The 72,089-nt window shown below is 36.5% G+C and overlaps 4 protein-coding genes and 1 non-coding gene across 5 annotated transcripts; 2 read left to right on the forward strand and 3 right to left on the reverse strand.

Annotated features, from left to right (window-relative positions):
- Positions 1-12,133: 12,133 nt before the first annotated feature.
- LOC105051602 (lysine histidine transporter 1) lies at positions 12,134-16,436 on the reverse strand. The gene is given in 8 exon segments (XM_010932131.3): positions 12,134-12,640; positions 12,726-12,794; positions 12,994-13,085; positions 13,223-13,328; positions 14,043-14,239; positions 14,242-14,435; positions 14,726-15,109; positions 16,059-16,436. Coding segments are annotated over 8 exon segments (1,311 nt in total). The 5' UTR covers positions 16,229-16,436; the 3' UTR covers positions 12,134-12,541.
- Positions 16,437-26,376: 9,940 nt separating this feature from the next.
- On the forward strand, positions 26,377-26,483 carry LOC114914536 (small nucleolar RNA Z103). The gene has a single exon (XR_003801881.2). It is a non-coding gene; the product is annotated as a small nucleolar RNA Z103 (small nucleolar RNA).
- A 989-nt stretch (positions 26,484-27,472) lies between these two features.
- On the forward strand, positions 27,473-37,641 carry LOC105051365 (stromal 70 kDa heat shock-related protein, chloroplastic). The gene is made up of 8 exons (XM_010931758.4): positions 27,473-28,159; positions 30,191-30,443; positions 32,914-32,993; positions 34,022-34,164; positions 34,276-34,374; positions 34,754-34,943; positions 35,999-36,397; positions 37,016-37,641. Exons 1-8 carry the CDS (start codon positions 27,602-27,604, stop codon positions 37,415-37,417), a joined length of 2,124 nt encoding a protein of 707 aa, XP_010930060.2. The 5' UTR covers positions 27,473-27,601; the 3' UTR covers positions 37,418-37,641.
- A 1,722-nt stretch (positions 37,642-39,363) lies between these two features.
- On the reverse strand, positions 39,364-44,840 carry LOC105051364 (uncharacterized). The gene is made up of 2 exons (XM_010931757.4): positions 43,414-44,840; positions 39,364-40,938 (listed from the first exon to the last, which is right to left on the reverse strand). The coding sequence occupies exons 1-2, from the start codon at positions 44,122-44,124 to the stop codon at positions 39,607-39,609; spliced, it is 2,043 nt and encodes a 680-aa protein (XP_010930059.2). The 5' UTR covers positions 44,125-44,840; the 3' UTR covers positions 39,364-39,606.
- A 16,288-nt stretch (positions 44,841-61,128) lies between these two features.
- Positions 61,129-66,989, reverse strand: LOC105051363 (glyceraldehyde-3-phosphate dehydrogenase 3, cytosolic). Its single transcript, XM_010931756.4, has 12 exons — positions 66,856-66,989; positions 66,728-66,751; positions 66,470-66,570; positions 64,883-64,998; positions 64,679-64,778; positions 64,175-64,321; positions 64,020-64,080; positions 63,802-63,899; positions 62,684-62,826; positions 62,163-62,246; positions 61,890-61,979; positions 61,129-61,375 (listed from the first exon to the last, which is right to left on the reverse strand). Exons 1-12 carry the CDS (start codon positions 66,857-66,859, stop codon positions 61,303-61,305), a joined length of 1,041 nt encoding a protein of 346 aa, XP_010930058.2. The 5' UTR covers positions 66,860-66,989; the 3' UTR covers positions 61,129-61,302.
- Between the last annotated feature and the right edge of the window lie 5,100 nt (positions 66,990-72,089).

Raw genomic sequence — 72,089 nt, forward strand, 5'->3', positions numbered from 1 at the left:
CAACAATCTATGGTGATCTTTTATCATACTTTTGACCATATTAATCTTATGCTAATTTGCAAAATGGATAACATAACATCTTATATCTATTAGTTCGTGTTCGTCATTTTTCTTATCTCTCTCCTCTTTCAATTTACTTTCTTCAACCAATTCCTCATTTGTACTTCTAATTTTTTATAAATTTTTGATATTTTTTTCTCCTTTATTTTCTTATCTCTTATCTTTTTTCTTCTATCTTTATCTCTATATCCAAATTCTCATCAGTTTTTTTTTTGAATCCTCTCTCATCTTCTCCTCATTTACTTTTTCTTAACTATAAATTTTTTCCTTCTTGATATATCTAATCTACAAAAAACATATTAAGATAGAAAATGAATGTCATTAATTTGAAACTAAAGAAGCTATATTAATTTATGCTCTCCATTGGTACTTTAAAATTACTTTCCTGATTTTTTTATCGATATATACCCTGCCTAGCACCAATAGCTTATATAATCTGAGTTCTTTATTACATATGACAGCTAATGTCACAAAATTTAAACAGATCTAATCAGGAGATGCAGATCCATGTTAATTTGATAAAATTTACAAAATAAAAATTTATTAGTACATACAATTATTGTTAAGACCTTGTAAATAGAAACTTTTTATAAGTAGGGTAATTTAAAGGAGCTTTATGAGCTTAGATGGAAGTGAAAGCAAGGGGGTTTTGTTGAGAGATTGGAGAAAAGGCTAAGGTCATGGAAGATTATCTCGAAGAAGTTTGGTTTTCTCTCAAAATCATCTTTCATGTATGTGCATATTCCTTATCTGTAATCTCTTCTACTATTACATATAGTATTTACTAAGATGAGTATATGTTTTAAAGAAGCGATGTCTACTTCTTAAGTGTTTAAAATTCTATTAGGATTTGTCTGTTTACTTTTTAGTGGTTCTTTTATGATATATCTAGATGATGGATATAGCCTATATTTCGATGAATCATGTGAAAGCTTATTCTATATTATTACTCTTATTGTTCATTTTTATCATGTTTCCAAATAATGTATAAAATCTTGAGATTTGTCCAAATAATAATTTGAGTATAGTCGAAAAAAATTAACATTCATGATGATTTGATTCATCATATAATTTACAATATTTAACAAAAATAATAACTTCATCCTAGTCTACTATAAAGAAGAGAAATACTGCCCATATATCTTAGTCCATGTCAAGCAAGGTTCTTGTGATCCCAAACACATTAGCCTCACATCATAACTCTTAGTTTTTTGAAAAAATCAAACTATTAACAAATTATTCATGATTACCATAAAAAAATAGACTATTCATGATTTAGTTAGGAATTGGATAATGAATCAGATGATGGGTTCATGAAGGAAGAAGAAGGCCTTACCAATGGATGAAAAGGGATCGATGCTTTTTTTTTGTAGGAGGAGAAAAGGACTTGGGAATAAGGAAGACTTGAAGAAGAAGAAATGATATGTATAGTCTCTCTTTGTAGACATTCTTTCTTGACGTCTGATTTTTTTTTTAATTTTTGGATAAATTATATAAACATCTCCTCAATTTTAGTTTAATTTCACTATACTTCTTAACTTGAAAAAAAAATATCAAACTAATCTTATAAATTTTTGAGATATTTCAAAATGATCATAAATATTATTCGCTTACCAATAAATGATTTTCACTTATCATTTCAATGGACGAAAATACCTCTTACACATAAAGGAGGATCATCGGTGAGAAAGAGATGGAGGTGGAAGGAGCCATCATGAAAGGGAAGGATTGGGTCGTAGAGGTCGACGTGGAGGGGGAGTGTGGTGTTGAAAGCTTGATGATGGTATTGGAGGAAGAGGAGGAGGAGAGGGGGTGAAAAAAAGAAGAGGAGAAAGAAAGGGTCACTGACAAGGAAGAGCAAAGATAGAGAGAGCCTCTGTAGTGGGAGAAGGCTTATGGATGAGCTTGGAGGATGAGATAACGAGGAGGGGTGAGAAGGAAGGAGAGAGAAGGATGGGTTGTCGACATGGAGGAAGCTACCATAGAGTGGGGGAGGACTCATAGATGAGCTTAGAGGAGGAGGTGAGAGAGAAGTGAGTGAAAAAGAAGGAGAGGAGAAGAGGGCTACTGGCGAAGAATAGGTGGAGGTGGAGAGAATCGCCGTGGAGGGGGGAGGGTTTATAGTGGCCTTGGAGGAGATGAACATAAAGAAGAGAAGGGGTTAGGAGAAAAGCAGAGGGAGAAGATGGGTTACCAGCGAGAAGGGGTGAAGATAGAAGAGCCGAGAATAATGAGAAAAAATGGATGAGAATGGAGGAGGGTCGCTAGCAAAGAATGGATGGAGATAGAGGAGCACTATAGAGGAAAAGAGCTCATGGGTAAACTTAAAGGAGAAGAAGGATGATGAAAAGTAATGGATGAGAGGAAGAAGAGGAGGAGGAGGGAGAAGGAACATCGGCAATGGAGGATGAGGAAAAGAGCAATTGGAGATAATGAAAGAGGTGGAGATAAGGGTTATTTGGATACTTTATAAAATAACGATATCATATAATGGTATAAAATCATTCTATTAAGAAAGATAAATAGCAAGACTATTTTAGAATATTTCAAAAATTTAAAAAGATGATTTGATACTTTTTAAATCTGAGAAGTATAAGTGAAATTGGATAAAATTAAAAAAATATTTTTATAATTTATTCTTTAACTTTTAACTTATGAGATTGATGGACTTCGTTAGTAGGAGAAGTTTGATCATACTTTTTGACTTTTGAATTTCCATTTAAGATGAGAGAAAGAATAAATGTAGCATAAAAAAAATCTTGCCTCATATAATCCACTTTGGTGCCCGCTCCATATGATTTTTATTTCCTTCCATGTGAAACCAAAATTCTTGATGTATTGGATGTAAAACAAAGTTGCATGGTTAGCTATGGACTTAATATGTACATGCTTCTAATTATACATGACATTGCTTCATTGATTGATCATATATTTATCAAAATTTAAAAAATTAATTAATAATTAATAGTACATAGTTTAGTAAATATATAAATTAGTTGGAGTCACCTTTTTCATATAAGTGCTATTCAATATTCACAATAAGAGTATCATGATGGTACCATTTGGCTGGTACCTAAATTTTTCACATAAATAGCTATAATATCATTGAAATGTAAGAATTTGTTTAAGTTGGAGCTCTAAAGGATTTCTATTAAGTTAAAATAATTTTCTTAGATGGGGTTGGTCTGTTCCACTCATAACTTGCATCTAGTTTATTTGGTTTTGCTTAGAGGATTAACTTTTTCTTCCTAAACTCTCTCTCTCTCTCTCTCCTCCTGATGTTTTTGCAATAATATAAAATTCTAGCAGCTAAAAGGCATAATGGCAATAAATGACAGTCTTCTCTCCTGATCTCGATTTGTTACATTTTGATTTTGCATGGCTTGGGCCATTCTTTTCATAGAAAATCCACCTATATGAAAAATTATGTTATATAAAAAAAAGTAGAAGGAATTAGTTTTCAAAGCATGTTCAATATGTCATTACATATGAAACTAGCAAATATAATAATTGTTGTGAATATCATTATAGTTATATCTCATTATCAATAACAATTGCTAATAATTACTCTTATGAGGGCATAGCAAAACAACATCAAAACAAATGAAATCTAATATATTATTGCTAGATTCTATAAGAAATCTACAAAGAAAATGGGATGTTGAATTTGTAACTAAATCAGAGTTCCCTATAGCATTGCAACAACTAATAAGAATTTTCAACATGGACAAATATCTATAATTAGAACTATATATGATTATATGTTGCAAAGTTGTAAAGAATTAATCACTTATCTTGATTGAGTTTTTCAAGCTGGCAAGATTATGGAAAGCAAAAAAAAAATAAGCATGATATGGTGGTAGTCGACAACCCTAGCATAATCAATAAGAATTTATTATTATAATAAAAAAGTAGTAGCTAATTGAAGGCTCAAAAAATAGGTTCCTCTTTATAAGAAAATAGTGATGGTTATAGAATGTCTCTTATCTTAGACTAAATTAGCTAATTTATTATTTACACCAATCTTTTATTTTTTATAAGTGTTTACCCAGCATCTTAATTATGCACCAAATAGTGCAAAGAACCATTGATGGAGGGTATGAGTGAAACTATCTAATGGATGATAGTTATAAGTAAGGATGGTGAGTTTTGATTGCCAAGAAAACTAACACATGAACAGCATGAAACCAAATGAGGATACGATGAAAAAGATTTAGGAAACATATCTGCCTCATAGAAGTTATTTTAGAAAATGGACTGAATATGGTTATGATTATTGAAGTTGAAGTTGTACAAAATTAATTAAATTTTGAGCTACAAGACTGCACCTCATGGTGCTATAAGCAAATATAGTAAGTAATGAAAAATTGGAAGATATTTTCATATTTAAATTTAAAACTTAGTAACTATCATGAAAAGTAGAATAGTGGCATAACCAACTCGGTATGTAGTGAACAAGATTCCAAGCATTTTTAGGTGCTTATTGATGAAAGAAGTAAGGGGTGTAAGAGAGAAATTGTAAAGAAAGAAAAAAAATCTTTTTTCTAAACACATGAATATTAATAAAAATTGGTTTCATTATGATTCTTTCACTATTACAAAAAGAGCCTATGGCAGTGTTAACTACTGCAGCGCTTCAAAATCGCTATCATAGTTTTGATCTATAGCAGCGGTTATTTGTAACCACTGCCACATGTTACATATAGCAGTGGTTATTGCATAATCGCTGCTATAGATCAAAATCTATGATAGTATTACATATAATCGTTGTCATATGTCTGATATATAGCAACGGTTAATCAACTGCTACTATAGATTTGACCTATTACAGTAGTTATGTATAACCACGGCTATATCTCAAATCAATGGTAGCGTTATTTATGACCACCGCCATATCTTGCAATATGGCAGTAGTTATACTAACCGCTACCATACGTGGTATGGCAGCAGTTACCTAACCGTTGTAATAGATCTATAGCAGCGATTTTGTTTAACCACTGCTATATAGGCAGAATATAATTTTTTTCATATTTTTTTGAATATGATATAAATTTAAAATTTAAAGTCCTCTTCACCATTCATTATCTAAATAATTATTGTTAGAATATCGTGACAAAAGATCGCTTGATCTGATAGCCTTAGCTATGTCGATCAATAAAATTTGATTTCGACGCCATGAATGACCGCATAATGATCTGATAGATAGAGACCATGATGGATCCAAAAACTTCAACGATGATCTTGATGATATTTGTAGTATGCTATTAAAATTTTACTTTAATCGAAATCATTATCATGATCAATTTAGCATACGATAATTTTAATCGTTAAAAAAAATGAGTGATCAAAAGGCCAAACTACATCTGATTAAGATAATTTTTTAGATAAATAATTTTTTTATTATTTTAATCATTTGAATGGTGATGATCATAAAATCCAAACTACATGTATATGAATCATTGAAGAATGAATACTGAAGTTGCGAGAGAAGGAGCTAGCTCGTATTTGTTTCGATTGAGAAATAGATACTGAAGTTGCACAAAATATCAATCAAAACATAAAAAGTACCACTTTAATTATTAGTCAAGAACCAAATAAATCTTATCCTTCAAATATGAGAGTAAGAATCAAATAAATTTTATCCTTCAAATATGAGCTCATTCTTCTCTTGCAACTTTAGTATTCGTTCCTCGATCGAAACAAATACAAGCTAGCTCCTTCTCTAACAACTTTAGTATCTATTTTTTGATGGTTCATATGCATGTGGTTTGAATTTTATGATCACCATCATTCACATGATTAAAGTGATAGCAAAGATTATTTATCTAAAAAATTATTTTAATCGAATGTAGTTTGGCCTTTTGATCACTTATTTTTTATTTAACGGTCGAAATTATCGTATGCTAAATTAATCATGATAGTGATGTCCGATTGAAGTAAAATTTTGATAGTGTACTATAAATATCACCGAAATCATCGTTGCATATTTTGGATCTATCGATTGTCTCTATCTATTAGATCATTATACGATCGTTCGTGATCGTCAAAATTTAATTTTGTTGATCGATATAGCTAGGCTATCGGATCGAGATGACTTTTATCATGATACTCTAACAATAATTATTTAGATAATAAATGATAAAAATAAATTTTAAAATTTAAATTTTACTATATTCAAAAAAAATATGAAAAAAATTATATTTAGGCTCTATAGCAGCGGTTGAGTAATAACCGCTGTTATAGATATAGTGCAGTGGTTTCTAAAATCACTGCCATAGGTCTATAGCAGCGGTTGCCACAATCACTGCTAAATATCTGCCACAATGGTTGATAACCGCTGTCATTGATCTATAGCAGTGATTTTAAAAACTGCTGCCATGGATTTGAAAATTTTTTCTCCTCATACCCTGTCTTCTTCATTTCATGCTTTTCTCTCTCTCTCTCCACTCTACCTGAACCTTAACCCCCTGCTACCACCCCCTCCCTCTAGCACCATCATCGCCCCCCCATTGCGACTCCGGCACCCTAGGCCCTGCCTCCCTTGGCCTTTGGCCATCGCCCTCCTCCCTTTAGGCCACCCCCTCCCTCAGCCCCAACCCCCTTTGGCCCCATGCCCCACCTCCCTCAGCCCAGGTCCCCTTTGGCCACCGCCCTCCTCTAGTGCCGCCCCCCTCCCTCTAGCACCGCCCCCCTCCCTTGATCTCGACCCCGTTGGCCGTTGCCCTCCCTCTAGCGCCGCCCCCCTCCCTCTAGCACTGCCCCCTCCTCGGCCCCGCCCCCTTTGGCCGCCGCCCTCCCTCTAGCATGCCACCGACGACCCTCGCAGCTCTGCATGACCCCCCTCCCCCAGCATGTATGAATTTTTTTAATTTTATTTATAATAATATTCATAATTATTTTAATATTTATAATAATATTTTTGGGCCTTTAGGTTTTGGATCATACCGACGGATTTTGGGCCATCAGGTTCTAGGCCATGCTGGTGGTTCTGGGCCGTGTCGTCGACTATGATTCCTTAGAGCCTCAATGGGATGTTGTTGTGAGGATGGTGCCTAGGCATATTCTTGATGATATTGAGGTTGATGACGATGTTGGACCATGCATACAAAGTGTTCCTTTAGGATAAAACTTACCTGGTATTATTGAAATCTCAGATACATTTGTCAGAGCGATGATGATATCCATATCGTCGATGCCAGTAGGTATAGTATAAATATTAGTATTTATTTATTTCTGCTCTACTAATATTATTGTTTAATAATATATTATATTTGTTAATGTTCATTAACGTTACAGGCCACGATGGCACTGAAATGCCATCTAGCTTTCACCCCGCCGCTCGACGAGCTATGTGGAGCTCCGCCTTTGCATCTGCATCATCTTTGGAAGCACATACTCCTCCCACCACATCGATCTCGACTTCGGCTTCGCAGCACATCTTCCTCCTACCGGCATATCTGAGCCTCCACCAATAGCCACATCTCCGGCACATACTCCACCCATTGATCTAGCTCCACCAGCATCCACGTCGCATGATCCCAGTGAGAGTAGATTTTTATTGTGTCAATTATTTATTTATTTATTGTATAGTTATTGCATACTTTTATATATTCGTAATATATTTTCATTGTAGATGTATCATATAGTAGGATATTTCGCCACACGCATGTCGTATATGTGGAATCGCCAGCATCAGATATGATCAGGAGGGGAGGCCAGTAGGGGTGACTGTGTGGGAGATGCATTTCTTTTTTAGAGTGCTTGTGAGGCGGTCTGACATCATTCCCATACTGCCCATAGACTGACGATTGATGGACCCTCGGAACAAGGATCGAATGTGGGAGGAGATTTGGATAAGTGTATCTTAATTATATATATGCATGTAATATGTTTACACTATGCTTGATTAAAATAATTTTGTAACCGACTTCTGATAACTTTATGCAGAGGAGGTACGACTTTTCGATCATGAGAGGGTTCAAGATGCTCGACTACAGAAGATTGGAGAGTTGTATTAGAACTACAAGGTCAAGCTCCATAAAGGGTGGCTAGAGCACCGTAGAGACACTAAGAAGAAGCTTGTTCCTTGGATCCAGGACTGTCTCTCAGTCAGTGGGAGGGGATGGTCAGGCATTGGAGGAGCCAGGACTTTCTGATTTAATTTGTAACTTGTGAGTTTTTCATTACACTGACAATTGTATTTGATTTTAACTTATGTGATTTAAATACTTTTTAGACTGCATCTTATCAGAATTAGAAGAACTGGGCTGCTCAAGAGTACATGCACACTCTCGATCATGAGTCTATGGCCAGTCGTGTGTATAAAGAGGTAATGAATTTGATCTTTTAGTTTACAAGTTATTGAATTATTATTTTTTTGTATGTTTCTAATAAACTGATTGATTGTTATAGCTGACAAGAGAGGGGGTGATGCCCAATCATAGCGCTATCTTCTAATCAAGTCATACGGATAAAAGGATAGATCAATGAACGCGCGATCGAAAGGATTTTTATAAGTAATAACTGAAGTATGATTAGTATGATTAGTATTATAGTATTTTTGATGAGATTTTATTTAAATTTATAATTATAGGAGCAGTTAGATGCACTTGTGAGTGAGGGTCCGGATACCTCTGACCCCATAATCATCTATCTTAGGTCTTGAGACTTGAACACTTTGAGAGGATTCATTCTAGGTCCAGACATATGTTGACGAGCTACTGGTCTGAGGCGAGTATCTCCTCACATACTTTCAAGGTCATCAGCTGGGAGTAGCTTGATGAGGCCTTAGTGTAGGCAGCTCAGGCTCAGGAGTGCGTATCTCAGGCTGAAGAGCGCATATCTCAGCTATAGAGTATCATATCCGCTATGGTGACACAACTCTCCACTCATCTTAGAGCTAATTTTTCGAGCATTCAGGATATATTGGCTAGCATTTTAGCTTCAGTTCCTCCAGCTCCTGCTACAGCCCCTCCAGCTCCTGCTACAGCCTCTGAGGAGGATTTTGATTTAGAAGATTTTTATGTATTTTATTTTTGTTTAAAAAATATTATAATATAATTTGATTAGTAATACAATTTAAGTATTTCAAATATATTTCTGTATTATTATTGAGTTTTATGTAAAATTTTTGATTCTTGCAAGTTCTAGTTTGAGTAATTATATATCGAACTGGATCTATCAGGTAAAAAATGATAAATTTAAGCGATTGAAAAGTTACTAACTACAAAAAAGGGTACGCAGCAGTTCACTACTGCAGTGATTTTGAACTGCTGCCATAGTAAAAAATCATTGCCATAGCCTACGGCACGATTGCATAACCGCTGCTGTATCCATACCAACCACTGTCGTGGTTTCATGCTAATCACTGTCATAGATCTATGACAGTGGTTGACAAATCATTTCTGTAGATCTATAGTAGCAATTGCACAACCATTGCGTAGTCTATGACACAGTTTCTTAACTGCTGCTATATAATTTAAAGCAGCAGTTGTCCAACCGCTGCAATAGAAGCTATAGTAGCAGTAGAATAACCGCTACTATAAATGCTATAGCAGCAGTTACCTAATCGCTGTGATAGCCTCTATAGCAGCGGTTGGAAAATGGCTGCTATATTATAAGCTATAGTCAACCGCTGCTATACCTAGAGTATGGGATGGTTATATCAACCGCTACAATAACCATTGTCATAGATCTACGACGACGGTGATAGTGGCAGTGGTTGCGGAATCACTGTCGTAGGCTATGGCAGCGATTTTTTTAGCTATGACAACGGTTGTGAACCACTACCATAGCCCTTTCCTATAGTAATGTTTAGTTTATCAGTAGTTTAGGTAGTATTCCAATACAACCGCTATCATAGTCCTTTTCTGTAGTAGTGTTTAGTTTATCAATAGTTTAGGTAACATTCCAATAGCTAAAAATCTTTGAAGGTTCATGGCATTCAAATGCCAGCACATGCTCCTCTAAATTCTGGTTACAAACCGATGGTATGTCCGTATAGTTTCACAACCTAATTGTAAGTTTATTATCTTTCCTTCATCCATTCTCGACTTAATGGACGGAAATATTTGCTTATTAAAAACTTGGTGTATTAAATTCACGATCTCATAAACATATAAAGGTTTAAGTATTATTAAAATTATCATGGAGGGGATTTAAAGACTATAATCGTTGGATTATGAACCTAGGCATTATGGAATCCATGGGCATCTCCTATTCTATAATATATGAAAGATTTTCTCAACCTAGTGAAGTTTGATGCTACTATATTTATAGAGAAACCAATAGTGCAGCGATGGCTCCATACATTGTTAGATGTGACAAGCCTACTATGTGGAACTCTATTGCTCTCATTCTTTCTCAATTTCCCCAACAGTCAATTGCATTTACTCCAGAAATAAAAAGTAGGTAATTGTCTTGATTTTGTAACTAGTTGATACTCTTGAAATCATCACCATCAATTGGCGACTGAACACTATGATTTCCTATCTATATAATTATATTGTTGGAGGAACATGAGAATCATTTTTCTAAATTTGGAAAGCCTTTTACTACCCTTGTATGTTAGTAGTTGCTTCGATATTTCATACCAGTAGAGTGACTAGAACAAAGGATGGGAAAAAGATTTGTATAGAGTAATATTTGTTCAAGACGGATTTGAGATGTAGTTTACCATTGCATATATCACTTTGGATCCGCTGTGACTCATGTAAAACTTGCCCCAATAGGGTTTGATTAGGTCAGGAACTCAATGGGGCAGAGTAAAGCACCATATCTCAGGAGATCGGAAGTTTTAGAATGAAAATAGTGAGGAAAGGGAAAAATGATAGGAGATGAAGAAATGCCCCAAAGGATTCCCAGCCTCCTTATCTTTGCATCGGTTGGCAACTCTATTCACCACGTAAGCTAGTCTCACATCTATAACCATTCACTTGCCTCTAAATTCTCATCTACATTGTAATTTGTAAAGAAAATTCTTGCAACCTGGATGCATATGAGATTTTGTTACATTAGGAAAAAAAAATCTCCCTCCACATAAAACCAACCTTCCTGATGAATTGATGCAAAATGAAGCATGGTTAAGAAATCTCATGCCAAGTTATCACCATCGAGATTGCATAGTTTGATAATGCTACCCTCATGTAGATGCTTCCAACTAAAAAAAGGCAACACTTTGATCATTGATGCAAGTGCATCAAAATTTAGAAAATCAACTGATAACTATTAACACATAATTTAAGGGATACTTGTCACTAGTTGGAGCATCTCTGTTCGAAATGAATGCTATTCACAATGGATGGCACCATGATGGTGCTACTAAGGTAGTATCTAAACTTCAGCCATAAGACAAAGCACTGCAAGTGAGGCTTTATAACTGTATTTCCAATTACATGGGCCACATCACTTACATTTATCCTAAGCCAAATCCTGCAACTGGGTTTTACTTACAACCAGTTGGAGGTAACCCTTGCGGAATTGAGATTACATATTCATTTGATATGGATGTGGCATGCCAGGCTTCACAAACTCAAACCTAGCATCATCAATTTGCATGAAGAGAAGTGTACTGTCTACGTCACCATTACAAGATCTAGACTCAAGATATTCTAGCCTTTGAGACCTTGCACCAAGTGAATTCTTGGCAAATAATGTGGAAGAAAGATCTCTTCATTTCAGGCTGGATGTCCGTATCTACCATCTGACTGCACAAAGTTATCTCAAGACATTAGTATCTAAGACAAAAACATTTTAGGTGCCTATTTTTTTGAGGATAGTGAAAGCCAAAACAAATTATTATTCAAACACAAAGCTCCACCATTTGGAGGAGTAATTCTAAGGGCTCTACTCAATCATCTTGTTAGTCCCTTGTACTAATGTGGAATGAGAGTTGGGGGATTGAGATTGCTGACATTCATAAGAAAGTGATGCAATCCAGAAATGCCAGATAAAAATCTCATTCTCAAATTGCACTGATGGAGTCATTGAGCAGAAAAAGGGTGAAAACCCAGTTTGAATCAGCTATAGCTCATTTGAGACAAATTTTAGTTACATTTCAACAACAACACAATGGTTTACTCAAAGACATCATTGGCTGGCTTTCCATTTATTCATCCATTGCCAGCGTTCATACAGGAAAAACAATTGCCAACAATCTTTTCAGAAAAAGACATCAAAAAGCACATGAGCTTGATAATTACTAGCTTGTACATTAGAATGTTAAAAAAATTTGATATAAAGGATAATTTGAACAAGAGAATGAAGATGACAATATACATCCAATTGAGGCAGTAAATAGGAAATCCTCCACTCTTGGCCTCATGCAGATAAGATTCTTCTCTAAACAAATAAATTACCAGACTTTGTAATATGAACACAAAGAACTTTTGCCATGAGAAGGAAATTTTTCAGCATGTCGACACTGTCATTTGACTTCAATGATCCCATTTACATGAGACACTAGTATTCTTGATCAGCAAAGTTATGAGAAGAACTGGTAATTCTTCGCATTAAGTATGATTGTCCTTAGTCCTCCAATTGGTGCTAAAATCATCAAAATGACTCCAAGAATAATGCAGATCTGTAGATCATAAGCACAAGAAAAATATCATCTTGATGAACCTAAACTGTGAGAAAAGAAAACGAAATTAACAGTGCTAAATTACCCAATTTGTGATCCAAGATAAGCTGAACTTTCTAGGCTTGTAGATGACCAGCCACATGATGCATGGAAGCTGTAAAACCAGATTTGATGAATGGCAAAAATCAATCATTCTCTTGGTAGTTAACATTTCCATGCAGACATATGTCCAAACTCCAAACAATTTTACATTTAATCATTCTGAATGGGATCTTAGCTTTAAAAGTTACCAAGAAAAAGCTTAAAAAATGCACTTTTTATGTCTTCAGATAAAACAAGATATAGTCACTTACATAGTAAGTTGTTGGAGCCAATGCAAAGCCTCCAAAGAATCCAAGCAACCCACCAAAGAAGGGGATGCATATACCAATGAACATTGTAAGAGCTGCATAAAGAGAGGCATATAGATCAAAGCTTAACAACTTCCATTGCATGTTTCTTTTTATTGTTGTCTTTGATCCAGTACTTTCATTACATATTAGAAGGCAAAAATTTGAAAAGGACAAAGGAAAAGGACATTACCAACAAATAAAGTCCGTGCAACTAAACGTAGAGCAATGCTAGGAGAGAAATGAAGTTTCTTCACGAGCATTGTTTCCATCATGTCAAACACAGGCATGGCATAAATCTGTATCAATAAATCACTTAAATCAAAGAACTTCTCCAATCAATTGCTATCAGTGTGTCAGTGTCTAAGTATGCGTGTGTGAGAGAGAGAATAGGATGGGTAAATCGGATTAAAATAATTCAACTTATGTCTCAAGAGTGTGTTGTTGACTATTATTTTACTTTGATTATCCTCTATCTTGATTCATGATAATATATAAATTCTTGAATATCCAGCATCATCTAGTAAATAAAACAAGTAAGATGTTTTCAGGTTTAATGATTTATTAGATCTAAATTAGTCTTACTTCACATTAAATAAAATAAAACTATGGGCTATATTGTAAAACGTATCTAATCTCACACCTTCAGATTGATGGTTATTTGAAGTAATAAAAAATTATCAAGTATTCTCTTTTGTTTCTGAGCAGCGTCAGTGAAAATTCATCTAGTCAATCTGGTAAGTCAGGTACTTTTGCATCTCATGATTTTAGCATGTAAAAATTAATTTTAGTTGTGAAGGGATGCAAAAAATAGATTTTCTCGCTATATAGTATGATCTCTTCAACCTTAGATACTTAAAGGACCTTCATGTGGTAGCCTTCATTTCATGTTATGTTTAGCATTCTGTGGATAAAATTATATCAGAATTGACTTGAAAAATCATAATAAAGCCCAGCATTTATATATCAATGCAGTTTTCAGTATTAGATTATTGATATTTGAAAAATAGCACCTGATAGCCTCCAATAACATGAATCACAACGAACATGTTAGCAGCTGCAATGAGCCACCTCGGCCTCTCCAATGAAATGAGAATGTTGTCATCAACTGCATTGCCAAAAGACCAGTATCCGATCAAAGCAACAGGGAAGTAGCAGATGGCAACTATGATATAAGCTACAATAACACCCTTCCACATGGGTTTCTTGAAGGCTTCTCGGGCGTAGAAGGAATGGTTGCTTGTATCTCCAAGACAACATTGTGCCCTGCAAAGGCAAAAGCAACATCTCCCAATGCACTCACGAAGCCAAAGACAACTCCCGATGTGGTTGAATCTTTGAAGCTATAGTCCACCCCTTCTTGCTGACCCTTATCAACAGCAGCTCCCCAAGCAATGGTGGAGTAACTGGTCAAGTTACAAAAATCAGTCAAAAAGTAACAAATGAGTGAATAACAACCATGCAGTATATATGTCAAGGCTATATTTTTCAAAAAAAAAATCTAAATATACTAAGAGTCATCAAAGGCAATATACAATAAGATTTGTGAATCTAACAAAAATATTTCTCTATAATAAAAGCTGTTCTCGCTGTTTTAGTTTCTTCGACTATAAGAAAGAAGGGAATCACAACAATATTTACAAGTCTTTGTCATTTGTAAGTGGAGTTGGGAGAGTCAATAGTAAAATTTGAATACCTGAGGGACATGACTGCAGCAGCCAAGGAGACACCCGACATCGAATTGAAGTTGGGAAGTTGGGAGAGAACGAAGTGCACAGAGGCAAAGATCATAATAAAATAGCTTAGCTTGATGGATTTGCAGTCAGGGCATACAACATTATGGAATTTTTGTAGAGATTTTCCACCGGTGACCATGTAGACAATGCATGTGCCAACCTCCACCACCACCTGTTGGGGAACCACAATCCAGAGGCCAAGCTTTTCTCCAAACGCATGCTGGCCAAGCTCATGGTACCGATCGAATCGTTTCCCGGGCACCATCTCATGCATTTCCACCATTTGCCAAAGGGTGTACAAGGTTATGACCCATGACAAAACAAGCACTACCACACCAGGACCCCTGAAAATAAGAGGACAATTATAGAGAAAATAGTTGGCAAACTGTTGATAAGAAATTGTCAGATCTCTTAACTAGTTATAGCTCTTCATTACCATTTTCTATAATGATGGAAATGAACTAATGATATTAAAATTTTCTTCCTAATAAAACAGAAGATTCTGGAAAATGTTAATATGTTTTTAAGAAGAAAGGTGATAATTCACCTTGTAGAAACATTAATCATGCTCCTTATTTGAAAGATTCAAATTTAGCCCTAAGGCTGGAAATAGGTTCTTAATCACGAGAAGGTCAGCTTTCATGCAAACATACATCAAAGATAAAAATTCTATCATAACTATAGCCAAAGTTTGGTACTGCATGAAATTAGATTTTTGTCTGCTCGGATGAAACTCACAACTTATTGGCCAACCTTTTTTAACTCAAATTAGAGGTCAAGATTTACTTACTAAAATTATAAGAATAATTAAAACGTCAGTCACATCTCCTTCAGAAACTTCATACCTCAGTTGGCAAATAATCTTGGACTAGTCCTCAAATAGAAAAACTATTGAGGCTTGAAAAAATTTGAATCTCTTAATTAAATGCATATAAATATTTATAAATCCTTATGTTTTTGATGACTAAAATCTTAAATCCTTTTTTTGTGTGTGCGTGTGTGTGTGTGTTGTTGGGGGAGCTTTGTACTTCATATAAGGTGAAAATTAGATATCTTTTTGACTTAAAAAAAAATTATTTTTCTTAACGACAAAGGAAAAAAAACATTAAGACATGGACAGAGAAAAGAAACTAATATCTTTTATGATTCTCCAATAACTTTTTAGGGAAAAAAGAAAAAGAAAAAGAATCATAAATTAGATTACAACCATAGATAAACTGAAGCCAATCCAGTGTACCAAAACAAGCACATGAAGCATTTCCAAACATCTCATTATCGTTATTTTTCTCTTACCATCCAAGATGTGCCATGGCATACGGTAAGCTGAGAACACCAGCGCCGACCATCGCTGTGACATTGTGGAAGGCGGAGTACCACCACTTGGCATTCCGGTTTGACGTGATCGGGAGCCAATCATCGAGCGACTTCTCTTGGTCGGTCTGCATCCTCGCTGATGAAACCATTAGGCCAAGGCCAGAAGTAGAGATCTGAGATCACAAGTTAGAGGTGAAAGAGTTGTAGGGACCCAATAGAACAAAAGGCAATGAGTCCCTCCTTCTCCCTCCCTCTCTATCTCTAAATCTCCAAATGTGCCTTGGGTGGAAGAAACCACCCAGAGGGAGATATATAGTGTGCGCCGAGGAGGGAACAACTAAAGGAGGAGGAGCTCAAAATGGAAAGGCTGGGCTGGAAGCAACGTCTTTGTTTTTCTTCTCCGACCAATGGCTTTAGCCTTGCTGGATTTAGATTCTGTGGTCGTGAGCGATTGTGGTGGCAGCACCATAAAAGGAAAGAAGCCCCGCGAGTCCCTCTGCCGCAGAGGGAGGGAAACGGCGCATTTGAATATCTACATAAATTATGATCAACGGTGTAGATCTTCCATTTTAATATATTTTTGTTATTAATTCAGAAGTCCAGATGAGGTAAAATCCTCTCCTCTTGAGAAGAGCAAAATTTGCCATATATGTATATGTATGTGGGTATATAGAACTTTAACATGACTGGAGCCTTTCAAGGAGAAAGCTAATTAGGATAATTATGGGCTTCGAATGGTTGGCAAAATTATCTTTTTTATATTCCAGGATTAGAATGTTAGCCTTATTAGGTTACAAAATTGATTAGTGCATATAAAAATGATCCAAACCAATATGATACCAAGTAACGAAAATGTCTTGAGAAGAGGTTGGATTGGGTTGACTTTATGATTAAGTTAGAATCATCCTTCAACCGACCTAGCCCACCTAAGGTAAAGCCGTGGCCTTTTAGTGACTAAGAACCTTGCTTAGCTTGTATTAGCACACTGGCTATATGTGATCTAGTTTTTCTTGATGTAATTATGTAAATCATATGCTAAAAAAAGTTATAATTTCTCGTATTTAATGAGATTTCACTCGTGGCTAATTCACCCTCTAAGATGGATATCACTTTTGGGTATCATGTAGGATGAAAATTATCCTCATGCCTCTAGAAATCTTGTTTTCATCTGCCATTCTACTCCTTGATATGAATATTTTAGTTAGTTTAGCGGTCCATGATAAGCATACGTCAAGTGTGTGCTATGCATGATAGGTCCAGTCTACTTCCATGCAAGGTTGGTGAATGGATCAAATTTGTGGATCAGGAAGCAATTTTTTTCTAAGCCCTTAGGTCGATTCTTTTAAGCCAAACAAAAAAGAAGACTAGTTGTGTCTGAAAGTTAAAATTAAGGATCAAATCAACTTGAAAACTTAACTGAATTAAGCGATGCATTGTTGCACGCTTAAGGCACATCTCCTGGCCAAGTCTGCAAACTTGACTCTGAACTTAGAACTGGCTGATGCTGCATATGATTCAAATTAGGTTTACAATGCACTTCACCGAGTGAAGTCCAAGGCCCAAAGACCTTGTCACCTATCGAGGCAGTCTCATTTATAAGTCAATCCTAAGTTCTGTTCAGTTTCTGTAAGTGAGCCGAGCAAAAGCCCAACTTCACTAAAGTGCCCTCGGGCACTGTGAGCTTTTTGTCCTTTGGAAGAGACAATTCGGTCCTACTTCAAGCCAACCAAAAGTATGAAGTGCTATGATGCAAACCAAGTTCGAATGCTCAATTACAAGCAACCAAATAGGCCCTTAAAATATATTTTGAGCTGGCCATGTGGTAAGCTAAGTCCAACCCTATTCATGGCAAACTATACTCCACTGCTTGTACCTATAGTTGTGCATCATGCCAAGTAGCCCATCTCCTTTTTATGGGTCAATTACTAGGATGCGTTTGGTTAGCCATTAAAAAAAATATATTTTTTATTTTTTTTATTTTTAAAAAATAAAAATTAAAAAAAAATATTTGTTACACCATAAGAAGAAAAAGTAAAAAAATCAAAATCAAAATAATTACTTTATATGTAAAATAAAAATTTTTTACTTTTTAAAATTTATTTTTCTTTTTTTTTGCTTCCGCACATCTAAAACGCTAAACCAAAAAGTAAAAAGTCCGAATCTTTCTCCCTCGTCGAGCCTGCCATCCCCAAACGTTGCTTTTTGCTTTATAGCAACGAATTACCAAACATACTTTTTATTTTTTTGCTTTTACTCAATAATAAAAATAAAAAAAATAAAAAATATTTTTTAAAAATAAAAATTAAAAATCAAAAAGTGTAACTAAACGCACCCTAAGAGACCATATGATTAATAATGCTCATAGAAGGAGAGTGGTGTATGGCCACATGGTGCATACTGTTGGATATAATTTCTTCTCTACTCATTGACAATTTTGCCAAACTATAAATAATCTACAACAAAATCTATTGTTCTCACAAATATTAATAGCAATTTTTGGCTTTTGCCATTATTGGCTTAAGTTGCAACATAGATCTCCTACAAGCTTATTCCTTTCTTCCAGATCTGTTAGTTTGGTTTGATTTCGTTGAGTTTGCTACAATTCTGCATGTTTTCAGAGAGGCTAACCAACTTGCAAATCACATGCATGTAGCCAAGATAGCATTACAGAGAGAATTTGTATGGACCTCTAAAGTTGGTATGGATGTTAAAACCCATCTAATTCTTAATGCAGGTGCCTATGGAGTTCAATATCATCGGCTATATTGTTTCTACTTGCTTTTGCTGACCTCCAGTTTGGTAGTTTGCTTTATATTCCATAATGCCTCTGTATGTTTCCTACTTCAGGAGCTTCTTAAGTCTTGCTCATCTTGAGTGGGGTAGATGGGCTCTGCTCTTGTGCCGCTTTAACATTTCACATGCATGTTTCTTCAATGGGAGAAAGAACAAGTAATAGTTATTATTCCCAATTGCTTCTTTTGCAGTAGTTTTATTGCATGAAGTTTATTCATCTTCTGCTCTGTCATTCATTCTTAGATGCATAGCTCTCTGCATCATTATTTTGCATACCTCCAAGTGGGGCTGGTTATCTTGTGATAGTTTTTGAGCATATCCAGGAAGCTTTCATCTTAAAGCATGCAGGAGAACGCATGGGCATTGTCCAGATTTTTATCTGTATTATTGCAATAGGTCAATTCTTCTTTTTCAGCTGTGCAGGTGATTCAAATCTTGGATGATGTTATAAAGCTAGAGGTATAACACAGCGAATAATCAAATAAAATTATGTATCCCCGAACATATTTATGTGTCAAAGATAAAAAAAATATAGCAAAAATAGACAAGAGCAAACCACACAAGGATAGCAAGATTTACGTAGTTCTATCATAGTCTACGTCCACAGGAAGAGTAGAGAGAGATCCACTATGTGCAGAAAACAAATGGAAGGAGAACCTTACATTAAGCACCGGTTCTCTTTCCAAAAAGAAACAAGTAGCAAATCTAAGGTTTTTTTCACCAACGAGATACTCTCAAATGGCTGCCACAACCCCAAATAGATGCGATGTCTGATAAACTCATGATCCTCAAACTAACAAAAGAAGAAGAAAGAAAAATAACTACTGCTATACTCCAATATATCTTTTTTTACAACAAATACACTTTTTAAGTAGAGTTAGATAGAAGAGAGAATAAGACCATCGATATGGATGACATGACCATAGAGTTTGCAAATAATAAGAACCCGTACTTTGTGTAACATTCCATCATGACTTTGCAGCCTCCAACAACCCATGTAACCACCAAACAAACCCATATCATGTGGTTATTATGGTTGACCAAGTCAACCACAATATTCTTCACCTCTGACTTGGTCAAACTTCTGCACTAAAAACAAAAGAATCTCTCTACCAAAGACGACCCCCCCTCACCTAGGGCCTTCACACCTCAGTGCTCCTGAATATGAGCCAAGTCCAAATAATGCTGAACTTGACTGCTGGAAGTGGCTTGATCATCATATCTGCAATATTCTCCTGTATAGGCATCTTAACTAGCTGAATTCAATCGCTCGCAATAAATTTTTTGAGCTTGTATACCAAATGTTAACATACTTTGTCCTGACATGATGTACCAGATCTTTTGCAAGATATATAGCACTCTGACTATCATAATGCATGCGAACAGTCTTTTGTGCAAAATCAAATTCTTTGACCAAACCCTGAAGCCAAACTGCCTCCTTGGCAGCCTCAACTGTAGCTATATATTCTGCCTCTGTTGTTGACAATGCTAAGATATCTTGAAGCATCGCTTTCCAACTGATAGGATCTCCATCTAGAGTGAAGATGTATCCTGTGGTTGATCTTCTCCTATCAAGATCACCTACATAATTTGAGTCAACAAAACCAACCAGAACATCAGTGTTAATGCTCTTCTAAAATAATAAACCAAAATTTGATGTGCCCTTTAGATAATACATAATCCATTTAACTGCATTCCAATGCTCTTTTTCTGGATCTACTATGTACCTGCTCAAAATACTAACAGCTTATGACAAATCAGGTCTAGTGCAAACTATAGCATATATCAAACATCCAATCATATTAGCATATAGTATACTCAGCATCTCTTGACGTTTTTCCTTAAACTGAGGACATTGTTGCATAAACAATTTGAAATGCCGAGCTAGAGGTGTACTCACAGCTTTGGATTCCTTCATGTTGAATTTGACCAACACCTTCTCAATATGTCTTGTCTGGGTCAACCATAACTTTCCATTCTGTCGATCTCTATGAATCTCCATGCCTAAGATCTTCTTGGCACATCCTAGGTTTTCATCTCAAACTCAGAATTAAGTTCCTATTTCAATTTAAAAATCTCTTGGATATGTTTATAGGCAATAAGCATATCATCAACATATAGCATCAATAGTACTATAGAACCATTACTAAGAGTACAGAAATAGACACAACTATCGTATTTGCTCTCGTGTAGTCATGTGTTACCATAAAGGTATCAAATCTCTTATACCACCAATGTAGAGCCTGCTTTAAACCATAGAAAGACCTCTTCAACTTGCAAACTAGCTTCTTATTGCCTTTCTACACAAAATCATCTGACTGTAATATGTAGATCTCCTCATTTAGACTACAATGTAAGAAAGCAATCATCACATCAAGCTGCTTTAGCTCCAAATCCCACATAGCCACCATAGAAATATAATCTTGATAAACAATGCTTAACAACTGAAGAAAATATCTCATCAAAATCTATCCCTTTCCTCTGACTGTAGTCTTTCGCTAACAATCTGGCCTTATATTTTGGTGGTTCACCTTTGATGAAGTTTTCTTCTTTCTGTACACCCACTTACAACTGATTGCTTTTCTACCCTTGAAAAAAGTGATAAGTTTTTAAGTCTCATTCTTATGAAGAGAGTTCATCTCTTCTCTATAACAATTTACCACCTGTCACCGTCCTTTCTCTGCAAAGCCTTTTAAAAAGTTATCATATCAGAAGAAATAATAGGAAAAGCATAAGCAACTGTATCTCTCAACCTCAATGGTAGTTATACTTGCCTTCTAGCTCTTCCTATAGCAAGAGTAAGGCTCCTCTTATTTTTGTAGTGTACAATTTCTACATCTTGCTCTGAAGATTCCCCCGAATCAGTATTACTGCTGCCTATCTTGATCAGTGGCTCCATCTGAACTGAGGTACTAGACTTCTTCACATTTTGGACCTGATACTGAATTTTCTTCTTCAACATTGAAGCTCCATCACATATCACATATCTATTGAGCTCCATCTTTGAGTAACTGGATTTCAAAGTTTGTAGCCATTCACACCGACTTTATACCCCAGATAGATACAAAGTTTGGACTTTGTATCAAGCTTAGTCCTCTGATCCTCTTGTAACAATACATACGCAGGGCAACCAAATATATGAACGTCAGAGTAATCAACTGGCTTACCACACCAAGTCTCCAGTGGTATTTTGAGTCCCAGTGATGTTGAAAGAGACTGATTCATCAAATAGCATGCAGTGTTGATTGCCTCGACCCAAAACTGCTTCGGAAGATCTACAAACAATCTCATGCAACGAGCTCTCTCAAGCAATATCCTGTTCATCCTTTTAGCTATCCCATTTTGCTGTGCCTTATCTGAATAGTGAAGTACCAAGCTATGCCTTCCTTCTGACAGTAATTCCTAAACTCTTTAGAGGTGTATTCCCTAGCATTGTTAGTGTGAAGAACCTTTATCTGCTTGCTTGTCTTCTTTTCAACTCCAACTTTTCAGTTCTTGAACTTCTCAAAGATCTTTGATTTATGTTTCAAGAAATAAATTAAATTTTTTTGGAGAAGTCATCAATAGGGCCGCCCTGGGGCAGGTCGAACTGGGCAATCACCCCAGGCTCCAGGCCTTGTATTGATGTTTCAATGGATGCAAGGATGACTTTCTATAATATTATAACAAAAAAAATAATTAAATAGGTTAATGATGAGTTTTATACGTTGCTTAACGAATATATCTATAGAAAATTATTACACGTAGATTAATTTTTCAATGGTAATTAATGTTTAAAGTATGTTAAATTTTAATAGAGAAAGCTCCATTTTTTTATTTGCCCCAGGTCTAAAAAATCCAGGACCGACTCTGGTCATAAATAAAAGTAACAAAGTATCTAGCTCCTCCATGTGAAGTGATTGGTGTTGCTCTCCAGACATCTGAATGAATGTATTCAAAGATCTGTGTGCTCCTTTTGGTTGAGGTGACAAACTTTACCTGCATTGCTTACCAAGAACACATGTTTCACAGAAATCAAGTTTGCAAGATTTAATATCTTTGAGTAAATTCCTATTATGCAATCTAACATCTCTCTTTCACTTATATGGCAAGCATAGAATGCCACAACAATGTAGCATCATCATTATCATCAAAAGAGGATGTAACAACAGCATCACCTATAATAGTTTTTTCAATCAACCTATATAGGAAACTATCTTTTCTCCCTTCATCAATACTAAGGCACCATGTTTAATTTTCAATATATCATTAGCACTAGCAAATGTGCATCCATTGGCATCTAAGGTAGCAAAGGAGATAATACTCTTTCTCAAATCAGAAACATGCTTGACATCTGTCAAAGTCCTCACAACTCTATCAAACATCTTAATTTTGACTGTTCCTATTCCAATAGTTCTGCACTCAGTATTATTACCCATAAGAACTCTACCCCCATCATAAGATGTATAAGAGGCAAATCAATCTCTATACGGATACATATGATGAGAACAATCAGAATCAAGAATCCAAATAATTGAAGAGTCCATACCTGAGGAGATGGTCAACACATCTCCCTTCTTCTCTGACTCAGTAGCAACTTCAGCCTCATTAGGATCCTCTTTCTTCTTGGACTTTAATTTAGGACAATCCTTCTTCCAATGTCCTTCTTGCTTGTAGTAGTGGCATCTGTCATTCCATTTTTTGACTTGGAGCTAGAATGGTTTTTCTTGACACTTTTCCTTTCCGACGTCATCTTTCTTGATCCGAACCCTTTGCCATCAAATTATCACCTGCATCAAACTTGTGCCTGGTCTCATTTGATAACAAGGTTGTCTTGACCTCCTCCATCTTCAAAGTATCTTTGCCATACAAGATGGTGGTCTCCAAGTGGTTATAGGACTTGGATAAAAATGAAAGAAGAATAATAGCCTGATCTTTTCCTCCACGTCCACCCCCAAACTATGAAGCTGTGAAATCAACTTATTGAATATATTTAAATGCTCTAAAAGATCACCCCTTTAGATATACATAAGCTATAAAGTTATTTTTTTAAATATAATTTATTAATGAGGGACTTTGCAATATAAAGATCATCTAATTTCTTTCATAAATCAGAGATAGTACATTTTTGGCAATCTTCAACATTATTTATTACCTCATCTGCCAAGCACAGCTCAATAGTGCTAGAAGCTTTTAGAGCAAGCTCTGACCACTCATCTGCATCGGTAATACCTAATTTCTCATTATCAAGAAGAGCTTTATGAAGATTTTGTTGAACTAGGGTTGCTTTCACTCTCTTCTTCCATAAGTTGAAGTCTATTTTGCCACTAAATTTCTCAATTTGAACTTCATCAACATCTTGGATACACACACCTGATCAACTTAGTAGAAATATACAAAAAAATTTGACTCTGATATCAGATGTTATGAAACTAGAGGTATAGCACAACAGAATAATCAAATAAAATTGTATATCCCCAAACATATTTGTGTATCAAAGATTAAAAAATATAGCAAAAATAGATAAGAGCAAACCACACAAGGACATCAGGATTTACGTGGTTCGACCGTCGCCTACGTCCATAGAAAGAGCAGAGAGAGATCCACTATATGTAGAAAAATAAATGGAAGGAGAACCTTACACCAAGCATCGGTTCTCTTTCCAAAGAAAAAACAAACAGCAAATCAAAGTCTTCTTCACCAACAAGATACTTCCAAATAGCTGCCACAGCTCCAAACAGATACGATGTCTCACAAACTCACGACCCTCAAGACTAACAGAAGAAGAAGAAAGAAAAATAATTGTTGCTATACTCCGATATATCTTTTTTTTTATGGCAAATATAGCACTTATATAAAGTTAGATAGAAGAAAGAATAAGACCATCGGCATGGATGACATGATCGGATAGAATTTAAAAATAATAGGAACCCACACTTTGTGCAACATCCCATCACGACTTTGTAGCCTCCAACAACCCATGTAACCACCAAACAAACCCATATCATATGATATTATGGTTGACCAAGTCAACCACAACAGAATTTTATGTGCATTAGGAGGATATACTTATTTTTTCTAATGCTTTGTTGCTGTCCTCACTGTTGAAGTTTTGCCAAAACAATTCATCCAACTCTTCTATTCATCTTGGCAATGTTCAGTGGTATATTTATAGAGTTCTTTTCTTTTCCTATTTGATGCTCATGGCTCTTCACATAGCTTCTATATCTCAAATCATGAAGGCTGAAATCTCCTCAACATATATCTCTATTGATACATCAATATGTTCTAGGTATGGCTGCTTGGAACTCTATGGCATTCATTGTGTTCTACCAAAATCTTACTCTTTACAATGCCGACATCAACATATCCAAGCTTCTAAACTAGCAGTTGCAAGTTTGGTGTTAAAGGGCTTTTGTCTTTACCCTGTTTCATCGGGAGTTTGGTGGTTCATCAATTTATTTTTTGTTCATTTGAGACTTTGTTTGACTATTCTCCTATGTGCTTTCTAACCCAGCAATAGTTTTTGGTTTTGTTACTCAATATGTAATTAGTCAAACTCAATGTGTACTCTATTCAGTTTCTTTAATATATAGCCACTGGCTCTAGGGGTGGCAAAAATTGATCCAACCCGCTAATCCGACCCATTTTTGACCCATCTTAAATAGATTTGGATTTGGACTAAACAGGTTCAGATTTAGATTAAACAGGTTCAGATCAGAAATGGATCAACCCATTTAATCTATTTAATAATCAGCCGGATTCAGATTTCGGATAGTTAATCCGTCTAACCTGTTTAACCCATTTAATAAATTGATCAGAAAGTCGGATCAAGTTGTAACCCGTGAACCCGCCAGCCACTAAATATAAAACCTAAAAGCTAAAACCCTAACCCATTCGCCTGCCGTTTGCTCGTTCCTTTGCCTCTCTAGTCTCTTCCGATCTTTCATCTTCCCTCTCTGACTTCTGGATCTAGGGTTTCCTCTACCTCCATGGGGGCATTCTCTTGGTTGCCCTCCGTTCTGGCTACCACTTGCTCCTTCGTCCCCTCCGCCTTTCGATGGAGAGCATTGCCGCTTCGCTCTGCAGCGATCGCGGTCCCTCGGTGCGGCCTTCGTCCCTCCCATCATTGGTTCTCCCTTGGTGCTCCAATCCAGTAAAGCTCTCTTTCTCCCCAAGTGTTTTTGATGTTTTGAGCTGTTTGATGTAGTTCTTTGCGTGTTTGTGCCTTTCTTTTGCTCAGACTTTATGTTTTTCAAGTTTTTGTAGTCTTTTTTTTTTGGGTGCGTTGGAGAACAGATTACTGATAGAGATTTTTCTTGTGGCTGTCGCATGTGAGTCAGACACTAAACTCATGTCTTCTCCATCATCTACTCTTTTCTCTTCGTAACTCGGGCATCATGGCCTGATCGCAGATCTGGAGATATTTTTTAGTTTTTTTTTAAAATTTTTATTGATCTTTTAAAAAACTTCTTAGTTAAATCAGATGGATATATCTTTTTTGATGCGATGGATGGAGTTTTTTAGGGAGGTAATGATCCTTTCTCCACATGATCGACTATGATTATATCATAATTTTTGTTAGTTTTTTTCTCTAATTTGAGGAGAAATCAAGCCAGGATTCTGATCCTAATTTACCTCTACCATCTCTTCTCCGATTAACGATAAAATTTTTTCTTTTAATGATTATATCGTGCTTGATCGAACATTTCTTGGTCTCTCTTTGATGGGAGATGGGAGAATTGGTCCGAAATTTGGTTTATGCGTTTTCTAGAGATTGTAGATTATTTTTTAATTTTTAGATACTAATATTTCAAAAATCGAGCCGGAATATATTTTATAATATTTATTTATTTATTTAGTAAATATGTTAAATGGGTTGGATCGGATCAGTTAAACAGATTTTTTGTTTAACTAACAGATTAAACAGATCGGATCGGATGATTGTTTATTAAATAGATCAGATTCAGATTTAAAAATTTGATCTATTTAATAAACAGATAAATTAGATTTAATATTTTTTTAATTCAATCCGTATTTGATCTAATTTTTTTTATGATTTAATTATTATTTTTAATTAATTTTTTAATTTATCAAAAAAAATAAAAAAAAATTAGCCCCACATGATTATATGGGTCAGTTCATGTGGCTCGGATTGTATTTTTCGTATGAAAGGGTGATTGTTTTTTTTTTTTAGCTGCAAGGTCTTATCTTATACGGCTTTTAAAGTTTTTTATTTTTTTATGTATCTACACGTATCTCAAAATGGATATTTCATAATCCGACGGTTGAACCATTCTTTCACGCGAAAGGTACAACCGGAACCCTGGTTAATGTGGATCAATCCACGAAGATACTCGGCGTGATTTCCAGTGGAATCCAATCCAATATGCATCAAGGCGAACGCATTCTACTCCTTGAACGCGCGCGGCATTCCTCGAAACCCCTACCGCCGGAAGGAGTGGTTCTGCCACTGAACACGTCCTCACTTCTTCTGCACCATTTATTCCGTTTCACACGTGCAGAACGATCACACTCCTTCCCCGAGCGCGAGGAAGCTCCTCGGCCTTCCTAACCCTTCCAGAACCTTCCACGTGTCCTTACCAAACCACCATAAAGCTCCTCTTCCCCACTCGCCCCTTATCCCCCGACTGTCGCCTGTCTTCTCCTCGACTTCGAATTAGGGTTAGGGTTTTAGAACCCTTTTCCTCGTCGAATTCCTCCTGCTTGGGGTTCCCCACGTCGCAAAAATGGCGTCTTCGTCCGCTCAGATCCACGTCCTTGGCTCCGCCGCGGCGTTCCCCTCCTCCCGGAAGCCCTCCGCCCGAATCTCCTCCTCAAAATCTCTCTTTTTCGGCAACCGCCACTCGAACGGCATCAATGGGGCTTTTCTCAGTATAAGAAGGGGAGCCGGCAGGGGGAACCGGGGCTACGGGGGTCCACTCCGGGTGGTGAGTGAGAAGGTGGTGGGGATCGACCTGGGGACCACCAACTCGGCGGTGGCGGCCATGGAGGGCGGGAAGCCGACGATCGTGACCAACGCCGAGGGGCAGCGGACCACGCCGTCCGTCGTGGCGTATACGAAGAACGGTGACCGGTTGGTGGGACAGATTGCGAAGCGGCAGGCCGTGGTGAATCCTGAGAATACCTTCTTCTCGGTGAAGCGGTTTATTGGGAGGAAGATGTCTGAGGTCGATGAGGAGTCGAAGCAGGTCTCGTATCGTGTCGTGAAGGATGAGAATGGAAATGTCAAGCTCGAGTGCCCGGCCATCGGGAAGCAATTTGCTGCTGAGGAGATCTCTGCTCAGGTCGTTTTCTTCTTCCTTACACGCTTGTTTTAACTATTAACCTTGCAATATGTATCTTAAGCGTTTGGCAGTTTTGCTCATAGCTGTAGTTTGTCAAAGTTTGTAGTCATTTATATATGAAATGTGATATAGGTTGTATTGCAAAGGTTTCTGTTTCTTAGAAGCGAACTAAGATTGTGTTGTCTTTATTGATGCTAAAAACTTAGATGATTTGGTCTCTCGGAATTCTTATTAGTTTGTCATTGGCTTTCTTCTGAATTAGCTCTTCCGGTGTTGCTTAAGTCGCAGACTATGTGCCTAATTGTTGATATTCATAAATTTTTAGACTAGCTTTGCATATGGGGTTTGGTTTTCTCCTAAATGGTTATTTGCACATGACCATTTTGAGAAGGGCATATTGAGGGTGTGTTTCATTTTTTAATAAATTAGAGTTCAAAGGACCATCCTTGTAGTTAGCATAACAATTTTTGTTTTTGAACTCACTTGCTCTCCCTTATATCTTTATAATAAATGATTCATTTCTATGTCTGTTGGTCTTGAAACTATATATAAGTAGCTTAATTTCTTAGTTGTCATACCAAAATTAGCCCTATAATTGTATTTTTCAAAATAACCATAATCAGGTTGCTTTTCGCATATTTACAATATTCCTATAATAATTCTACTTAGGTTTCTTTTCTAAAAAAGTTTAATTCATGCTACACTTCTTCAGAAGAAGGGATGCTAACATTGCTAGGCTTTGAGAGTAAGAGTGATAAAAGGAGTCAGCACAATATGTAGGAAGAAACCCGGTGATACTAACTTTTGAACAAATAGGTGAGGGAAAATTTAATTTAGTAAAAAGGAGAATATTTAATAACTTCTATAAAAGAAATTTTAGAGTATTCGGACTTTTGGAACCTTTAGGAGTAGGAAGAGAAAATCAGTGTTCTAAGAAGCAGTTGCAGTATGCAGGTGGTCAAGGGACTGCATACTGCATATGCAGTATGCGGGCCACATATGGCTGCATACATGGTCTCTACATTTGAATTTTTTAAAAATAAATATAGTATACTGAGTATAATATAAAAACCATAACAAACCGGCAATTAGTGCTTATTATTTGGTATCTGATACTCAATAGTTATAGTATAATCCACAATTTAGCTCTACTAACCTAATATTGCCATATTAGGCCTACCTGAAATCCACATCAAACCTGACCATCAGCTTCAATGTGCTGCACCTATGTGGGACGACATAAGAGTGGGTTGTATATGTAGCTTCACCATGCTAAATGGGCTTACATATGCAGTTGTATGGTTTTAAGCCAGTTGCATATGTGGCTAATACAGTGCTAAGTGGGACATATTTTTAGTCCATGTGCAGTATGACCTTGTATAGCATTGGATGTTAGGAACTGCAGTGTGGTCAAGGGACTGCACTCGCATATGCAGCATCATACATCACATTTTAGAGCATTGGATAGAATGCTTTTAAATCAGGAAATAAAAGGTGATTTGTTACACATTAAAAAGTTAATTATAAGTTGATTATTTTCAAATCTTTTTAAAATTTAGATTTTGATCAAATTATCTCAAGTCCAACAACTTCAGAAGCCATGTGCATCTACACGTGTTATACCTGGTAATACTAGATGGTTTCTTTCATTTGAACTGTCACATAGTTTCTTTAATTTGAGCTGTCACATAGTTTCTTTCATCTGAACTGTTTGAGAGTTAACCTTTATGTCATACATCATGGAAGCTTATATTTTGTTACCTTCCTTTCAAATTTTATATCTGCAGTGCTGGTTAAAACAAGTTGGTTTGAACTTTAGTCGACCCTTATTGTGGTTGCATAGTTGATCCTTATTGTAGTTGCATTGAATTTAGTTGAATGTTCTTTTAGATTAAGATATGTTAGCTTTTAGCCACTAGTTGAGAATGTACATAGAAGTTGTTTCTTTTATGATGGTATAGGGGTTGAAACTTGAAATTGCATCTAATTTATTATGCTAACCTTGAGCATTTAAAATCATCATGCCTCCAGGTTTTAAGGAAGCTCGTTGATGATGCATCTAAGTTTTTAAATGACAAGGTTACAAAAGCAGTAGTCACAGTGCCTGCATACTTCAATGACTCTCAAAGGACAGCAACAAAAGATGCTGGTCGCATTGCTGGTTTGGATGTTCTTCGTATTATCAATGAACCCACAGCTGCATCATTGGCATATGGTTTTGAGAAGAAGAACAATGAAACAATTCTAGTGTTTGACTTGGGAGGTGGTACTTTTGATGTTTCAGGTAAACAATCTAGTCAAACTCTAAATTTCTCCTCATTTTTATTTTATTTTTGAATTAATTGTTGTTGTTAATAAGCATTGGTAAGTCCACTATGTTGTAGTTGCCTATTTGTGGATATGCATCTATGTCCTCCCTTAGTTTCAACAAGCAGATTGTAGGTGAATGTAATTGTATTTGGAGAGTTGTCTTTATGAAAGCATACTAGACCTTATAAGATATAGAATTAATTAAAATTAGTAGTTAAAGCTTTAGCTGCAGAGGAGCAGTTGCAAATATATTTGCAGTTAAAAAAAATTGTTTTGTTTATTGTTTTTATATTGTTTAGCCGGCACATCGTCGAGGGCCTAAGGATAGTTTGGCTTTTGCATTCGGTCTTGTTACAGTAGGATAATGCTTTTATCAAGAAAGCGACCTTAGCTAGGAAAAAAGAAAAAAGCTCTTTGTTACTCATATTATTATAGATTCAGTTGCCATTTGATTTTCATTTTTGATTAACAAGAGAGCAATCATGAAAGATTCTATTCTGTTGCAGAACATTTCTCCTTTAAGAATGTTTCTGTTTTTGTGAGAGTAGGTCATATGTTATTAAAAATGATCTTGCTCTATGCGTTCACTCAAAGCTCTCCCTTTTGTCTTCAAGGGCTTCACCATCTCATAGTGTATTCCACCTTTAAAAGGGCGTCCCTCAATAATCAATTTTTATGCCTTATTACATATATTATTTTAGAGAGAAATCAATGCAAGTATGAAAAATGTATAATTATGAGGTTCTAAAAAATTTACAACAACAAAAAAGCCCTGTAAAATGTTCTAATACTTGTGATTTTTCTATCATGCTTTCAAACTGAAGTTCCCATGTTCATTTTGAATTTCAAAATGACACCCAATAGCTACAGCAAAAATTTTAAAGCATTTTAAAATTCATAACATTTGCATAATAACAGAATACTCACCTATATAAAATTATAATGCACTCTTTGCTGGATACCTCCCTAGTTTCAGTCAGCATTAGGGAGTGAAATTAAAGAAGCGTACCCACTATAAGTGGGAGTATATCTCCCAATTTGCATGATAATGATAGAATATATGATGGTACAGGAATCTAATTCTCAAATCTCCAGTTCATTGGCTCCCTTGAATAAAAAACCTGCATTAAGTGTGCTCGGTATGTTAAGTTTTAGTTATTTCCTATATTAGAAGGGTATGTTGTATATGTTCATAAAATTATCTGGTGTCTCCATTGTTGTACTTCTACATTGTACAGATTGTTGCCCACCAACAGAGATCAATAAGATCTTTGTAGGATCATTATTTTATTGCAATGCTAAATATGATAGACTGGCTTCATATTTCTGACATACTTCAATGAGTTGCTCGATGTTTTGATCTTCTGAATACAATCAATCAAATAGAATATTCTAGCTCAGCAGGTGATTTTAGAAGAACCAGCAGAGGATATCACAAAGTTTTGGAGATAGGAACACAGGAATTTTAATTACTTTGAGTTTTTTATGGGCTTGTTATTTAAAAACAATATTTAAATAAACTTATGAGAAGAGATAAGCATTAAGTCACAATCAATAGTTCATAACATTGGACAAGTATGGGCGGTCTTGTGATGAAAGGGAATAGTGAACAATGTGTTGTAAAGTTATACGTGGATAAGGAATTAGATAAACTAGAAGTCCACTTAAAAGGGGAAATTGTTATCGTTGGATATATATTGTTAAGGAATTAAAATTGAACTTAAATTTTGCTCCTGATATGATGTGTGAGGTAATAAGTATTTATATTGGTACAGAACTTAAACAAGCTGAGCTGAAAGTCGAGTATTATATGATTAATTAGTTTTTCGCTAAAGAGGTTCTTAACCTAGAGTTTAGTTTGTCTTGTGAAAAATGTCAACAACATTGTGCTGGAGTTGAAAATATTTGCGTTGTGAAAAATGTCAACAAGATTGTATTTGAGTAGAAAACGTTTCTGAAAGCTGGGTTCCCATCATTTGCATATCTTTGGGCTGGTTTTACTCTGGCCTTGTTGTACCCTTGTCCTGTTGAAAAAAGGTTCAAAACTTGGTTTTGGTTCTCGGATGCCAACAGAGTTTTGGCTTTGGTAAGTTTGACAGTTTTCCTCAAGTTTCCGCATTTCAGTGAGAAGATTCATAAAGGTTACAACATTAGGAAGTAATAGTTGAAATGAAACATGAGCTACTGGTTACCTGATGACACATACATCTCACTAATCAATCAAACATGAATTAGGTGCTATCTGACGGCACATACTTTTGCATGGAGTCTCTAGAAATATGTTTGACAACATATTTTCTCTAATACAGATAAGTAACAAGTTAAATGCTGTTAACTATTTTTAAAGAGATGTTGACTATTTGGATGTAGTGAATAGCCTTGTATAGCATTTTGCAGAACTTACATTACCTTACAGTAATTGCTTTTATAACATTTTGCTGCAGTTCTTGAGGTTGGAGATGGTGTGTTTGAGGTGCTCTCTACATCTGGAGACACACATCTTGGTGGTGATGACTTTGACAAGGTTAGTTCTTCCATTGTGACTTAATATCACAATAATCAAGACTTTGGTGCTAGCTTGCTCAGTTTGACTACTTGATGTACTTGTATGTGTGCATGTGCACATTCCAGACCATCTCATATTTCATTGTACTGCATGTATGTGTCATTTATGAAACTTTCTGCCACTGGAGGTAAAACTTTTCAGTGATCACACAATATGATTCTTTTCATTAAGTTATGCAGTGCCTTGTTTTTGTATGATCTCTGTTTGAGTAAACATCATTCTTCAAGGAGTCAGATTTTCATGCATCAATCAGAAGACCCGCCAGGTGTTATCTGATGATATATGGATTTGTGACATATAATTTGCAGTGTCAATTATTTGTTACCTGCCATGCTCAACTGCCATGTTTATAGCTCTTTCATTATTTACTTGGAGCTAAATAGGTGAAAACTTTTTCTTTTTCATTGGTTTCTAATGCACACATCTTTGTTCTGTGAAGTTTCATAAACATTTTTTTAATATGCCATTAGCTTCCGCCTAGATGTCCTTTCTGACTACTTCTAGCTGGGTTTCCTAGGAGTCTTACCCTTTCTTTTACTTCCACAACATGTGGTCCATTTAACACATCATCCCGATAAACAACTCCACCCCTTCTCTCTCTCTCTTTTTCTTTTGTTTGTTGAAGCTAATATGTTTGTCCCTAATATGGTTCTATTAAATATTGTTCATTGTTCTATGAAATTCATGTATCCTTGTCCAAATTTGTTTCAGTTACTGGATGTTCTAATATGTTTTCTACTCGTTGTAATATGTCATTGACAGATTCTAAACCTTTATTTACATTGATAATTCTTTGCTAAGGTAGCTAAAATTTAGTGTGTTTAAATGGCCAAAATTAAACTCACATATGGTGGTATACACCCTAAACAGCATCCATGCAGATGCTTCGCTCATGTAATCTGACAGTATTTAGTGCGCTTACAGCAATTGACCTATATGTGCATTGTGTTACCCAAAAAAATGCTTATTTTTCTCACTTTCTGCAGAGGGTTGTTGATTGGCTTGCTGGTAACTTTAAGAGAGATGAAGGCATTGATCTTTTGAAAGACAAACAAGCTCTTCAGCGACTAACTGAGACAGCGGAGAAGGCTAAGATGGAACTATCATCCTTGACGCAAACAAACATTAGGTTAGATTCTTATGTCACTTCAATTTCCTTTTTGATTTACGTGTTAAACTCTCTTGATCTCTATCTTTTGTAACTCTTCCTAATGCAAGAAATATTAATACTGTTTGTCAGTCTGCCATTCATTACTGCAACTGCTGATGGCCCCAAGCATATTGAGACAACCATTACAAGGGCTAAATTTGAGGAATTGTGTTCTGACCTTCTTGACAGGTATGACTTATCTTTTGTTGTTGTGGAGACATTAAGAAAATATTGACTAGATGGTTATTTGCTTTCTATTTATTTCCTTGATTTTTTTAAATTTTTTTTGAATAATTACTTTTTTAGAAATCATCACTTCTTTCTATTTGGTGATCTCAGCTCTTTAATTTTTGTCCATGATGAAGTCATACTTTGCTAGAAAACATCACTTCTTTCTATTTGGTGATATCTGCTCTTTGATTAAAGTTAATAACTTTAGGTATGTACCAAGCATGCCAAGTGTTAAATATTGGACTGTTTATGTTCTCCATTCCATCTTGCTTCTAGACATTTGTCTGTATATTTAACATATTTGATGCTTATACCTTCTTTTGTTGTCTTTTTTTAGACTTAGAACTCCGGTAGATAATGCCTTAAAAGATGCAAAACTTTCATTCAAGGATATCGATGAGGTGATACTTGTGGGTGGATCAACCCGTATTCCAGCTGTTCAGGAACTTGTTAAGAAGATGACAGGAAAGGAGCCAAATGTTACAGTCAACCCTGATGAAGTTGTTGCCTTAGGGGCTGCTGTTCAGGTCAGTATTTGATCTGAACCTGCTCACCATGTTACTTGTGCAATTATTTGTTAAAAGGCCTAAAAATAATAATTTGTTCAATTTACTAGTTAGTAAGCTATGCAGATAATTTCTGTTGGATTTATCTTTCTTCTTTAACCAGAGCCATATGGCATTTTGTCCTAAGCTGGAACATTTCTTATGCTTTGCTATTCATCTTTATTGACAACTGCTACTAGGTAGGTAAATCAATATCACTACATGTTATTGAATCGTTGTTGCTTCAAGTAGTACGATAAGGGATTAATTTTCTGTAGCACAAAACTTGTACTGATTGATGGTTATTTATTTTATTATTTCTTGTATAAACTATGTAAAGCGGTATGGTATCTTCATTCTAGATTACAAATTATGCCTATCATGACAATGTTAGGGACATTGAGGTGAAAAATGCTGTTTAAATTATAAAAGATTCGATATGATATTTGCATTGGAAGACATGCAAGCTCATAAAAGTACAGAAAGAAATACAAAATATATTTTTTAATATAGTTTTGTTTGTATGATGTTTTCATCCTCTGACCTAACTATATTCTATAAAAGTCTGTTATCTTTTGAACAGCAGAGGAATCATGCTTTGCTCTTACAGATATCTTCATTAGATAGATATTCTTGTTGTTGCTGCTGGTATGTATTACTAAAAGATGCATCCTAGTTCATGACCTCATGCCACAAACTCTGGAAAATACTAAAATTGAAAAATAATTTTAATGATGAACCATGTTTTAAATAGCATAATAGGTCTAATAGACACCTTATATCGCTGCTATGTAGAGATGTACTTTTGAATTACTGACATGCTATGAACTTTGTGGGTTGATATGCATCCATCAATTTCTCAAATGGTTTTGCAAAACAGTGACCTGCTCTTTTCCCAATTACTATAAATATGGTACAATCTAGGTGGTTGCTTGCCTTTGTGCAAGTTTTGCTGAAACTAATCTGTTAGCTAGTTCCTTTCAATATTTCTCATCTGGGATGACTGACTTATTCATAATTCATTTTTTCTGTTTCAGGCTGGTGTTTTGGCTGGAGATGTCAGTGACATTGTTCTTCTGGATGTTACACCACTATCTCTTGGTCTGGAGACTCTGGGTGGAGTGATGACAAAGATCATCCCAAGGAACACCACATTGCCCACCTCCAAATCGGAGGTCTTCTCTACTGCTGCAGATGGGCAGACAAGTGTTGAGATAAATGTTCTTCAGGGTGAAAGAGAGTTTGTGAGGGACAACAAATCACTAGGAAGCTTCCGTCTTGATGGAATTCCCCCAGCCCCACGGGGAGTCCCGCAAATTGAAGTCAAGTTTGATATTGATGCCAATGGTATTCTCTCAGTTACTGCTGTAGACAAAGGCACTGGGAAGAAGCAAGACATCACGATAACTGGCGCTAGCACATTGCCTGGTGATGAGGTATGCTTTCTTCAAGTACCACGTGAAGATAACTATACTTTCATACTTCAGATTGCATATGGAGGCTCTGTCGTGTATTAAAGATCTGGTGTTTCCATTGGTGTTGTTGGAGAGTAGCTATTATACTTTATCATATTGATTGGCCTTTTTGTTTTGATACTTACCTTTTATTTTGATAATTATGCCACTATTGCCTCAAAAACTCATTGTTTGATATTTCTAGCAATAATCCAAGTGAATCTGAGACAGGCTTTGTTTTGGTGAAAATCGTTTCATTTGATCTCTTGCTTAATTGTGATTTCACGTGTTCAAGTTTTCTCCTCTGAATTTGCAATAATATCATCTGATGTCATGTATTTTTGTGTTGCCCACTAGTGCTGCTAAAATCATTTGAAAAGGTTGGCATAGGATGTGTCCTTTAAAATTTGTTTATATGCACCTGTTCGCAACTTCGCGCATTGGCTATGTAAAATAGAAAATGCTTGTTTCACATTTTTGAACTCTCGGCAACAAGTACGTTTAGTCATTGATATTTACGTTTAGTCATTGATATTTATCCTGAAGCTGAGCATAGTTAAATAATAATTTTTTTTTCTTTCTTTTTTGGGAACTATGCAGGTGGATAGAATGGTGAAGGAAGCTGAGAGGTACGCCAAGGAGGACAAGGAGAAGAGGGATGCCATTGACACCAAGAACCAGTCGGAGTCAGTGGTGTACCAGACTGAGAAGCAATTGAAGGAGCTGGGAGACAAAGTTCCAGCTGCTGTCAAAGAAAAGGTGGAGGCAAAGCTTAAGGAGCTTAAAGATGCCATCGCAGGAGGATCTACCCAGAGCATGAAAGATGCCATGGCTGCCCTCAACCAGGAGGTGATGCAGCTTGGGCAGTCGCTCTACAACCAGCCTGGAGCTGCTGGGGCCGGTCCAGCTCCTGGGGCTGATGCTGGGTCTGCAGGCTCCACTGGCAAGGGACCAGATGATGGTGGGGATGTGATTGATGCAGATTTCACCGATAGCAAGTGAAGATGGATCATTGGGTAGCTAAAACATCTTAGGCAACCAGGACTGAATTTTTTTACACAATTTGTATAGGATATGGGCGTGGTGAGTTTAGATTATTCTGGCATCGCCTCGATCTGTTGTGGAATTTTGAAATGAGAAATATTCACAGGAAGGCTAGATTTTTCAAGATGACTTGCTGGAATTGGTTGTGGACTGGGAAAAGTTGAAAAATATTTTTCAGCCAAGCCTTATCTTACTTGTGGAATCTGCATTTTTATTGAAGATAAATCACTTGAATAATATGTGCACGAAAGTTTATATGCTCCTATATGAAAATATTAAAACCCTCTTCTTCCCTTTGGTAAGCTTTTTCATGATACTGTCTTTATATCGTTTGTTAGTTGTTTTCTGTAAATTATCGAGCCTTGCTTTTGTTTCGGTACCTGCATGATGCTCCTCCAATAGGTTGACAGATCTTCCTCTGCTTGTGAAGTATAGTCTTGAAACGGCTGACAGCTCTGCTTGCAGATGTTGGCGGCTGGCAACACTTCAAGCTTGCAACATTTCGTCTCTGCGTACGATTGGAGGGAGGGGATGGACTGATTGCATCTTTTACTTGATTTGAGAAAGGGAGCAAAACAAAAAAAAAAAATGGAGATATGGAAGCAAGAAGGGAAGTAGAAAGCAACGTCAAGAACAAACTCCCAGACTAGATGTTTTTCCTTTCATTTATGTATTTTATTTTGTTCATATTTATTGTACACATATTTCACTATATTTGTTATACTTAGATTGCTCAGGCTTCAACATACTCTTTAGTGTATGGCTAGCGTTGGTAGTTCAAGAAACTAGTAAAAAATGATGGCAAAAACTATGATAAGGAAATCCAGTTTGTTGGGGCATAAGATCTAGATCAGCTAGCTGCGTTGAAAACAATGTGAGGAAGGGTTGGTGGTGGTAATGGTGCATCTAAGCTTCAAAGTCACGAGAGAAAAGTAGTTAGCCAGTACCCATGGTTGTAGTCCTGCAAGGATGAGACATCTGTAAAGAACCATGATTTAGATGCATGGTAGGTACCTACAACACCATCATCCGAAACTCTCAACGATGCAGCCTTATCATTTATGCCCAAAGATCGATTTTGTAGCTGAAGTGGAACATGACATGCTTCATGGAGGGTAAGTGAGACCCTATCAAGTGGAGGACCAACTTGCTTCTTGCAGAAACACTGATAGAAACCAGGACTTCAATCTCATGGATGTTTAAATGCATCAGATACCAAAACATTGTATATCCTCATTGGTGTTGTTCCTATCAGTATCTTCAAGCCTGCTCAATGACCTCGGCACAGAATTCATCAGGCCCCTTATTCTATGTTTGTGCCTATGTATCAAATTATCAGAATATAAAATGCCAGGATTCCAGGGGTTCCATCATTGAGTGTTGTCATTGGGTCAAGGATGTAGATCAATATTACCAGATAGTGCTTTTTTTATAAGCGCAATATGGAATGAGACTGGCATCAACAGCTTGAAATGATAACTTCTGGTTGAAAACTTCTTGTTTGTGGTAAACTGAATTATTTTTTCCAGCTAATACTGCTATGCTATGCAAAGTTATGGATGAACAATCCCTATTTCCATTGCGCTTCATAGGTAAGAACCTAGATTCTGAAAATTGAATCAACAAGAGATAGGAGTTAACCATATCTGTTACCCAGTCAGCCTTTAAGGCATCATTTAAGCTCCGAAAGTACTGAAATCATTGTGGATTTTGGTGTGAAACTCCCACCAAGCATGATAGAAAATAGTCCAACGGGGATTTCTGAGGACCTGCTGTGGAGCCAGTTTGAACTCAAGGGTCTTCAATTCACTGCTTCTGTGATGCAACTGCTTAGAGAAACATGCAAAGTCCAAGTAACCAATCCACAACCATCTGGCTAATACAAAGTGCATGAACACCTGAAATGTTGTAATCAGAGTAATACTGATGGTTTCATATTAACATTCACTCTAGATATTAACAGAAGTTAGACATGGTTCATGCAGAAAGCTACACACATACCTAGATGCAAACATGCAACATAGGTGCTCTTGGGAAAAGCTAACACACCTTGCTGATAAAACACACTTAGTAATACCGGCCAACAGAGCGATGACCATGCCAAATACATAGATACCCCACAAACTACATATCTTTCGTCCGGTCTATCAAGCAACTGACAGAACTGAGCGTTTAAATGTCCGATTTGATCTCTGTCCATTGACTGAATCCTCCATTGTCAGGCCTTGTGCACCAAAACAGAAGTACTGATTCATTAGTCTAGCATTCACAAAACCAGATTTCTGTGGTGTGTTCTCTGTCATGCTACCTCCAGTAACTGATGAATTTGAGCAGGAGGCACCAGCACTGGGCTCATTCTCTCCACAGATGCCCTTTTGTTTATCTGACGAGGGGGATGACATCGATGACTTTGGGAAAGAACCAGATGGATACCGTGTTGGAGGAGCCAGGTGCGGCATGGTTTGAATTACCCCATGCATTAAACCTGCAGCAAATTTCTTCTTTGTGGTTGGACTTGGAATGGAACTCCTAACAGAAAGAGTTCGCTTGTTGTTCAGGAGTGATGTTCCCCTGGAGAATCGCTGTCGAAGGGGAGTTGGTGTCTCCTCATGCTCGCTCCATTTCTTCAAGGAGTCCAGTGAGTCATCATCTCCCAATTTCTTTGGTGTATCAGTTTTCTTCTCCTTCCGACGAGGCCACCTGAGAAAAATCATGAGACGCCTTGCTGCACTGTTAACAGGATTTTGTTTCTTCTTGTCTGAGAACTCTTGGTTTTCATCAATGGTGCCAAAATTTAGAAGTTCACTCCTGCTAACACTTGAGCATGAGCTAGGCCTTCCACTGGCTTCTGATGCTTCAATACCTGCATACAAGAATATCTCTGCATCCGAGATTCTAAAAGAGGTACCTGGGCTGCTTCCAATACCTTGCATCTTTATGTGGGAAGCAATGGCTGATCTTGCCATGCAATCCTTTGAATTTGAGATTCCTCCAGCCGAAATCAATTGTTTAATCAGTATTTCAGAAGATGCTGATCGTGGGTGTTGTCGGAGTAGATCCAATGGTGTCAGACCATCAGCATCTCGAATGTTTAGGTTGATTGATCGGACAGTCATCAAGAGTTCAACAAGGTTAGAGTGCATATTACCAATCACAGCCATGTGAAGGGCTGTCCTTCCATCATTATTCCTGAGATTGATGATTTCTTGAATATTTGCAATAGTTCCAGAAACCAGCTGCTTCACGAGCTCCATTTGTCGGTCAAGCCTTCGGAAACCAGGAGTTCTGAAACCTGCCACGGCCATATGAAGAAAAGTATCTCCAGCATTATTTGACAAAGTGGAGGATGATGGAGATGCAGTAATTAAGGCTTCCACAACTGACAAGTGTCCTCGAAAGGCTGCCACGTGCAGTGCTGTGTTCCCTTGATTATCTCGAGCACTGATTATATCGTAAGATTGCACTAGATCCTTAACTATCTGCACAATTAGTTTGGATTGATTAAAGTTAATAAGAAATTAATTTCAAATGAAAATTCATGGTAAGTGTTTCTCAATGGGATGCCGATGATATGTATTTGACACCTCCTCTAAGTTTGCACTTAAATGAATTTGTTTTGGAAACTTAACTTTGTAATACTTGACATAAGGAAATCTTCTAAATAATACAGAAAGCATAATAGTGAAGAATTCCCATAAAGAATAAGCAATGCAAAAGGATAGAGGCTCAAACAATGAACCATGCAATTAATTCAAAGGAGTAGCATATCCAAAACACGGAGGAAGTACCTCATATTATGAGAGCTCAAGAATCTCCCCCAGTTTTGGAAGAGAAGTCCTTTATTAGAATAAGCAATTTATCTTTTATTCAATGATGTAAAATCCTATTGCATTTTCTTCGAAGAAACATAATTTTCACACTACTATGCAATTTGGCACAAGCATGGCACAGGATGCAATTTACAAAAACAAAATAAATTTGAAACACTGAAGTTTTGCCAATTAGAGTTTGATCCACATCCTTTCCTCCTATTACAAATTCTAAAAATAGTGAACTATTGTGATTTTACAAAATTATTTAACCCGTAAACCTCCAGAGGCATTTGCCTCAGCCCTCAGATAGTCAAATAGCCTTCACAGTTCAAAAATAAACTATTTAGAATCATGGGTATTGAAGTAATTATGGTCTCATCAATTGCACAGCTAAAAAGATCAGATGTCACATGAGAAACCTTAGTTAAATGCACATGCTAACCTCTATGCTTAGATCTTGCATGCGTTTGTATTTTCTTCGGTGTTCACATGCAACAATTTTTGTATCTTCATTTAGTTCTTACTTCTTATTGATGTTGACAAAACCTCCCCCTTGTAGCCGACCATGCTGCAGATTTCCAGTATGATACTAGAGGCTGAATAGTTTTCATCTGCTTCATTTGTTTCTTCACTTTCACATCAACACATAATCACTTTATCTAGAAAATATGAACAGAAAAGAAAAAGAACAAGAAGGAAAATTGTACGTGGGCACTTAAATTCAACCTAACTATCAGCTCATCACTCATTAATGGATGCTCAAAATATGCCAAATTCCTGGTTTTGGATTTATAACCTCGTGTTTCTAATAAGAAACTAATAGTTTACAGAATCATGAGAGTAACATGACCATAGTTTTGTTCTTTTTTATCCCTCTTTATATAGCCGTGCTGGGAATATGCTCATGTTCACATCCCTTCCATGTTTTAGAGACTAAAGTTGATAGAATGATGAAATTAATACTACTAGATTGCAGCTTATGCAGCTTAAATACTCAGTTCACCTACTTCATTAGATAATTGGTTCTATAGCCTTGTTACATTTGGCTGGGAGATGGTTTTGTCGATCAGTTCCACTAGTTTTTATATTTTTTTCTGTCTATTGTATGTTTATTGTGAGGCTTCTACTGCAAATAATATCAGCAACTAAATGCTGATACTGATTTTCCAACAGCACCACCAAACAGTTGCTTGATGATCCATCTAAAATTACAAATGTTTTAAGAAAATGTTTCAGATAAATAGTTCACAAAATAAGTTTGCTGGCAGCTACACACTCAGGAAATTTAGCATCTTCAGTATCAACATTAGCGACTAACAATCAGTACAAGGCCTAGGATGAAACAAAAGCAAAATTACTAATGAGGCAAGTTCCAAAATAACAGCCCGATATTTTGAGGTCTGCATCAATTGACTTGAGGGAGAAAAAAAAATGTATGACCAACAAAAAAAGGATATTCTAGAACTGATATTAAACAGCTTGGTAGTTTGGTAGAAAGAATAGGCAGACGAAACCAAAATAACCTCTGATGTTTTACATTGGAAGGGCATTTGTTGTCATTTAACAGTAGGAACAACCAAGTCTACGTACATACGCACAAACGTACTATATACATACATACACACACATGATATAAAATCCTAAGAAAGAATTGCCAGTTCTTCATATCAAAGAAGGTATTTAATCGACAATAAACTTACCAGACATTATCCAAGTATCATTACATGTTATTAATAATGGAGCATATCAGATTCTTTTTGTACATAAAAATATGAAAGAAACAAAGAAGTTATTTCAGCAAGGAAATAAAATGATTAGAGGGCTACACCTCCAACCAAAATCAACAGTCTAAAACCCAAAATCATGAGATGGCAAATCTATTGCTGCCGATTTGCAACCCTTCAGACAAGGAGAAAGCACTACCATTTAAACTGTATTCATTTATTCACATTTATCATTATCATTATTGTTATTCAAACTATTATTTTAACATATCAAAAACAATACAGAGAATGTCGAAGCAAACACATCTCAAGAAAAATTTACTGGAAAAGCACTACTTTAAGCAAAATGCTGATATGGACCATAAGTCAACACTAAATCAATTCAGCTAGATAATCCAAAGAGTCGAAGCAGTATCACCTCAACTTGCCCTCTGCCAGCAGCAGCATGCAAGATGGTAGATCCTTGAACATCTCTATAAGCTAAGACATCAGAGCAGTCCTCAAGAAGCTCTTTCAGGATCTCCAAGTTCCCTCCTCTAGCAGCAGCATGAACAGCCCTGTTCACCATCTCCCACTTAAAAATCGAAATACTCCCACCCGACCCATCCGCCGCCTCTCCGCCGCTGCCACCTCCCAAGCTCCTCGGAGACACCGCAGAGTCAAACAGTAGCCTAAAAACCTCAGAATTCTTGCTCCTCGCCGCGGCGTAAAATATATCAGTCACACCATACTCTCCTTCTCCAAAGACTAACAGTGGCGCTCTCTCCAGCAACTCTTGAACAAAGCTAATATCCCCTGCTGAGGCTGCAGTGTAGAGCAGCCAACCACCATATCCAGCTCGAATCAGAGTATTCTTTCGGTTCTTCGTCTCGCACTCGAGAAGGAGGCTTCGGGCGACAAAGGACCGACATTTCGCAGCATCGACGAAACGGGCATCATCATCCCAGACCGTTTCGAGCCGCCGGATCCGGCGGAGGGAGGTGAGCTTGATGAGGAGGTTGGCATCAAGGTGGAGGAGCTCCCGGACCAGGTCATAGTGGCCATTGGCTGCTGCCCAGTCAATGGGGGAGGCATACCACCACTGGTCCCCGGTACTCTCCCACCGAAGTGGGAAGTAAGATTGTGGCATTGGGAAGAGAAAGTAAAGAAGAATGAGGAAGATAAAAGGAGCCAAGATGAAGAGAATATAGAAGAACAAATGTTTTAGAGGTCTAAGAAATGAGCACCAAGGGAGAAAACATTAAGCAAGCATAGAAGAGCAGGGATTTCATAGAACAGACCACATAAGAACACAGAATACCGCAGCAAACTGAAACTTGAGACCTGGCAGCTTGAGCTAATATCTAAGTAGCTCAAAAGATGGTGAAAGTTTTTTCTTTTCCTTTTCTTTTTGTTTTTCTTGGGAGAAATAAAACACAAGTAATTACTAAAGGAAGTTAAGAAGGTGAGGAGAAAAAGAGGAGGAACAGTGGAACAATATCTTGAGAGAAGCAGAGAAGTGCAGAGAGATCAGTTCACGAGAAAGGGAAAGTAAATATGATTCATATGTGACGTTTAAGCAATAAAGAGCCCAAGAGCCAGGAAGGTTCAGTCAAGGTTCAGTATGAGAGGGAGAAGATGCAAGCAAGTGAAGAAGATGGGGAGAGAAAAAGAAAACAACTAGAAAGTGCAGCTAGAACACAAACCTCAAAGGACCCAGAGGTTAAAGCAAGCCCTCTAAGAAATGGCTTCAAGGGCCATGAGGAATCAAAGGTGGTAGAGAAGAATATGGGGGAGGGGGATGGGAGAAGGGGAGGGGGAGGGGAGGGAAGGGTGGTGGCTGTGGCCCTGAAGAGAAGGGAGGTTAATAATAGTCAGAGGGAGAAAGGTTATGTGGATGGGAGAAGGGTAAAGATTCTTCTGGTGTTACCAGGGAAAAAAAAAAACAAAGAAAAGAAAAGAAAAGAAAAGTTTGGGGGAAACCGGAAGTGGGGTGTGCAGATAATGATGAAGACTTCTCTATGTATCAAATTTGAAGAAAATCTATATGAAGCACCATAAAGTTGTTGGACTACTGAAAGCTTTGGATTGGTCAGAAAGGAAAAAAGGCAGGGATACATCGGTTGTGCTTAAAATGAGTTGGCTGTGGGTGGGTTTGGCAGGGCATGCTGGTCTCTGTCACTTGGGTGAGTACAGGAAATATTATTAGATGTTGTGTATTGATTACAGTCTGTTGGATATTAGTATTTGAAATTATGTGCAGGGTTTGTCTCTAATTTCTCTATCATAAACAGGATTCGGGTCATGTGACCTTTGTTAATTGGAATCTTGGAAAGATATCTGCATGATAATGCAAGTTGGTACTGTACTTGCATGGTGCTTCCCTTTTTTTTTTTTTTTTGTGTGTGTGTGTAAGATACTTGCATGGTGCTTCCATTATGAATTTGTAAGCACCAACCAACCTGCATTACAACAGTGTTCATCTTCAAGCCAGCCAACTTTATCTCAGTTTGTTGTCATTAGTATTTTTTTGAAATTTGAGATCTTGGTTTTCTTGGAAAGGTTCTGGATTCTTAGATAAAAGTTGAGATATTGAAAAAAAAATCCATATTGCCAATCAAAAGCAATAATTGTTTTTTAAATATTGAGATTTATTAAGTTAAAGTTCTATCTGAGAAAGTAAAAAAGTGATTGATTGATATGAATGATATTTCATTGATCAAGATCTGGAGATTTATTAATTTATATTTATGAAGATTTTAATTGGGATGAAGTTATACTTATATGACCTAAATTATATCTTTTTTAAAGCGTTGGTTGACGTCTTTCTCCACTTGAAGAGTTTCAGGGTCAAATCGTCGTTATATTTCTAAAACATTGAAAAAAATGATACTCTTATTATGTTTTTCAAAAAAAAAAAAAATGAAAACAAGAGAAAAAAGTTATACCCCCATGTTGGCCATGATTTGCTTTGGTATAATTCAGGTCATATGATCGTGGCCATTCATGGGTTGATTAAGCATGCATGCTAACCCGGACCCATAGCGTATGGCAAATGGAAGCAATTGCAACATCGAGAAAAGTTTACTGCTTGATTGAGAAAAGCATATAATCCTGTCCTTTCTTTTCAAATCAATAATGTAGTTTAATTGTATACATTTCATATGCATCCAATATTGAGAGGGACAGATTAGCAAGCTAGCTTTTAGTAAAACCAAGTGTAGAGGAAGATGAGCACATCAGAAGAAACAAGATAAAAAACACATTTTTGGTTTGGGAGGTTAGAGGTTATGATGACAAAGATGGTGAAAAGCCAAGAAAAGAGAAAAAAAACAGAGGATGTAATGTAGGATCCATCACAAACTCAGAGTGGAGAAGATCACTATGAGATATAAACCTTACAAAGACATAAAACAAAGTGAAGAGACAAAACAATGGATCACCTCTCTGATGGCTTCACTACTGTTTGCAGTCCTTTGTTTTTTTTTCTGAGGAAACTTCTGGTATTCTTGTATAGCTAGTGCTGGATGCTAGTTTCCAAGACACAAACAAAAAGCTTTCATCAGTCCAGAACTTATGCATGCAGGCCCTTGGAAAATCCGGCCTTTTGTTTCAGTTTTCTTGTGGGATATTGTTGTCATTTTCAAGAGGCCGGACTTTCTCTCTTTCACCAAAGCTCTCTCAAGAATATCTGCAAGTTTTTGTTTGCATGTTTTGAAGATTCGTGCTTTTATACTCAGGTGTTCATATTTCATAGGCTCCCATATTTATTACATTATAAACGGTGTAATAGGTTATCAGATTTAGTTTTCTAACTCTATTTGAACTAGAGGATATGTTACTTAGATCAAGTCATGGGACCTTGATGTTAATTTTCTATAACCACCGGCATTATACGTCATGAGCCATGCTTTACACCACACAAGCCAAGAAAAAGGCACCTTACTTTTCTGGTGGTCTGCAAAATGCCTCCTAGAAGTGGGCCTTAGCTTATTAAATAAATGAAGCCAGTGCAGTACCCAAAGAAGTTAATGTAACAACCAGTGGAGATCAGTTTCCTAATGTCTTTCTTGTGTTTCTGCTTCATTTTCCTTCATATATCTTGTCTCTTATGTTTTTTGTGGAATTTAAATTCTCTACAATTTTGGGTGCAGAAATAGATTTGCATGGTGGATTCTTATCTTGGATAGAACTTTGGTATGTATGTATGTGTGTGTGTGTGTGTGTGTGTATAAAAGACATACAGTGGTAAGTTAAATTTTTGGCATGCAGTATAAAAACCAGAGAGTTCTGACACTCGTGAGCAGGATTTCAGATGTGGTGCTGTCATACATCATGAAGCAGAATCCAAGGACATATTGTCAGAGTATCAAATAACATGATGAATGTAAAAGCCAACATCTTTCCGATTCTTTTTAGAATTTTATATGCATTTTTTCAATTAAAAATACCTAAAAACAAAATATGTGAGGCTTGAGTAATTACACAACTAATAAAAGTTTGCAGTTATCCTAATTATAAAAAATTCCTAAAATTTAAATGTGGAAAAAATATATAATGACGGGTCATATTGGTCTTATGGCATAGCTAAGAATCGACTAATATTTTTCTTAAAGAAAGTACTATTAAGTAAAGAGCCAATCTCTTAAGGAGCGGTTAATGTTGAGTTTTTCTTTTCTTTTTTTTTCTCATTTCAAATTCCAAATCTCATTCTTTTCATCCTTTTTGCATCTGGTATCTCTATCTTCATGTAAGCTGAGAAATTTTTTTACATGGAACCGGAATTTTTATTCGAAGTCCATCTCTTAATTCAATGCTGGACACCACCCGGCTTCTTTGACACAAAAAAGTTTTGCATTTCAATGAGGCAAATGAGTCCATCTAACACATCAAAAGGCTCAAAAGCAAAACTCTATCTGGAAAGGACGAAGGGCTTCCTGTTTAACATAACTAGTGTGTTTCACATGAAATACTGATGAAGATGGAGTGGATCTTGAAAAGGGATGATTCACCTAGCCTTCTAAATACCAGTTCTGAATTTATAATAATACATATGAAAATACCAGTTCTGAATTTATAATAATACATATGATGCAAGTTTGATGGGTCGTCCGGACTTCACCTTTCCATTCTTTCTTTTTCTTTTTCCTCAAAATGTCTAAAGTAAGGAGACTCACTCTTAAAAGTTTGATGTATCAACTCCATCCCTATATTAGGAATCCTTTGGTTCATGGGAGTTGGAGGAGGTCTTTTTGTGATTTCCGGAAAGTAGAAAAGACTCATTTTATTTGGTTAAGTTTTAAAAGAAGAGAGATGGAAAAAAGATTTTTCTATGGGAATATAATTGCTATATTTCATGAGAAAAAAAAAATTATCGGAGAGGCGAGTTTTTGAAATTCTTATGGAAAGAAAATTGAAGGTATTTTTTGTCTAAAAATACCCTCTCGATGCTTTTCTTATATATTAATATTAATATTAATATAATATTTTTGTTTATTGTTAATATAATATTTAGGATAAATTATACAGACACCCTTTCAAATTTAAATCACTTGCACTTGCACCTCTTATATTTTAAAAAGTATCAAACATGTCTCTGATGTTTTTGAAATGTTCTGACGAGGCCCCGACAGCCACTTAACCACTGACGGCGTCTGCTTGCCGTTGCGATGGATAAAAATACCCCTCTGTCACGGGGACTATCCAATTTCAAATGAAAATTTTGTAGTTGGGTTTCGACCACAACCTCCCAATTTCAAGGATTTTGTAGTTGGGTTTCCATCTTTTTGTGGTCCTCTCTTCGACAAATTTCAGACAATTCAGTCATGCAAAGATAGAAAATTTGGTGGGAGTGACAGTTGAGGATCGTGAAAGAATCGATAAAGATGCGATCTTTGATCAAGAAAGAGATAAAGTTATTTTATTTGATCAAGAAAGTGTGGAAGGGGTGAAGATGGCGTTGTGGGATGGTGGCTATACACTGATGAGAGGGAGAAGAAGGAAGATGATATGGGTGCTCTCATTTTAGATTCTGAGACAGAGCAAGAGCAAGAAGGTGAGGTTCTAATTCTCGGTTCTCCAAGACATGCCTGTTGCCCGAAGATACTTTTTCGGAGGTCCTGGCTCGTCGCATGGAGAATGTAACTGATGAGGAGAGGCTAGCTCCATTGTAATTGATCGAATCCATTACTATGATGAAAAGCTCTACATTGTATAAGATTGATGGAGGAGATGACAGAAAGCTTGAGAATGATCCAGTAGAGGAAGATGGAAGAATAATTAAGTGGCAAAACTACTTTACAATAGACTCTTGGGGTCCTCAACATAACCAGCAGACCTAAAAAGAACAATCATGTAGGTCAGACTGAACAAACACAAGGAAAAGCCTTTAAAGTTTAGCGATCTATCGCTAGCCAGTTTCCGAATTTGAATCCAGAAGCAAACTCATTTTCTCCAGCTTCAAATGCCCTGCAAAGTGGATGTATATAGAGTATTTTGGTTCAAACCAATATAATGCCTTTAAAGTACTTTTGCTAGATAAATAACTCAGAACATGTCACTGAGAGGGCTTATATTGTAAAGGTGATCCAGGTTGAATGACACAAAGGCGAAAGAATTTTTGGTGCTGGCTTTCTCCTTTGCATGCTGAGTCATGACCAAATGGACTTCATGTTGCAATTTTTTTCAGAACTCCTCACTTATTGTCTCTGTACATAATGTGACCCCTCTTATAAAATTACAATTTGAGTAGCAAGCTGCTTCCTTGCAAACTTACTTAAAGAGAAAAACTTACTTGATCAGTAGAGATGAAGAAATGGCTTAGTTCAATGTTCTGCTGCATAAGCTCAGCATCAAAATTGCCGGGCAGCATAACTGGATAAAACTCACTGGATATAGTACATTGTGATCAAGTGATATTAACATAATACGCATTGCTCTCAACAGAGAATTTAATCCCTCAAACAGTAGATAACAATTACAAATGAAAAATCACACCATACTCTCCTCCATATCCTTTCCAATGAATTTTAAGTTAAGGTGAACTGAGTTTGATTTTTTTCAGAGAATCTACAAGGCCCAAGACATTTTATTGTATATGCAAGAAAGGGATAAAAAATGCTGAAAATTGAATTCCACTGAGCATAGAGTTGTGAAATGAACATCAAAAAGTGCACCTTGGGTAATCCAGGATCAGCTGGACTCGCAGGGATTGTTAGTGTGTGCATGCTTTCATGCTTATCTGTGTTGCCAATGGTGCTTTGTTAAACTTGAATGAAGAATTCTATGTGACCATGGACACTGAAATTTCAGCAAGGGTTTGAAGGGATTTGCAAGTCAATTAAGGACCTGTCTCATGGTGATTCACTGGTGCAAAATAGTGCCATTGCAAAATCAAAGACATATCCTCAACCATGTTCTTTGAATTTAAATCTAGCCTACAATCAATGATCCCAGAAGATGGTGTTAGGTTCTGCATTGACCTCCTCACCCAAATGAGCAGATCCCCTCCAAAGCTCCTTGCTCCATAGACTGAATTGGAGGTTGTCCAGTGTTCAGTTCCAATAGAATAATGCCAAAAATATAGATGTCTCATTTCTCAGCAACTTTCATCATGACAACATATTCTGGATCAAATATGTTGTGCCTACAGCCTTAATGAAAGCAATCAAAACACTCCCATTGATGCTGTTTTTAGTTCTAGGATAGATCATGATACTGGAAGATATAAAATGGATGAAGAGGAAAGGGAGAAGGAAGGAGGAGGGAGAAGAGGAACGCTGGCAATGGAGAAGAAGGAGAAGATCAATCGGACAGGATGGAGGAGGAGGAGGAGGAGGAAGGGGAGGCGGTGGAGGAATGCGCAGAGGTTAAGGAAGCCATCATAGAGGAAGAGAAATAGATGAAGAGGAATGGGAGAAGGAACGAGGAGGAAGGATGAGGGAGAAAGAGGATCACCGGCGGAAGAGGAGGAGATCAATCGAAAAGAAAGGAGGGAGGAGGGAGAAGGTGGAGATAATAATATTTTTATTATTTTATAAAATAATAATATGATGTGATGGTTATATGATACGATTTTATTAGCGGAGATAGATAGCAGGACTACATTGGAATATTTCGATAACTTTAGGGATTAGTTTGATACTTTTTAAAGTACAGAGGGTGCAAGTGCAACTGACCTTAACTTGAGGGGGTGTTTGTATAATTTATCTTACCCTATTTATATTAATATATTAATATTTGTATTAATATAAAGTTTGAGAGTAAAAATATATGATCTTATATCTATTAAAGATATAATGAATATTTTTTATAGTTTTTTCAGCAAAGTGAATGCTCAATTAAACATAAGTTATTTCCAAAATAAGTCAATTTTTCATGGTCAACCAAATATGCCAAAATAAATTTTTAGATATTATATTTTCAAGAATCAACTTCTTAGGAATAATATTTTAGTAAAAAAAAATTCTTCTCATAAATCAAACGAGTCTAGAGAGTTAAGTAATATATCCACAAGACAATGAAATTGGTCGCATATTTATAGTAATGTGCTGGCAAATACTCCTATGGCTCCACTATAATGATAAAGAGATGTTATATATTTTTGCAATCTTTCGCTTCCAACAAAGACAGACATTATTTTTTTTCTCTTACCAAAAAAAAAAAAAAAAAAGCCTAGAGTCATTCATATGGCTTGTAACTACAGTCACTCACTTGTAAATGTGTGATAATTTTTTGATTCTTCGATGCACTCACAAAGATCGTGCAATTTCATGATAACTTACCATGAAGCACCTTATTTTTCTTAAAATACTTAATCTTTTGTAAACAACAATTACTATAACGGCACATAACATTGATAGAAGTTTTGTAGATGAAGTAGACAACATGTTTTAAATGTTATTTCACAAAAATATAATTTTCATGTTATAAATAGTGATAGTGATAAAACAGGTCGTTGAGAATCGTATAATGTCATTATATACGCTTAAAACAACTTTCTTTTGGTTGCTACTATGTGTACATGAATACATACATACATGACATGACATGAAATAACATAAATAAAGGTAGATCATAACTGATATGGCAACTGTTATAATGATACAAACGTCAAGTCTAAGTGCCAGCATAAGTTGGTAATAACTTGAAATAATGTTAGTTACATAACGTTATTCTTATGCAGAAGGGCAACGCTCAATGCTTCTCTCTGTGCATTTCCTTTCTTGAGAGAAAACACTATAATTGAATAGAAGGGGACCATTGGAACATGATATTTCTTTCCAAAGCAAGGGGGCTTTTGGATTTATTTTTCACAAAGTTATTCATGATATCTATTTCATATTCCTTTGTCATAATCAAGTCCTTTAGTTAAACTTCCTCCGGACGGACTTAGGGTTACAATGCTGATTATCATATGGATATGTATTGTTGAATGAACATGAACAAAAATATTTCAATGAACATAGTTTATTACAATTTTTTTTAAAAAAAAAGTTTATCCAAAAGTTTCAATTATAATTACCAACCACCAACAAAGACAAAGATCCATCCATTTAGGCTGCAAATTCTGTGCCCCACAAACTCCAACAAGCATCGGTACTCTTCAAATCACATCTAATCACAAGGAAAACCATAAGCTAACATAATTCCGTGCTTACAACGTTGAGTCATGAGGAAATAAGAATAGCTTTTATTGCTACTGAAATTAAGCAATAAAGAATTTCACATATAAAGTAGCACAGATGGTGGTGCAGGTGGTTTGGGAGACAGGCCATGAGGCTCTCCTGTTTCACTTTAATCAGCCCCTAAAGTAGGTGGTGGTGGTGGGAAGTCACTGTGGAATAAAAGCAGTCTATATTCATGTACTTTTCCAAGGGAAACAAATACCCTCTCTCTCACCACAGAATCTACATGTGGATGAATTGTGGTGGAATAACATGACATACCCATCTTTCTAGGCAACTGCCCATGTGTTCTGAGGGCCATGCTTCTTGTTAAAAGATAGGAGAACCTTTATTTATTTATTTAAGAATGTGAGTGGATGGTCTATATTATGTGTATCTTTATTGTGATGGTTTACACTCAAACCTAAGTGAGCTCATGTGCGACAGGGGAGATCAATTAGGTAGCTATGGCGTTATTGGCCCTCCAAGACAGCACATGCTCACTTCCCACTTTTCGTTTTTATGCCTACTTGAAAATTATAGTTAGTTTTCATGCCATTCATATCGATCGTGAGACGAATGGGGCAGCTAATTGTGTTGCAATCTACTTGGCGGACTACTATGGTGGGATTTTATGGATTGATCATGGAATTGTTCTTCTTTTTTTTCTGTTATGTTTTATTTTTTGATTGTTTTGAATGTATTCATACTTGACATGTTTGAATCATCCACCATAGCAAAAGAATGAAAAATTATAGTTAGTTGTTTGCTTGAAAAAGATAATTGTAGTTAGTTGAAGGAATTCATCCACCCATCGGCTCAACTTCTAACTTTTTTTTTTTATAAAAATATTTTGATAGTAACTTCTAGTTAGGTTACAAGTCACTGACGTTGGGTATATGTGATGTACATGAAGCATAAATAACTATAATCAAGTAAGAGAAGAAATGATGAACATTAACTCCTATCTAATAAATGAATCTGTACTTTTGGCCACTACTCCTTTTATTTAAGTAAAACATAAATTAATTTGTTTGTATGTGACATACATCCTAGGGATGGATACTTGAGCAAACTTCGGCAACCATTTAAGGCTCAAGATCATGGAGGAAGAATCAACTATTTTTTGCATCATAACGATAGTGATGTTTGGATGCTTATTCATCCCATCTATGAGATATATTTAGAAGAGTAAAACTATCTAAATAGGTTATTTTTGTTATCTCACCAACCCTTCAACTTCATTCCTTTGTCTCTTCACTCCTTCCCTTTCATATGAAAGATATTCTATGGATAGACTAGTCTAACATTGATATAAGCTTAAGCCATAAGCATTAAAGAGTTAATGAGCAAACTATTATCATTTTATGTTATTTCAAAAACTCATGCGGCAAAAGTGAAGGAAAAAAAATAAAACAAAACTTAGGATTGAAGCCTCAAAAGCTGTTGTTAGTTGTGGGGATTCAATCTTTGTTAGTCCTACTCAACTTGATTGAAGCCTCGAAAGCCTCAAAAGCTGTTGTTAGTCCTACTCAACTTGATGGACCATTTCAACTAGCGAAGTTGATTAATAATTGTGATTGGATGTATTTGGCATTATATGGATTTGGTTCCAATTTCCAAATGATGGAATTTAACCAAAGCCATTGATTATGGTGGAGAGAGCAAGACTATTGATCCTAGAATAGCTTAGGAAGTTCAAACGCAACTCAAAGAAGATAAAAATCCAACCTATAGGCCGGTGGGAGAAATCATGGACACACTCCACCTTCTGTCACCTGCCAGTCTTCCTTTGTTCAGAGGCAAAATAAGGGAAGATGTGGTGTTTCAACCTTGGGTGGGCAGCCACCCACTCTAGCCTATTGCCATCATGCATGCTATAATTTATTACGATCTGCACCTTAAATTTAATTTTTAATGTTTAAAATTTAATTTAATTTTTATTTTTTTTGTAAAAGAAACATAAAAGAAGATAGGTATAACTCCAATTTCATATTCCACCACCTTCGCAATGCCACCAATCAAATAATAGTCCTTTGTTTTTAAACCTTCCAAGTATGAACCTTCTGTCCTCCCTTTTAAATTGCAAGGACTGGAGCCAAATGCACTACAGTTTATCATTCTTTTGGTAGCAAATCATTGGATTTCTGCCGTATTGTTCTACATTCATGGCTAAGTTCAAACAACATAAAAAACAGGACTGACTTTATCACTTGAAGTTAGAAATAGATCCAGTGATAAATCCATTAATTTCAAATATGGGGTGATATATCTTGTGGTTGTTGGATATGTCCATTAAGCTGTTCCAAAGCTATTTCTGAGGCTTTCTTGCCCAGCCCTAGAATCTAGAGATGTCACTTTCAAAATAATCTTTATAGTTATTTTTGGCATATTTCTTATGCCTAGAAACAAAGATATCATTGGACTCCACTTTAATGCAGCAACAGGAGTGAAGTAGCTTCTTGGCAATTTAAACAATCCTTTGGAATTATGGCATAATTCAAATTATGACAGTCCATTAGCCATCACTAAGTATTGCCTTTTTTTTTAGGGGGAGAAACATCAGTAAACATTGATGAAGCCCCTTCAAGTACTTGGATGAGGTGCTAAAAGAGGATACAGATGAGAAAATATACTGCATCAAACAAGACCAAATTCAAGACCAAACCACCCCAAGCTAACCTTTGTTACCATCACCTAGATGGTCCCCTATGGGATTTAAATTTAGCATCTCCTTTATCTAATGGCAGTGTTTTCCTACCTCCTTTCCACCTCAAAGAACTCATTTCTCCTCTTAACGATCATTCATTTGCACCCTTATGCCAATCATCTTCCCATGGACCCTAAGGTCACATTGTACAGAGGGAATGGATAAAAGATTCAAGTTTGTACTAACTAGCTCAATGAAAGATTCAAGTCCATTTTAATATGGCTATGCTTATACTCTACTTTCTTTAATCCATCACGACAGTGGCCTGCGGTGGGCAAAAGGAGCTCACTCCTCTTATTAGCAAGTGTTTTGGTAGAGCACTCATTCGAAGAAAAGTAGGCATCACATGCTGTGAGACTTTATTGTTGTGACGGGCCTCATCATGAGATGGTACGTAAGGCAGTAGGGGCAAGGCCGGAATGTTAGGATGGTGACAAACATGAAAATAAGAGGGGCTACCACCCTCCCTGTGGTGATACAGCGGTCAAAGTATGAATCAGATCAATATCTATATTTATTATATAATTATAAATTTTTTATTTATATTTATTTTATATAAATCGGATTAGGTTGGATGGACAAAACAGAATGTGAATCGAATAGAAAACTCATGATGCAAGTATTTCAAAATAATTATTATTTTTTTAAAAAAATTAATATTAAAATTGTATCGAATCGGATTTGAAACGGGGCTATCATTAGCCACATTTGACTTCAATCTATTTTGGATATTTCATCTAAAATTCATAGGTTAAATGAGTCAGATATAATTCTGTCACATTCAGATCAAAGTAGATTGAATATTTAGTATGTCGGCCATAATTGCCATCCTTATCTCTTAAGGATTACTGAGTCCAAACTATGTTTCTTTTTCCCTTCTCTTTTGCTCCCTCTTCTTTTATTTTGCGCCAACTCGGACCACAAATTTATATAAAGTCTATAAGTGAAATATAGATTTTAGCACCTGATGCACGGGTTTGATCTTGGAACCATACTGCTGCTGCTACTGCTACTGCTTCTGTGATGAACATCGAAAACCCATGACATTAGAGGCATTTTTATTTGCATGCTCCATGGTTCTACGAACTCTTGGATAACCAGGTAGAACTCACACTGGAATAATAGGCACAGAAATTTGTGGGCATTCAGTGTCTGCCATCTATTGTTGCTCATTTTTGACTGAGTCTAGGAGGGGATAACTAGTGTTGGAATTTGACATATAATATAATCCCTAAAATAATTTGGCATATGATTAGTGGATATCAGATAAAGAGCTAAGAGGACGGTGGATCATAAACATGGATTCTTCAGATATGATAATTACTTGAGTTTTCTGGATTGTGAGCCTCCAAGGACAGTATTACTCTGAGACTCAAAATGAAAATTCTATTTCCTTGCACAACTTCAGCATGATAGCATTATTGGACATAGCAGACCTTAAACTATTAAAATATTCTTTAATCATTCGAGAAAAAACAAAAAATGTCGATCAAGTAATTAAACTATTCAAAATTCATTCAGTAATTCCTAATCTCTCAAATTATTAACTATTCATCAAGTTTTTGTTACTCTTTGTAGTGTTCCTTATGCTTGCGTTTTAATGCGTTCGGATTTAATTAAATTTATCTTTTCTTATTTTCCAAATACCTTTTCTAGATTATCATCGGTTAACATACTTCTCTCAATAGGCATATCATGCGACGAGGCTATCTGATGTCATAACAAGCCAAGTACTTGATCACCTCCATGATTTAAGGCTATTCTATTAATCAATAACTGGTCTGTTCATAATAATATCGAACGAACGACATACATTTTGGACAGGGAATATCATGGGAGTAGTAATCCATTCTACCCACAACTCTTAAGCGTACATCTAACCCCTACAAAACAGTGCCTCCCTTCTTTTCTTCGTCTTGCTATCCTACTCATGGTTCCTCTTCCAGATAGGTAAGCTGTCTTACATCTCAAGAAATGCCACTGCTGTGTATTTTGGGTTTTGCTTTTGAAGTTAAAAGAGGATATAGATAAAGGATGGATAGGATAAAACCTCAAAATGGATGACAGAATAAACCTGAACATGAAATTAAAGAATTACTAGAAATAGAAATAATGAGAGAGAGAGAGAGAGAGAGAGAGAGAGAGAGAGAGATCAGCATTAAATCATCATATGTCACACCTCTCCAAAAGAACAAAAGATAAACTTGAGAATGGCCTGCATAAAAGCTGGGTCAAAGTTCCAGTAATATAGATTGACTAAAAGGATCATATGATTGTTAGTTCCTTAATTAGAGCAAAAGAAAGATAGCAATATCATTAGCTAGCAAAAGAGAGAGCAGTATAAAGAGCATGGTTCAAGCTAGCCTATATGGAAAGGAATAAAAGGCAACAGTATGAGAGATGGGCTAGCAAAGAGAACATGGTTCATTTGGAATCAAAGCAGGGAAGGAAAATACTTCCAAGGAGAGTCTCAGCTCGAATGCAATGCTTTAAGACAGCACATGGATTGTTGGAAGCATGGGTCTACCACAATCCAATGAGCAGTCCATTTCTATAGCTGTCCATACCTCACTTTAACTTTTTTGCCCCTGCTCTCTCCCACCTTTTCTCTTCCATGGACTAACTTTCATGCATTAATCTCCCTCCCAAACAATGTCGCTTTTAGCTACCAGAGTGTATCATAGCTAAGATAACATCCAACCCACATGTGATGACTCTTCACCAGTCTCTCTTCTGCTTCCATTCAAGCATCTACCAGAAATAAATCTCACACACCAGAATAACTGGTGTAGAGTCGGATTCATGCTAGCCAAAATGCATCGGGACCATGACTACAACAAGAATGGAAGATGACCAACAGCTATCAAATGTTGAAATAGAATTAGGATTTCCAGCAAGCTTTTTGACAGGAAAGCAGCTGATAGGACTACGTTTGATTAGGTCAGAATCTAATCACAAGGAGAGAGAGAGAGAGAGAGAGAGATGATGATGATGACGACGACTAACACAGAGATGAAAGATGATAAGTAGCTATCATATATTGAAGTAGAAAGGGCTGTAAGCGAGCAAGTTGGCATGAAACTTGCTTATCACAATACTTTAAATCGAGGAGTCCATCAGAGCATAATAGCATCAAAGATGATTTACTGTATGAATCGCTGCCAAACAAAGGAGTATCCATGCTTGATGTGTACTATTCTTCTACCAATCGGTGTCTCTCAACCATCAATTTGGACATGACAATGTTGCCACCACAGGCAAATCGGATAGAGAATTAGAAATGAAAAAAACCAGAATCAAGTGTTGTACAACAATGAATAAATAAGCATAATGAATAAATAAGCATAATGCTTTCAGATTCTGCTCTAGGTCAAAAGGCACCTACCTCACCATCAAAATTTACTTAGAGTAACTACTTACTGGAGTTTCAAGGATGAATTCAAGGCAAGAATGTACATGCACGAAATAAGAAAATACTGTTCATTGTCTTCATGAAATGATTATTAACTGAGAAGGCAAATGATTTTGATGTTCAAATTATTTACATGCTTCATAATGTGATACATGCAACTTTTTGTGACTTTTACAAGCCTACACACACACAAACTAACAAAGATAAGAGAGTCCGTAAAGATGAAGACCAGAATCTTTGCAGAAATAATGTTGATGCAGTCATTACAAAGGATAGTAAAATCATGATTTAATGGAGTTGTTTCGCGGAAAGACAGATGATTCTGTCAAAGATGTTGCATGGAAAGTATGCTGGGACTGATATGAAGAGATCTGTCTATTGGTAACAGAAGCAGGTTAAGCTCTGTCAAATCAAGTTGCAAATGTAGAAGCAGCATCAGCAAGGATAAAGTTAGTGCTAGCAATGCTAAAAGAATTTTCTTAGTACAATCCTTAAGATTTGGAGAATGGCAACAAGAGCGAAAAAGGCAAGACACTTTAAGGAGTAGAAGCCATAGAATCAAACCATGTACCATGGAACAGTTATAAATGGTGCAGAACCTCTGCCTATGTTCACTTTCTACGAATAAATTTCGTGCAATATGTAGTTACCATATGCCTATGGTATCTCCTGACTGCATTGCATGCTCTATGCATAGTTATGGCATGTGGTCAACCACACATAGGCTCACAAAATGGTCCATATAACACCATACAGCTACACATATGGCTTCCACTTTTCGATCATATATGCAGCTTTTTTTTTTTTTTTTTGGGTAACAATATATGCAACTCGTTTAGCACTGTAAAGCCAAATATACAGCCCATTTAGCATTCTGCAGTGCATACACTGAGAGGAGGTGGACTAACTAAAGTGTTGGTTAGGTTGGATCTGGGTCTCAAACTAGCTGGGTATTGCTATCATAACAGTTAAAATTATTACTATTAGGTCCTACAACTAAGTAGTAAACACTAATTCTTACTTATGCTCCTATTGTTTAGCAAAAATCGTAATATTATTTATGATTATTTATTTTTATATATTTTGAAAGAAAACTAGTTACATATGCATTTCTGTATGCAACCCGCATATTGCACCAGTGCTATATAGTTCCCTAGCTGCCCACATACTACACTTAATTTTAAAACACTAGCTTTCAGTACAAAATGGATTACGTTACTTGGACACTTCATTCGTTAGGTTTCTGGAAGAGTTGGCACACAACACAGCACGAATGATTGGATATTGCGCTTTGAACTGTCCTACTTAGCAAAAAATGTGAAAAATTGTTACTTTTCTTGTGAGCATAATATTGCAAGAGACTCTTAATTTCAGGTGTCTGATGCTAAGCATTCCTTAATATTTGATGTTAAAATATTAAAACTATTTATCAACATGAAGCATATGAACACAGCAAAAGTAATCTTAAATGCACTAAGAATTTGGTGTGTTTTTTCAATGAGATCAAATTTCTCAAAGCATTCTTTCTCATGTTTCTAAAAACCTGTATATCTTTACAAGAATAGGCTCAAATACTCAAGCTCATGATTGATGTATTTTGTTTGTTACACAACACATACCTACTTCCTCTTTTCAATTTCTTAATTTTGGATAAGCAACAAAACAAAAGTCACATGCACTCAAAACAAAAGTCACATGCACATATGCATACCCAGGGACACTAAAAAACCAGGACACTAAAAAACTAGGAGGTTGCAGTTTTTGATACTTGGAGACATTTGGACAATAGGTATGGGTGCTGAGCATCCAAACATCATCCCGCATGATTTCTCATACTCATCCCCTTCTTTTTTTTTTCCTTCATCCACAACTAAATTTAACTAGCTTTATGCTCTCTTGGTAGAGTATTTAGTGATCAGTACAATAGGGAAGTATTTTAGCAAGGTTGATGAATTAGTTTTCTTCTATACTAGTGCTAAAGTGATAGTATTTAGGCTCGGGGAGGCAGATTAGATATGGTAGGTCAGTAGAGGACTTATACAGGCTTTCTGTGGCCCACCTATGGGCAAGGTGGGTATATTAGTTTCTCCCTGCTAGAGAGTTTGAGGTTAGGAGAATGATCTAATAATATAAGAGATCACCATGGATGTTCTGCAATGCTAACTAGCGTTTGATATTTTGTGATACCTCACCAAAAGGTCAAAACAGAGGTAATTATGAGATGTAATCTTACAATTTTCACACATGAAAAAATGACCAGTATGATCGAAATGAAAAATTCACAAGCAAAGATTACAAATGAAGCAACATCAGCATCCAATTTTCCAAATCAGCAAACTCATGAAAGAAATAGAATTCCAGGTCAAATTGTACCAAAAACGGCTGCAAAACCCTTCAGGATTCAATAAAACTTAACATTGAGTTCACTTCTCGTTTAGACTCACAAACAAAGGTGTAACACCTCCCAGAATCAAAACAAATAAAACAAGGTTCATAGACAATTAAAACATTTATTATCAGGAAACGCAAACCACCTATTAACTAGAATTCCAAAAAAGACATAAAATTTCTACTGGGTGCGTGGATGTGACGGATCAAATCAACCACGCGTGAGCTGCAGAACAGAAAAAACAGAAGCCAAGTTAAAAAAAAAAAGGCTATAATAAAATCTTAATTTCATTGAAACTGATAACCAACAAAGCCAGACATCAATCATACACCATAATCGAATTTCATGATGATCCTGAAGTTGGTATACCTCAAAAATTATGGTGGTTTTATGTGTGTGTATATCTATGTATGTTTGAGTAAATGAAGAGAGAAAGCAATGGTCTAATACAGAGGGAAAGGTAAGGAAGACAGAAGGTGGGGTCGCACAGACCATTGCTCTCCCAATTCCAAGTAATAAGAGATACCGGAATACACATTAAATGAATTCAGGTATCACATGAAAGAATTGTGGAGTATAATGATCCCCCAACTTGTTCTGTTCTCCATCTTATGTTGCCACATCTTTCCACCAAGCTGGAAAATCTAAAAGCTGATGACAAATTCTGGTGCAGCAAACAAGGGTTTCCATCGAGATAAATAAATTAATATGAATGTGTTGCACAGAAGTAAAGATTTACCTGTAGCCCCACTCATTGTCATACCAAGACACAAGCTTCACAAAGTTCCCATTCAAAGCAATCCCAGCCTTGGCATCAAAGATGCTCGATCTGTCATAGTAAACAAATTTAGATGATAAACCAAATATGTAAGTGTGATATTTATCATATAGACACCAAGATCACCACTCATAGTGTGATTCTTTAGTCCAATATTATATAAGACAAGAAAAGAAAAAGCAATACTAGCTAGACCAATGAAGAAGTAATTCATCACAATTTACAATACCATACCTGCTATCACCAAGGAAGTCAGTGGAAACCAAGTCCTCATCAACATAACCCAAGATTCCTTTCATCTTCCCCTCAGACTCTTCCCTGTAATGATTGGATAGAAGAAAACCATCATGACATAAATATAAAGTGATGATAGCGAACATCATAATAATTGATTTAGCATGCATCCAATAAAGCAAAAACATCTAGAGATTAACTTGAACATGCATATCAAAAAAACCCAACACCTTTCAAAAAGCTCGCTGTTCATAAGTGGGAGTGAAAATAGGTGTGAAAAAACAAACAAAATCAACATCTAACAGACTCCTTTGCAATATAGACTTGCACCATGCTCAATGAAAAGGAACAAATTTGAGAAGGAACTGCGCAGCTCAAACATAGCTTCCATTCTGTCTTGCGAAAACTTTTTTGTGAAATAGTAGGGTTAGAGCCCAAGATATGAAAAAAGTTTTGTACTGGCAGATGTTACAAGGTCTATCTTTTACATAAAAAAGAAAATCTAATTTCTAATCACTTACTTGATTGCATCCTTGATCTGGTCATATGTAGCTGACTTCTCAAGCCTAACAGTGAGATCCACAACTGAGACATCCACAGTTGGAACTCTGAAAGCCATCCCAGTCAATTTCCCATTCAAAGCAGGGAGCACCTTTCCAACAGCCTATACAATTACAGAATAAAAAGAGTACCCTTCAGAGTTGGATTCAAACTGCAGTATGAAACAACTTACTGAGTCAACAAAAAAGGTGCTTTAAGTCAATTATGTTTCACAGGAGCAAACAAAATGATATATCAGCAAGTATGAAATTTTTTGAAATGTTCAAGATTATCACCCACGTGAAAATATTTTAATCCCATATTAGAAAGCAAGTTCATTTTTGGTGGTTGATAAAGTACATGCTCTACTACTACAATATTAGGCAAGCGAAAACATATATTAATATCCCCTTCATCAGGACCATATAATAAGATTATGCCATGAGAAGTCATTAGATTTATCTGACTACCCTGCTTGTACATGATAGTAACATAAGAGGGAAATTTGGTTTTTCTGAATGGCCTGTACAATAAGGGGTTCCCTTGATCAAAAACACAGCTCACAAGACTAATCCATATAGATAGAGGCATATTACACATGCATGAAGAGGAAAGAATAAAACACAAAAAAGAGGATCTCTAATACTGCAGTGCAAAAGCTCACAAGAGCCATTTCATGGAAGCACGCGATCACTTATGGTGTTTGTTGAACAACTATATGCATCATCAATAGTATTTATTTGCTCCAGCTGGAGCAAAGGTAATGCTAGCTTTAGGTGAAATATATCTACAATAACTTCATAACATTCACATTATATTAAAAAGAGTGATATAGCTATTGCCTATCAGCAAAAGGGGGCAAGAAAAAGGAAAAAACTAAAAAAAGACATCCAACTAATTTGACTTTCTAAACCATGCCAGCCCAGCAGGACTTCAGGCTGGTTCTAGAGGAAGATATCACAAAGACAAGTTCGGTTCTGTGTTTCCATCGTAATTACAATTTCAACCAAAAGTAAGTGATTTAATGCAATAATATTTCAATGTCGACAGAAGAAAGGAAACAAGTAACTGGTCACACAAGGGAAATTGTATATGATACCTTGGCAGCTCCAGTGCTGCTAGGAATAATGTTAAAGCTAGCAGCTCGTCCACCTCTCCAATCCTTGCTAGATGGTCCATCAACAGTCTTCTGAGTGGCTGAAAGAAAAGCATGATAAAAGCTTGAATCAAAGAATGGCTTAAGAAAATATTTAAAATTATAACAAATAAGCATAAGAGGTTAAAAAAAAAAAATCCAATAAAGCACTCAAGGTTTACCAGTAATTGAATGCACTGTGGTCATCAAACCCTCAACAATGCCAAACTTATCATGGATAACCTGCAATGATTCACAAAATCCCAACGTAAACCCTATTTCTGATGGGTTAAGGTTTTCAGCTAACAAATGACCGCATAAGGAAGATATAAATTACTTTAGCTAGAGGGGCCAGGCAGTTAGTAGTGCAGCTAGCATTGGAGACGACATTAATATCTGACTTGTACTCTTTCTCGTTCACTCCCACCACAAACATAGGGGCATCTTTGCTGGGAGCAGATATGATGACCTTCTTGGCACCGCCCTGTAATCACATAACAGCATAACAAAAAATCAGTTAAAGATCCCTGTTCATATTCACTATCTGTTCCTAAGGATACATCAGATACTACTCCTTCACTATCCATAGCAATACAGCCTAAGAGGAAAAGAATTTGATGGTATTATCAATTGTTCTCTTCAGCTTCATATCAGAGTAGCATTTATATTGATTTCTAACAGAATTAGTTCTCAAGCATGAGACCAAAGTTTATTTTTCAATTTTTATGTTCTTTTGTTTTATTTGTTTTCACAGCATCCTCATTGTGTTAGAAACCAGTCTTTCCTAACTTATCCTAAAGAATTAAAATAATAAGAGAAATTAAAGCAAACAGGAAGTAACCTTCAGATGAGCAGCAGCCTTGTCCTTGTCAGTGAACACACCAGTGGACTCCACAACATACTCAGCACCAGTTTCACCCCATGGGATCTCCTCAGGGTTCCTTGAGATATTAACCTCATATTAGTTTTTCGCAAGGGACACAACTTATTCAAAACAAAAAAAAGATCAATCAAGTTGGTAACAAGCACAAATACAACATCCTACCTGTAACCAAATACAGCGACTTCCTTCTCACCAAAGAGAAGGGTCTTGGAGTCCTTGACTTTGACATCATGATGCTTCCACTGACCGTGAACGGTATCATACTTGAACATGTATGTCTGCAAACCATTATTAAAACAACAGCACATAAGCATTAATCAATCAAAGTTCATAAGATAACGCGGTTAGTTTGATTTGACCACCAGCATGAGAATCAATGCAACCATGCAAAGTTAAATATTTCAATAAAAATGAAAGATTCTAATAATGCACCTTTTTGGAAAACATTATCAACCTCAAGACAAACAACAACCACTATTTCTCTTGGACATCCTTTTACTTCTTAAATTAAAAACAATAGGTTGTTCTGGTGGTCATTTTATCCATTATATCAACAATTATATAAGAAAACAGAAGAAAAAAATAAAATAACCATATATTTTCCGATTTAGGTGCTCATACAATAAAATTGGCATTATTAAAGTGATATGGCGATTTTTTAAAAAAAAACATTTTTGGTAAATGCCAAAAAAAGCAAAAAGTAACAACAGAAGGAAAAACAATATTTATTTAAAAAGCAAAAAAAATTATTTTAAAAATTATTTATTTATTTATTTTTAAAAAAGAATTTTAATCAGACAAAAAGTGGAGCGTTCAGACAACAACCAATATTTATGCTATATGACAGACGTCATAACAGTACTCCAGCAAAATAACAGCCATTATTTAAAATATAAATTTCGAAGAAGTTTGACATTATGCTTGGGAACCCAACCATGGTAACAAAAGCGGGGAAAAATGCTCTAAAGCCAAATGGCACAACATGGTTGGTGAGATTTAAGGGATCTGTGCAGTACAACATAGGGATGTCGGGACTGGATTAGGTCTTTTGTGCAAAAGATCATCACGGTCATTCACCAGACCACCCGATAGTGCTTTAAGATGAGATCACATCTAACCATGAATGATCATATACAATCATATGGGATCACACATCTCAAAGCAACTCCCCCATTAAAATCCATATGGTTGGTAAGAGGATTGGTCCCCAAAGTATGATGTTAAAGCAACCATGGGGCCCACTAAATTGGCTGATCCATATGAAAAGAAAAAAAAAAAATGATCGCACGACAATTACAGGGCATCAACAGAATATTCTGAACATCAACAAATTATTATCAAAGAGAAAAGAAAATACTTGACACGACACAAAAACAAAGAGCGGGGTAAAAACATGATGATCCAAAACCAATAAAGTATCAAAGATGCATAACCATCCGGAGTTATTAGCCACGCAATCTTGGCATGTAACGAAATCAAGGGAAGATGGACCATTGGAAATAAAAATAAAACCAGTTATTTTTGTGCAACTCCGATCGGATCACGGATTCAGGATAGCTAATCAATGAACCATCACCCAGATCTAAGGATATCATTCTGATGAAATCTCAGTCAACCTTCATCTTCTGGGCGATGAGCACGAAACCGATCAGAGGATCCAGATTTTTCATGAACGAAACAAGAAGATCATTTTTAAAAGATCTGGAACGTCGGATCCGTTGATCATGATTCATGAGTTTATATGTATACCATGTAGTCGGTGGTGATGAAGGGATCGTTGACGGCGACGAGCTCGACGTCATTGCCCTGGAGAGCCACTCTGGCCACCAAGCGTCCGATCCTTCCGAATCCTATCAACATCGAAACCAAATCAAACGTCACAAGGCATATATGCATATAGATCAAACCTAAGATCGATCCAGACCCCAAACTATTGATCTAAGTCGCTTAAAATGATATGATATTCAAAAACAACAACGAGGAAAAAAAGGTAACAAGAATGCTTACCATTGATTCCGATCTTGATCTTGGCTGAAAAAAAAAAAAATATCCAAAACCAAGAAGAAAAGAATGAGATCAGAATGCGATAAGAGAAGAAAACCGAAACATAGACAGAGAGATAAAGCATTATTCACCCATGGCTATCTCGGAGACGAAAAGAAAGAGATGGAAGCGAGCGAGAAGAGAAGCGAGGGGGAGAGATAGTGTGCGACAAATGGTCGGGTTTCAGATGATATAAATATTCGATGGAGATGCGGAGAGGCGTGGAGAGCTAGGGTTTCTTCTCTTCTCAAACGGGTTTGGGTCCACTGTACCGGAGGAATATTCACTCCACAAATGCTTCACCACGTGGCTGTGTATTATTGGGTCTCATCCCTCGCCTTTCGGGCGACCGTTGGAAGCGTTCTCGTAGCGCGCTACGGCGACGGGGCGAGTCGCCAGGGGGCTTATCACGTGACCTCTGGTCTTCGGTCACGTGAGATGGCCTTCCGGAATGGTCCACCTGCCGTTCGTTTTGGACTCCAATTGAAAGAAACAAAGAGAGAAAAAAATTGGTCTTCGGCGGCCCCAGGTTTTGCTTGGTAGCTTTGGAGGAGAGCTTCTCTTTTTGGGACGGTACATGGGGAAGAGGAAATTGAATTTCTTTTGATGTTGTGATTCTAAAATGGCCTTGAGATTGTTAGATGAAGAATGATTTACTTGCACTGCACGCTAGGCATATTTTATGGTTGCTAGGAGAATTCAAATTGTACCAAAAAAAAAAAAAAAGGAGAATTCAAATTGTCTTACAGACGTTATAGTTGGAATTACATGCACATATGCTTCTTGTTGTGGTAGACCAGTCTTTTTTTTTTTTTTTTCTTGTTCCTCTTTTGTATAAGAGGCCAAAATCCCATCCACCACTTGATAAACATGATAAGAATGGAGAGCTTTTTATTTGGTTAGTGTTTGTTCGATTAGTAGAGAATGGTTTAAACTTGTATCATTTGATTTGTATTTTCTTATCAAGGAACTAGCTTGAACATTCACACTTAGGGGTCTCACTTAGTACATAGCTTGTGCCTACCAAGCTTGTAGGACTGTGCCTGACCATGATTTTAAATCATACATCGATCGTAATATAATTTGCACTCATCAAAGCCGAAGCTGTTTATCTAGGTGTTTAAAGTTTATTCAACCTTTTGATGGATTTTTCTCAGTTTTCTCATAAAAGAAGATTATAGGAGTTTGGATTGATATAGTTTTTTTCCTAGTTTTTTCTTACAAAAGAAAATGAAAACATTTCGTCATGCCCAATCATGGTGTTACAAGGTATTTCCTCATCCAGCACCTTCCCCTCTCCCATAGAAGCACACACACGTCTGCTTTCATCTACTCTACCAACATCATTGCATCTTTAGTCATCTACCATTGTACCTTAAATATAGATACAAAAAATTTAAAAAATATAAAAATAAATTATTTTATTTTTTACTCAATTTGTTTATTCATCTTTTTATATATTATTATGTGTATATTTGTTGGGTATGAAACAAAGTACATCAACAGTACCTCAATTATGTTGGAGGTTGATAATTGTTGGGATAAATCAATTGATCCTCGACTCAGGTCAATCAACTACCGATTTCAACTCAATAATAGTCGATCGATCAGACATACAATCATAATCGATTCTATATCAACTGATTATGCGGTTCTGACTCTTCATCGACTAACTGAACGAACTGCATCAACTTTTTGCCGGTTGACCGACTAATGATTCGACTACTACCGATCGACAGCAGATAACTTAGACCATCGGCATAACAGAACTACTAGCCGATGGTCGCTCATGGATTCTACCGATATATGGTTGGCCAGTAAATTTAGATATACCATTACCGTTACAAACAGTTACTGGCCGCATATCACGGTGCTATCAGTGGAATTAACGATCCACTACGTGATTATGGTCCGATGATTTAGCACCATAAAATATGGGACCACATCCGACGGTTACGAAAACCTCGTATATACAAGAAAAATATATACAAGGAGTGTATTGAATGTGTGAACTGAAAGGGCTCGGACAAGTTCATGCAAGTCTGGCACCCTTGCAGGCTAGGGCAGGCCTCATGGGACCGGAGTCCCTCTTAGTTAGCCAGGCCCAAATGGATCTCTCTGAATCTGATAATAACTGGGCCCGTGTCATTTTTGTCCTCTGGAACTTGGAAGAAATCAGCCCTTGTGCAGTGCTACAAAATAAACTGATGTCATCCTCTCCCATTGCTGGCATTTCGATTAGGAAAATGCCATACTAACATCAACCCTCAAAAACTAGTGGGGGGAAACCTTAAAAAGAATTAGGTCTAGCATGTGGTGAATCCAACGTTAGAGGTGAAGGGCCATGAGCTTGGGTGGTGCGCCCTTCTATATCGAGGAGGCAGGCATGATCCTGTTTTCTCAAGGTTTTTTTGTGAGGGTTGGTGTTAATCTATCATTACATAGGGTACTTGTTTGATTCAGAAATAGAAGTTACTGAACAGTTTCACTCAATATTAGTGAGCATTAAGGCAGACTTTCAGATTTATTAAATTTGTTTTTAGTTTCTTGTACTCATTCTGTTTAATATAACACCCAATTTCCATCAACTACTTGTTCTTGTGACACAAATAGTCTTCTCAATTATTTCAACATGGTTGCACCAAAAAAAACATCAACATGGTTTAGATACGGCAGCATATCACCGTCTCCTTCTCTGGACCTCCTTTGGTGTTGAGACATGGTTTAGAAAGTCGGGTGTTGAGACTTATAGAAGCTGTAGTCGAATCGGACCTCCTTTGGTGGCTTGGTTTTGATGGTCCATCGACTATCACCGACCCATAATCGGGATGACCGATAATAAGTTGAAAAACTGATATTAAATCGAAGGGAGCAGATTCGATTGTCCCAACAGTTGCCTCCCACTCCCAAGTCCAAGGTGACTGGCCGCGCCCACCTCACCTTTGTCCATCCAAAAAAAAAGAAAAAACGCCCCTTCCTCGAGGAAGCGGGTACTTTTGATAATAAAAAATAAAAAAATAATTAAAAAAATCTCTTTTTTTCTCCTCTACCTATTTATCTGTTGATTCCTGGGGTTGACACACTATGTTATATCACATGGTTCCGTCAACCAATCGGGGCAGTTAACTCCCTACCCTGGTTCCATAACCAGAGAACAAGCAATCAGTGAGATGGAGATGATGCTTTAGGGACCAAAGAAAGAACATATTTTAAGGGATAAGAAAACCCACAGGCATCTATCAGTTGACGAGTACCGTTCCCATTTGAGTGTTTATGGCAGATGTTCCCCTTGAGATTCATAACCAATGAGCACCAGAGCCTTTAGTAGTTCACTGTTTACTAGCCTCATTAATAATATCCCCGCAAAAATACAACTGTGTGATATAAGCTAGTGAATTTTCGTATTAGTATGAGATCAACAAGGAGAACATCCTTCCTGAGCTCAACTAAAAGGTTTTGCTGACTTTCTATGGATTTTAGAGTGCATGTCCCCAAATACATCTCACATAGATTGCTTATATTGTTTGGATCCTCTCTGGCTATTGGAGGAGTTTGTTTATCACCTGCTGTCAGTGTACTGTGGAAACTCAATCTTGCTATTTCTAGTTAAAGGGTGAAGAACTGGACTGGTTTTTAGAGTGCATGCTTTGTCTAAATGTACATAACAAATATTGCTCGTCATTACCGATCAGCAGGTCTCTTGATATTTAATCATTATGGGAAAGTAAATTAGTTGTTGCTGCTGAGCACCGGAGGTGCGTGTTGAGAGATTGGTCGGGTAAGACTACAATCTAGTGTTGAAAATCTGAACTTCTCTTTGTCTGCTACTGCTTAGCAGCAGGTGGAAGGCCCAATGCCGTTATAACTCCATGGTTGAATTATGGCTTTTTTTTTTTTTGGATATAAGCAGATGGTCATATCATTCTAGTATAAGTATGATCTGAATAATTAGAATATAAAATATCCTGTAGGGCACACGGGCAATCGTCACTTTGACGTCAGGTTCAATTTTCAGTGTACTCAGCAACAAAAGATGTAACCTAAATCGCGATGTTGTTTGCTTTTCAAAAAATATGCTGAACAGACATCATGATGGAATGATGAAGGGATCTTCAGATGTGCGGAGGAATGTATAAACTTTCAGATACTTTGCCATGTTTCAGATCTAGCCGATGACTTTGGTAGAGTCATCCTCAACGAAGATTCTCTTCACCCGTATAGCTCTTGCCTTGTGCAAAAGATGTCTGTCCAAATGGCGGAGCTCCCAAAGATGAACGTTTCAAAAAGATATGAGCCTTCTGCAGCCAACAGCTTGGCATCTGGATCTCAGATGATATCTATCTTGTACTATTTTGTATCTTAATCATTTTGCTCCTAAATATAAACAAGAACAGTACATATGTCGACTAATAAAAGTTGGTAGTGCATTGGAATCCAGCATCATTGTGTAAAATCTCACTTGTTGAACTCAAGAACAGATCACGTGGAATCCAAATTCCACCTTAATTAATAATTGGCTTTGCTTCCTGATTGAACTTTGAAGATTTGTTATCCACTTACTTATTTTAGCTAGCAAGAAAAGGACAACAATTTCCATCTATTTTAGCTAGCAAGAAAAGGACAACCAAGATTTGTTATCCACTTGGTCTACTTACTCAAAAGGGCGTCAAAGATTTGTTATCCAGCTGATCTACTTACTTATTTTAGTTGGCAAGAAAAGGAAAAGATTTGCTATGAATCTTTCTTAATTTGTACAGCTTAGCTAGCATTCTAGATCATTCTTTTGAATTCTAGATAGTCCTTTTCATTTGTATAAAAAAAGTGAACCTCCTCATTAGTTTTTCAATCAAGAAATATGAAGATAATTTTTTCTTCATTTTAGCTTTCTCTGTTTGCCTTGTTTGCATGGTATCAGATCTACGATCATTGTGGCCTAGAATATTCTAAGTTTTGTGATGATTAAAACTCATGGAAGAAGAAGCTCAGTCCGGTGTTCAGATCGACAGAGTTCCTACCGGCGATCCTTACAACCTTCCGAATTCTGATCATCCGGGCATGCTCCTGCGTGAAGTTCTCTCTACTTCAGATTCGATGGATCATCCGGAGCAATGATGGTTAAAGGATTGAAGGCTGAAGGTAAAAAGAGCTAATATTCAAAAAAGTCAGAATTCTAGTAGCAACAAAAAGTGTGACTTTGCTAGAAAGGAGGATCGATTTTGTACCCATTGTAAGGTACAAGGTCATATGCGTGACACATGTTTTAAACTATACGGCTACCCAGATTGGTACAAGGAGCTGAAGCAAAAACGTGCTAATCAACAGAATC

This window comes from Elaeis guineensis, chromosome 9 (assembly GCF_000442705.2).
Source record: "Elaeis guineensis isolate ETL-2024a chromosome 9, EG11, whole genome shotgun sequence".
Taxonomy (NCBI): domain Eukaryota; kingdom Viridiplantae; phylum Streptophyta; class Magnoliopsida; order Arecales; family Arecaceae; genus Elaeis; species Elaeis guineensis.

Bases quoted from the DNA above. Each gene is read 5' to 3' on its own strand.
- LOC105051365 (XM_010931758.4), top strand. From the start codon at position 27,602: ATGGCGTCTTCGTCCGCTCAGATCCACGTCCTTGGCTCCGCCGCGGCG. The intron at 34,165-34,275 runs GTTAGATTCTTA...ACTGTTTGTCAG, and splicing joins TTGACGCAAACAAACATTAG to TCTGCCATTCATTACTGCAA. The intron at 34,944-35,998 runs GTCAGTATTTGA...TTTCTGTTTCAG, and splicing joins CCTTAGGGGCTGCTGTTCAG to GCTGGTGTTTTGGCTGGAGA.
- LOC105051364 (XM_010931757.4), bottom strand. From the start codon at position 44,124: ATGCCACAATCTTACTTCCCACTTCGGTGGGAGAGTACCGGGGACCAG. The intron at 40,939-43,413 runs GTGATACTGCTT...CTAATTGTGCAG, and splicing joins CTGGCAGAGGGCAAGTTGAG to ATAGTTAAGGATCTAGTGCA.
- LOC105051363 (XM_010931756.4), bottom strand. The intron at 64,779-64,882 runs GTAGGATGTTGT...TAATATCTCAAG, and splicing joins GTCGCTGTATTTGGTTACAG to GAACCCTGAGGAGATCCCAT. The intron at 61,980-62,162 runs GTATGGTATTGT...TTACTATGACAG, and splicing joins GACTTCCTTGGTGATAGCAG to ATCGAGCATCTTTGATGCCA.